Genomic DNA, 58252 nt, shown 5'->3' on the forward strand with positions numbered 1-58252 from the left:
GTCAAATTTTTCCCGGTGGATATTGTATTTCGTTTCGTAGATCCTTAATGCTCTTTTAATGAACACCGTCATGCTTTAATTACAAATTAGCGCCCAGCATTCTGAAACAATTTACTCAAACACTAAATTTGGAGCAAAATTTATCTTCAAATTCCACTATAGTAATAATTAAAGAGTGCCGGCATTAGGTCAGCAATTAATATCAAAATGAGTTGAGTTAGGTTCAGCGGGGCATGCGGCGGATCTATTAATTTGGCCGTAAAGTGCTCAGACGCGCCATTATTCCCCACTAATTAAATTCTATGATGTTCGCCAATCTAAGACAGACGACTTTTACGATACTCGAATTACGGTTTCATTGACCGTAAAAAGATTCAAGAGCTTATTACTGCGAGACGATGAAAAGTGCATGTAATTGAGTGAAATTCGTAGTAAGTAGGATAAAACGACTCGGGTGACCGTTAATTTTGTTAATGGATACTAAAGAAGTTTAGATTTTATTTTCGGATTATAGTATTAAAGCTATGGGGTACCGGCAAGCTTTAAACAATTCTATGAATGTATAAAACGGAATGTTAATTTGTTTTTAATTTTTTATCTCAGATTTGGCGGCACTTAGTTCGAGCTGGTTTTAATGTAAGGTGTGAAAGTTTAGACGAAAGTACAGTCTAATTTTTTAGAAATCAGCAGAAATGTCATCAAATATGGCCAACTGACATAAAAATATTTTTAGTCTGTGAACTAGTGATGCGACAAAACCTCTCGTTAATCGCGAAGTGAAATGTTGTAGTACTTGCGTATCATCGCCGGGTGATCGTGAAAATACTAAAAATATGCAACAAAGTCGCAACATTGAATGTGAACTGATTATGAAATTTTCGAGAACAGGAAACAAACTGTATGCACAGATGTAATCAAAAAGCACACTGGACAGTAAAACAATCATCTGTGAGTAAAACAATCAATGATATCCGTAAAGTTATTAAACTTCTGTTGCTTGCTGTTGCTTGCTGCGTGATTGGTGGATTTTGACATATCTGTCAATGTCATGTCAAAAATAACCAATCATGCAGCATTTGGACCTCACGTCTACGTATTGCCATCTGGCGGATTTTTCAATCGCGAAAACCCTCATTGAAAGAAGTTTTTTATTTTCTTAAAAATAAACAATGGAACAATACGTAAGCATAATTGCATAAAAAAGTAAAATAATTTCGTTTAAATAAAACCGACTAAAAATTAAACTGACTCCGAAAAAGTAAACACTAAAAGTAGAAAAATAAATTTACGTTATCTCCAATATTGTCGAAGTTATCGCTGGAAAACTAAGCAAAGTATCGTATATTTTTTATTTAAAATTAATCAGTAATCGGAATAAGTGAATACTTAAAATAATATCGATTAAATTTACAGATTATTGTCTATGACTCACAGGTTACGGCACTGATGTGTCAGAGACAAGTCATAGACAATATGGAGATAACACATGATTTTAAACGTCAAGTCAATTTGACAATGTCACAAATTTTCATCGTCCACGTATTTTGCTAAAATAATTTGTTTCAAAGATTGATTTCAAACTTGTATAAACGTGAAAATAAAGTTGGTTTCATGGGCTTGTTAAATAGTGTGTATGATATTATGAACACGTAAGTGATTATGGTGTAATTGTGTATGAAAGTGTTTGTTTACATCTCTGCTGGATTCTAAAAAATCAAGGTATAGGTGACCATTAACACACAAAAATAGTTCTAAAATAATTTATTTTCGTTTTCCTTTTATAAAACAATCGCTTATAATATCATAGCTTAGTCATTTATTTTTTACAGTAAACATAATAGCGATCTTTCTACCAAAAAACTGTTATTTACAGTATTTTATACAATAACATTTTTTCACTAACAAAACGAATCTTCCATTTGTGGTAGATGCAAAAATTATCATATTTTGTATTAATTAATGTGAATGTGAATGTAACTTGAATACCTCATCGAATTAAAATATTTTTCACACTGACGCTTACAATTCCAAATGCATACTTTTAGGTAACAATTTAACGTACCTATTAATTAATGTGAATGCGCATTAATTTAATAAGTAGGAAGATTTAAGTTGGTAATATATGTAAATTAAAATTTGTGCTTTATAACCTGTCTTAATTTGAGAAATAATGAAATAAATAGAACGTTTGCTTATTAATCTAGTATGAAATCTTAATTTAAGTAATGTACTAGCTAATCTCTGCAAGTTTTAATACTGGCAACTTTTTTTTCAGTGGAACATTATTGCTTCATTTACGCATGATTTGTTAACATTCTATAATGAATTACATAAACTCTACTGGTTTTTACATTGTACACAAAAATAGTCCTTATCTAATATTAATTAATTCATTTAAATAGGTTTCTATCGTATCGTAAGCATGCTTCACAAGGCACTATTCTAGCGAGATTTAATAAACTCAATACGTGAACAACATAACTACTATTAAATTCGGTTTCAGAGTCCGAAATCGGGCCTAAAATTACATTTTACGGCAGTAACTCAATAACAATCGACTTTTGTAATGAAACTATGTAATCAATAATGAAACTTATGTGAAACTGTGGTCGAACATGACTTCAGTGGTCACCGAATAACAAAACTTATTCTTATAAATGCTATTAAGTCTATGCGTCAACGCTTCATTTCGTACATTATGTATAAGCTTTTATTAGGTACACATACGCTTAGGTCTAAATTGGCGTTCATATTGCTCATTATTTTACCTATAACTCTCTGACGAGACTAGCTTTATAAAATTTATTCAATTTTAAATGAACCTATACATACAATTAGTCCAATTCATCTTGCATTTAAATGTACATATCGAGCTCTTAATTAAAAATAAAATGTCTTCTTATTGAAACACTTATGCCTTCGCACATCAATTTTTAACAAAATGAAACGCTACTTTATTATTTTTGTATTTTACAATGGCATTATTCCAACGGGAACTGATATCACAGCATTTTGTATTGATGGAATCTTACCCTCATAATTTTGAAACAACGTGTTTAGTGAAATATTTACATTACAATCCAAGTGACGAGCGTAAGCCCCATTTTGATTGATTAATCAGTGTTCGGGAAAAGTTTCGTCGGAAAGTTCACGGCTTACAATAATATTACTCAGTCGCTTTCTTCATCAATACTTTAACATTAACTTCGCCGACACGAACCATACGATATTATTCCACACGATCTGCGCGCAAACAAAAGGAACTTGTAACCAAAGTTGAGCAGAAGTCAGTGATCCATCAAGCGCGCCGCCCGGAACGAGCAACAAATCTATTCTAACAGATCATCCCTTCACTACATTATCGTCCCCTTTCAATGCTTCCCTTACTAGTCATTCTCGATGCTACGAATGAGTCAATTTGTAACAACTTTTTACAGAAAATCAACTCTGATCTCGACGAATTTATAGAATGCCTCTTCAGTTTAATGAATAAAATCTCTCAATATAGCTTTTCAGTCTATTTTAAGTCTTAAACTGCCGAGAAACTAGTTGCTTGATTCAGTTATAAATCATAGAAAATCTGTGATCCACGTGGTATAAAAATGAATGACTCATTGATGCATACTCTGTCAGTGTCATCCCAACTAATATTATAAATGCGAAAGTAACTCTGTCTGTCTGTCTGTCTGTTACGCTTTCCCGCTTAAACCTCGCAACCGATTTTGATGAAATTTGGCATAGAGATAGTTTGAGTCCCGGGAAAGAACATAGGATAGTTTTTATCCCGGTTTTTGAAACAGGGACGCGCGCGATAAAGTTTTTCTGTGACAGACAAAATTCCACGCGGGCGAAGCCGCGGGCGGAAAGCTAGTCACCCATAAATGTAGAAGCATTGCATTTTGCCTTCTATAACAATCTACGAAAACGCATTTCCAAGCCTTGTATTTGCTGATTGCAGATAAGTGAGTGGCATAGTCTGGCGATAGGGGCATCTGTCATCCTGGTTGGGGCGCATCGGCTAGTTCACGTCGGCGTAATCGTTCATTAATCACTAGAGGGCCTATCACCGCAGCGACGCGACGATCTCGTTCGCCATGCTGTTTTGCTGGCTCGATGCGTTCAGGTTTTTGGAGCATTGCTGGAAATTGCGAAACTCGTTAGTGACCAATACCTACCGTTTTTGTTGCGTGTCCACATTTGCAAGGGGATAGCTAATAAATCATCTAGTACAATTAATCACGACTCCAGTACACGGTCCGCATTTCGGTCTGGATTTAATAAAACTTACCAACGGCTCGTCAATAAACAAAGAACTCATCAAATATGCAGTTTACGGAACCGTGGTAGTTAATTTAAGCGATAAGGCTCAATTGGTTGCAAATTAAATGGATTTCACATTGACCTTTTGCAAATTGAAATTCCGTAGCTACTTTCGTTTGCTATTTTCATTAATTTAATGCAGTTAAAAGTACCATCATATTAATGGTGCTTTATTAATTGCAAAAATACATAGCATATGAATAAAGGCTTCAACATCAATAATACAAAGCAACGGAAAGGTTGGGCGTGTGTGGAGCTTACCATTTGTCTAGACTCCCAAGCTTTCATCGCGCTTTTGTATTTTTCAAACTCGTGACACCAATCCGAATACACTTGCTTGTACTCTTGTGTTTTGCTGGGCTGTGTACATCTGTGTGGGAAGAAATGTTTAAGCTGAAGTTATATTCGAAAAAACTGACACATTCTGAAAACGTAGTTAAGGCTCTTAATGGATTTCATGACGAAATAGTAGAACCAATAACTCTAAACGTCTAACAACTAACAACTTTTATTTTCCTATGTTGCTACGACGTAGAGCTCGTAGCGTCGTAGCATAGTTATTAGTTACGCTTCTATGTAGACGTTTGACGTTAATTGCTAAATGCAATGGAGTGATTATTATAAAATTATTAAACATAGCATCGTTACAAGTGACCCCTATGGTAACATAACAGGAATTTTGTTTTCATAGGGGTGACTTAAAAATTAGGGATTGATGGTGAAAACGGGCATCAGTCTATGTAGAGAAAGAGCTACTTCTTATTTACCTGTGGACATCGATGTCCAGATTGTAGGAGGCGGTGAGCGTGGGCCCGTAATAGCACTCGTAGCGCCCGCGGTCGGCGTCCGTCACCGACAGAAGCACCAGCCCGCGCTCCGAAGTCTGGAGCACACGCTCCCAGCTGCGAGGTAATAAACTCATAAAACTAATTTATTTTTGCGAATAGGCTTTTAATTAAAAAGCACTTTTATACGTTCCCGTATTAACCCTACCACTGTGTGTGTATAAATGGGCCAGCGCTGAGAAGAAACAGCGCAAAAAACTCAGTCACTATTGTCAGGACTCAAAAAAAGAGGAGGTTCTATGTTCCACCGTACCGTATGTTTCTTTAACTTTCATACAACTAATACTGGTAGATAAATTAATTAGGCCTAATCATTCCAAAACTTCGTCGACTCCCAAAGAGCAACAATACTTCTTCGCCCTCTTAAATATAGTTTTCATTATTTTTACCGATCGTAGGTAGATACAGTCCCAGTCCTGCAAACTACACTAATAATAAGGGGTAGTTATTGGACTGCACGCGATTTACACTCAGTAATTATTGGATTCCAAGAAGATAACATTTGATTCTCATAATTTAGTTTTCAAGTTTTAAAGACCTATATCTACTGTAAAACCTATTTAAAGTTAGACGCATCAAATCATTGAATAACAAATAAACTACGCCTATTACATGTAAACAGTGGTTGATGCGCGTGTGACACGAAACACATTTAGCAGGATTTATAAGTGAGAAGCATTCTACTATTTTTTGATAAAATGCGTCAAGAAATGCGCAATTCAGGTAAATAATGGTTGTGTATTTCATTTCACGTGGCAAACGCGACCCTTCGGGTTTAGGGGAACAATTTATGAGTGATATATTTTCAATTATACGCTTCGTTAAACTTCGTATAAAGTATTTGATCCAGAGCCCTTTAATTTATGAAAATGTAGACATGGCTACTTACTCATTAACCAACGGGAATTAGAAACTGAATATCGAACTGTTACTTTGTATAGGAACCATGTTTGTTTACATATTTTTTTTTTACTTATAATATAAAAGCAACGCATGTATGCTTTTACTAGAATTACCATTATCTCCTAGAGAAATCGCTATACAAAGACTAACAAAGCATTTTAATTAGTATAATTAATACTATTGTCTATACGACCCTAGGTCCTATAATATGACCTAAATAAAATATAGTGTAGAGTAAAGCTCAAAAGTATACCTGTAAAGAATCTCAACAAAAAATAACAATTTACAAAGACAAAATCATTGTACTCACTTAAAATTAATCCTATATCGCCCTTTCTCTCTAGAGTGGTGGTACCAGACCACTACCTGGTCCTTCAAGGCCTCTGGTGTCTTGACGAAGGCAGCCAGGTGGACACTTTGTCCATAACCAGCCCTCACAGTCCGGAGGGGGGCGGAGGCCTCGCAGATAGAAGGCGTGGAGTTGGTGGCGTCGTGGAGGAGGCCTGGCGCGTAGGGCCGGCAAAGGCCTGCCTCTTTGTCCCAACCGCAGTAAGGGTCGAGGACGCAGCGTACACAGCTGTCATACCTATTGAAAATGTAAGGATTTTAATGTAAAGGATGTGTTTGACTGAAAGTGGTAAAAGTGCTGGTGTCTCGCAATATTATTGCCATTTGGACTGAACTTTACACCATTTTTAGCTCTCGTAAACGGTCAACCTGTGTTACGAGAGGAGCCTGAGCTCCTCCTCAAAAACGAGTTAAGAAAGAAATCCAAAATTGACTCGCGCTGATCATAACTTCACGAGAGTCATTCAGACCACTCGCAATTTGTTATGAGCATAGACGTGGCTTGATTGAGCTCGCCAACAGACTAACTTGCAGTGGAGAAATGGTGGCTGAATGAATCTGATGAACACAGGCAGGTGGAAGTCGGTGGCAGGTACAGGGGACGTAATGTGAGTTTACATCAAACGTAAGTTATTATTCGATTCGGTGCGTCAAAAAAATCTATGAGGATTTTAGTTCTTGATGTATCCGCTAGGGACGCTGTACAATCTGTAATACATTTAATGTCATTTTTGACTCACTCGATATCAATTGATGTAAACTCGCACTACGCCTCCAGAGCTTACATACCCGCTGATTACACTCCTTGTAAAGGTCAAATTAGGCTGAAAACTCACCGATGAGCCCAGACGCGCAGAGACAGATGCCGCAAACAGTAATCCGTAGCTAGATACAGCGCGTCGGGACAGCGCAAGCTTCACATGTTCTACTCCCTATACCTATCAGGTTACTGAAAGGATCTCGTGCAAAAGGACAAACTAGACTTACCGATGAGCGCAGACGCGCAAAGGCAACTGCCTCAGGCGGTAGTCGGTCGCAAGATAAAGCGCGTGCGCACGACGAGATAGCGCGAGCGCGCGCACGGGCTCCGAGCCGGCCGCGCGCCACACGTCAGCCACGCGCGACCCGCCGCCCGCCCACTGCACTATTTTGTACACTTCGCCCGCGCCTGGTGGAAACAGACGATTGAAAAACATAACCCTCCTTCTAGCACAGTCGGTTAAAAATAACAAGTCAACACCAATGACAGCTTATAAAAACACACCAGAGTTATGACATAAGTTGTTAAAACACGCACGTTAAAGAAATAAGATGATAGTGGTGGAAATCTTAACGACTGAACAATGTTCGAAACGATGGTTTAGTGTTTATTTTGTAAAAAAGTGAAACGTGCCGCGATATGAAGCGCAAAATGATTCAATTCTCTGGAATATATTGTGTAGACATAGCCTTATGTTCACAATTCCCCTCGCAAACAGATTAAATTAAAGTCTTAATTTTACGTTCAAAACGACAGTTTCCACAAGACCCAATGGCTCTCTAGAGAGCCGGCCACAATTGTTTAAAATAAAATAACTATTTTGTATTCGAAATTAGCAGATTTGAGAGGTTTGTGATTTTGAATTGTTCAATTTAAATTCAAATACCTCGATGTGGTATTAACATAACCCATTTATAGTTAGATTAGTCGACTTTGCAAAAGCAATACAAATTAATTCTGTTGTGAACATTTTGCTGAGAACTGTGTCGAAAGATGGGTACTTACTGGGAGCATTCGTATTGTAATATGGCTATGCGAAATTCGATGTTGACGATTACATTACAGTGGTGCCAGCTCAAAGTACCAACTGACCTAAAAGCATTCGCTTTTGTAACCTACTTACAGCTGCAATGTACAAAATTGTATCATTACAATTCGTGTTCACTGAAATGCTCGTCGGTAGCTGTGACATATCCACTGAAATAACCCTTAACCGCTTGAGTCCCAGACGACATTCATTAATGTCATAACAATTGATTACAACTGTCTACAGCATTTTTGCGCACGGGTTATGCATAGCTTATTTTTATTGCTTTATGACCTAGAAATAAGAATAACAACAAAAAATTGTTCTGAATTTGCTTTTATGTGTAAAAAATAGAAAAATTCATATCAATGAATGTATGAAACATGAACATAGAGATGATTCAATGTGTTGCCAAATATATTTTTTTCTTTCTTTCTTTCATTCTTTCTAATTATTAAAACATACCAAACATCCATTTAAGATTCATTCTCACAAGAGAAAATTTAAAGTAGAGTCCAAATTTTTATTAAAAATGAAAAGTTCTAATTTCCTGTTATGTTCCATAGAAGATTTTTCGCATAAAAATCTAACCCTATCATGCTTTCAGTATACTGGCCTTGGTAACGTCGTCTCTCAAATCTTATTATATTTTGATGAAAGCGTGCCCCTTGTTCTTGCGAATAAGCCTCCATAATTATTTATAAATATATCCCAATGAGAATGGGACGTGCATCTTTAGAGACATTCTACTATGAAGATGGAAAATTCAAATCGCTATAACTTCTTAAAAAGCAAATATATTCGATTTGTAATCGCACTTTTTTGTATAAATTTCCTTATATAGTAATCAGAATATAATAAGTAAAATCCATGCGCAAAAAAAAATTTTTTTTTGTTGACCGGTGTTATCTATTGTGTCTAGATTCGCGAGCCTTGAAGGATTAAATGTGCAGGGATTAAAAGTTCTTAGTTCTTTTTAGTATCACTTACTGGTGCCGGCATAAAACACGGTGTAGGTTATGTCGTCCCCAAGCATGTCGACAAACTGTCGATCTACCACCAGGGTGGTTAACACTAGGTCCCTCTTGTAGAAGGCTGGCGCATCTCCTTCGTGTCTCACGGCGGAGTCCATCAACGGGTGAGACCTGATGACAATAAAGCACTTGAGCAACTTTTACCCTTAAATGAGTGGTGACTGAATTTTTTGCCACCATATTTTGGTCTTTATTGGTATGTAACAAAGCTCTAAACCAATGAAAAATGTATTTTCCCTTTTCTCTATAAGCTGCGTAAAAGGCTAAAGGTGTTTTAATTTGTAATTTCCCACTATCAAATCTTTCGATCATCTTTTGTTGAGCTTCTCGGGTACCACGAAATTATATTGTCATTAACTTAGTAAAAAGGCTTTCACAAGATACTACATGATTAACTAAAAGATAAAAAAATACATTTTAATTGCCTGTCCGAACATCTTTTAACCTTTTAAAGTTTCTGATAACTTTCTTGCGTTTATTTTTCTGAGAAGATGGCCACATATTGTTACGACACAACTATTGTGTTTTGAAATGTGTGTGACCTTTAACAGTACCTAGCTACCTACTACATTAGACTGTCCCTTGCTTAAAAAACTTTTGAAGTCATAGTAAAAGTTTCAAGTGATACCGGTTTATCCACTATATCTGTATTAAAAAGTTAGAATTCGACATTCTGAAGTTTCAAGTAGTGTCTAAATTCGGGATTAGATAAATCTTACCAATTTGCCTAAACTAAGCAGAACCGTGAGAGGCACGATTCAGTAATGGATTTCACCGCATCATCAAGTAGTGCGCAACTACGACCCAATTAGAGGCACGCGTCACAACAAGAAATTACCTGAGGCAAGGTTTCTGCGACAAAATTTTAGGTATCACTGGTAAGTACGAATTACGAAGACAGCCAATCAAGCTGAATAGTATGCCAATTTATGTAACAGTGACAGCACATCAGACAAGTACAAATAAAATGTAATTGTTATAGCCGTCTTATCTGGTGGTCGCGTTTCGTGGAATGCCAAATACCTGCCTTGTTTTGCATAAAAATAAAAAAAAACTACACTATTACTCAATAAAGAATTAGCAGATAAAGCTGATTAAGTAAGCAAAATAATTATGTAAGCCGATATATGGAAGGTCGTTGCAAGGAGCAACGAGTACTTTGAGAAAATTATGGAAAACCAAAAAGGTTGGATGAAACATTTTAATAACTGAGTATAGTACGTGAACTAAGTAGCTGTTAAAAGTTACTATTTTAGTAAAAAAAAACAGCCGTGATACGATTTCACAAGTGACGTATGGAAGGGATTTTTTTTAAAAGATTATTTAGTAACTAGCAGCCGTCCACGACTTCGTACGCCTGGATCCCGTTTTACCCCCTTATGGGTGGAGTTTCGTAAAATCCCGTCTTAGTGAACACCTACGTTCTAAAAGGAACCCGCATGCAAAATTTGAGACACCTAGCACTTGTAGTTTCCGAGATTTCGTGATGAGTGAGTGAGTCAGTGACCTTTCGCTTTCATAGATATAGATTTGTTTTTACACAAATTACTTATAGTCCCGTTATAGCCCCTCTTACTAAGATAAATAATGCTTGGTATCACGAACGAGCGTCAGTCACGTAGTGTTAACCAACTGAAATCAATTCAAACAACATACCTGATGAAGTTGAGCACGTTGTCTGGCAGCGCTTCGGTGTTGTTGACGCACGTGCCGGGCCGCGGCTCGGGCACGCGCGCGCGCAGCACCGGCAGCCATGCGGAACTTGACGTCGCCTGTCAATACATCTATATTATAGGGCACTTGACATACTAAAGCCTGGTCCGTGAGCACGTAGAATCCCGTCCAATGACCCCAAGCTACCCATCCTTATCGCTCGCGCGAAATTATATTGCTGTCGCGACTGTGCGACGCGCGCCCGCGGTGAGTGTGCGAGCGCGACAGCAACATAATTACGTGCGAGCGACAAGGATGGGCAGCTTGGGGTCATTGGACGGGATTCTACGTGCTCACGGACCAGGCTTTAGTCAGTTGACATTTTAAGTATGAGCTGTTAAAAAGCGACTCTACCTTTGATTTTGTGTGGCAAGGAGGATTATGACGTCACCAATTGAGTGAGAGCAAACTTGAGTGACTATTTACTCAATTTTCAGGGTTGCCTTAAAGTGTTTTTAAAGAAATTTGACCTGGAATTATTGGTAAATGACACAAAAAAAGGACAAAATATTGCCACTCTACCAAAGAAATAAAGGACTTTTTCTTATCCTTATACCTAATTAGACTTACTTCATCTTCATATAAGCATAAAACATTAATTAGTAATATACAACACCTAAACATAATTTGCTCGACAAATAATCTTTAAAATGTAGTAACAAATATCTTGCTTTGCATGAAATAGAAACGTAATATTTATAAATGGCAAAATTGCCGGCAAACAAAGCGCTTGTTACTAATTCTCACTAAACTATTACGTTACTCTCAAAAAAGTTACTATTCCCAGCTATTTCATCCATTGCTGTAGAAGCACTAACTCATTGCGTTCTTGAATCCATTACTCCGGTAATGAAGCAATATAATTATTTAATGCACGCCAGCTGACCCAATTTCTTGGAAAATGCACTGAAATTGTTTCACTGAAGAATTCAGACTAGCATCGCAATAAACAATATTACTAATGCTAGAGTAAGAGACGTAATATTTTCATGGCTTTGCCTTATCAAAAACACTAGCTTATTACGGTTACTTGCAGAAATTCGGTAGCCTTGAGATTTGCGACATGCAAATTATTGATAAAAGTGCCCTGAATAATTGTTAAAAAACATTTTGTTCCCGGAATTTACCAGTTTGGTATTTGATTGTAGTATTTCAGGCTTGAATTATATTAGTCTAATTGAAAGAAATAAAAATGAGATTCCGTGCGTCAGAGGACATTAAGCTGTCGAACTGGTTAAATCATGTTAAAACATTCAGGAAAACTACATAAATCAAATGCAATTATTTTCACAGTAACCCAGACATTCTGCTAGAAACGTCTAAGTATGATTCATTAGGGTTGTAGTGACAGACAACCCACAGGATTGAAAATAATAAGACTTGAGCTTGGTATACATATACTGACCTGTTCTTTAAAGCGTCCGCTGAAGGCTTCTTGTATGTCATCCATGGTGTACGTGCATATAGCAGAGCCCACTAGTCCGTCGCTGGCGCCCGTCGTAAATGCCGCATAAAACTTAGTCGGATCCCCCGGCATTTGGTACACGCTCTCTGTACCAAAAATTCAAAAATAAGAACCTTCTAAAAATCAAAAAGTACCTATTTTGTATCTGAAACATGAATGGGCAAAAGTTAGACATTGAAGTAATTATACCGACATTGTTCGCCGACAATGGTTTTATCTTAATTAGCACCCAACTTTTTTATAAGTAATTATGTTCATTAGGATCTCTTTCGTCCGTTGTCTTATGTTTTTTATTCTAAGTAACTTAAAACAGCATTGACTTAATTAGTTGAATAATATCATAAATGTGCTTACGTATTTCGTCGAAATAGAAAGGAAATTCTCCTGGAATGCTGCAGTTAAGTCTGGCTTTAAGATAGGTGGCCCAGTTCTGGCTAAGTATGTGTTTGCCGCCGGTATCGTGCTTGCAGACCCTGGCCACTCTAGAATACACTGCTTTGCCACAGTTCATAAACTCCACTGCCGTTTCTCGAAAGAAGAACAAAACATACTCCCCGACATCAAATGACCCGACAAAGTTGGTTTCTGTAACAAAGAGGACCGTTTTAACGCTGTGAAATTAAAAATATCGTACAAAATTAAAACACTACTGTGTAAAGAAAATACAAGCTTTCTAACTAGAAACTGTTTATAAAGCATGTAGCTGGTTGTTTTAGAATACTTTACTTGCGAACAACTGTGGGTGGCAAAACTAAAAATAACATAATAAAACTCTCCTAATAGTTAGACTAATAGGATTTTTTAAAGCAATGACAAAATCGAGTCACTTTAAAACGTAACATACCTACATCATAACGATTATAGTAGTGATAAATATAATATCAATACAATCGCAGTGGACATGAGTCTATCTATATTGTGTTTCGTTTAAAAATAATAGATTCTAAGTCATGAAGTATTCATAGATAACAAAATAGTTACAACATTGAACTTCTTAAGTTTAATAAAATAAAAATACTTACTATCGAGCCACTTTGAGTCATATTTCAGTGTTCTTTTAAAGTTAAACTTTTTCTGTCCTGTTCTGAAGTCAAACAGGTCATTTCTAAATATGACTGGGTCGGCTTTTGTAAACTCCGCGTTGGTCCCGGCGTAGATGGCTGGTAGTCCTCCAGGGTTGCCTTCTGTGACCCAAACTGCTGTGCTGTTGTCTGCTGGGTCGTATGGACACTTTGCGACGCCTAGGCCCACGCCTGGGATGTATTCGTGGCGTGGCAGATGTGTTAAGTTTAACTGAAACATTATGATCTATGTAAATCCTTGTACTTCTAGCACTTAAATGACTCCCATTTTCTCTTATTCATGTAACAAGCTTTCTGTAGCGTTAATACTCACATAGACCACCCAGTCCTTTGGGCTGTGCGCGTTGGTACCGCAGATGTAGAGCCGCTCGCCGTCTCCAATAGGCTGAAGCACGCGGATGTGATTCCGACATTCAAACGGCTCGGATTTGCCTTTACTCACGCACCGAGCCACGTTACTAGCTTCTAGTAGCAATGCGTCCCTCTACAAACAATAGCGATATAAATAAAAGTAGCTACTAAGTTTAAATTCACGTATTTGCACTCATATGAAGTCATCAAAATTCATTACTTAGACAAGACACAAAGTCTCATTAACTTAAAAACCTCCAACGACCAAAGTGGATGCATCATAACGAAGGCTATTTAGCGTACCTACTCTGTTATGTTAACGGATTACTCAAACATTTTTAATTTCTTATTTTTCTTTCAGCACAAAAGTGAAGTGAAATTTGCAAGTATAAAGTGCAGCGCTTACATAAGAGTTTTGCCTTTCAAAGGTTATGACACTTAGGTGTGGAAATGTAGGAAAGCCTTATGTGTGGGGAGCATTAAAATTGTGTAGTACCGGAAAAGTGGCTTTTCAGAACTTTCGTTCTTAACGACCACGAGAAAACATTTCTTTTCAGCTTAGAAAGATATTTCTCAAGTTCATACGACCACCTTCCCAACTTAGGTCATTTTCGCGGTATTTTGCTAGCTTACAACGTGAACTTACCTCACAATGGGACTGACTAATATCGGTCATGTTCAGTTTGAACACTCGGTCCCTGCAACAAAAGTGTCCATGAGTTGCGCCCAAATAGTTTTCTGTTGAGCAATAGCGTGTGCTGTGAGAAAAAAGTTCTCGACTCGCATTTAAATTGTGGGGAATAAAAGAAGAGTGTACAAGAGTAAGTAGACAATCCGCGGTGGAATGGAACGAACGCCACTTTTTGTGGCGGAGGAGCATATGCGCTGAATGCGACCGTTCTATTTATTTTATTTGCTCAAGTCTCCGCTCAACGAGCCGTATAAATTACGCAGAATAGTCGGCCCATCTACATTATGCCACTTACTTAAATAATTTGTTCCCTACTTTTGTCTAGTTTGTAAATTGCCTTTAATGGAACTCTTAACGAAATTGGAAGAGTAATTAAATATTTGATTTTTTGGAAATTTAATTTCACTAATGAAAGCCTCCAGCGAAGTGGGATTTTCTCAAGGACTACTTAATAAAAATACAAGTGTTTTACTCCAGCTAAAACACTGAGTAAACAAAACGATAGTCATATTTTCAGGGAATACAAAAAAGCATCACTTTCACAATAAGATTTTTAGTCCCTAGCTGCTAAATAATGATTTATACTCACATAGCACCAACATATAATATATTTCTATCTTCGTTCATGTACAGAGTGCGGTAGAAGAGGTTGCCGCAAGAAAACTCTCGTATGTTATCTGGAACAAAAAGAAAGGTAATTGTAAAAAAGGAATCATTTTATGTGTAAAGTTGTTCCGAAGTTCGTACGTAGTAAATTTATAGAGCTATGTAAAGGTACACATAATGTTCAGTAGCAATCAGGAAGCGGTACAGCTAACAGCAGAATTCGTAGAGTATTCTAAACTTTATTTGTTATTCAACATCCATAAAAACATAGTGGTTATTATTTATTATTATTAAATTTTCATATTTAGAATTCTTTTTGAAATTAAAAAAGCGGAACTGCGGCAACGTTTCTCAGACAGCCATTATTTCCTTTTAAAACAAATGCGGCAATTTGGGCTGACTAATTATAACCGGCCGGAGTATAGGCAGCTATTGGCAGGTGGTCCTGCGCAGGCACGCAACTTGACGTGACCGCCGCCGCCCGCCTCATGGCGTTTTACACCAACCGCTACTTAAATATATTAAAACTGGATATATTTTAATGGCTGCTTACTGTATGGTAACTATCCGAAAATACCACTGGCGGTTTACTGCGAACGCCCACCATAACTAGTAAAACAGAGCTTTCTATTCTTATGTTTTAAGTCCTACACTATAAAAATGGCCAGCGTGAAATTACCAATTACAATGCCTAATTGGTCTTTAAATCACCAAAGTGACATTTTATTTTCAACATTACTACGGGTAAAATTTGTCACATGAACATAAAACAGGTCATTTGGCAAATAAATAATTTGGCGTGGCATCCACACTTGACCGGGCGCGTGTGTTTTGCTGCAACGTACGGGGCGGGTGAATACCGCAGCGATTACAGCGCTAATGAACTCATTGTTTGAATATCTAACGAACTGTGTACAACGATTTATACCTAACCGAGAGCGGGGCGCGTCATGCTCCTCTAATTAATAAGTCCCTGATTTATTAATTGCTAAATACCCCGAAGATAGCGTTGCTAAATTGCGCAATAAATTAATTTACACAAAATAGGCAATACGGGTGAATGCGGTTAAAATGTAAATCCAATACATAATAACGAGGTGAAGTATCGCGCGACGCCAGCACTGATGACCGCATTATGTAGATAGCATCGGCTGGTTAAATACCGCAACAAGTAAACTGCTGAACCCGATGTACAGTTTGCGTACGAATAAAGAGCCTATGATTACTGATTATATTATCCAAGCTTAAAATTATAGGCTTACGTATGTTCGTTCTGTATTAACATGGTAATTAACAAGAGCCCATTGAATACAAGTGAGCGTGTAACCTTTTATTTGTGTACTACAAAAGTAGGTTTCTTCTGTGCGGTAATCGATATGGTGACTCTACCTACTCATCAAACGCGAGTAATGCTGCTCTGATCATCTCTATGAATAAAGACCTGAATCTGAATTACATTATATTAAATTACCGAATTTAAAAGTAGGTACTCACTTACGTACTAGCTACGCACTACACACTCCAAATAAAATAAAACTAATGCCTACTACCACTGCACTAAAGACTACAAACAGAATAGAGCTGCGATACCGATTGAGAATGGCATGTCCGGCTCTAAAATTCAAGTGTACGCCTACAATACTCGTACGGCGCTGGATGCACATGGCAGATGTTCTGCATTTGCTCTTTTTGTACACAGCTTTTGGCTTTTCCCAAAATTAAAATTGCCACTCTAAAGGAAACGGTTCGACGATCCTACAAATTGCGACAACGCACTCGGGGCTATTTTAATAGTTGTTTCCTATGAATGTTTTAAGAAACAAATACAAACGTGAAATTATTTTTTAATATTTTACTGAATTTTCACGAAAAGCATCTCGGAATAGGTAAAGATAAAAAGCTTTTTTTTAATATGACGACTTTACTGAATTTTCACGAAAAGCATCTCGGAATAGGTATTTAATTTATGCCATGAACCATGAAAAGCTTTATTCATTATACGAACACACAGGTAAGTAATTTCATTTCATGTGTACAACCTTAATAGATTAATACAAATTTAAAGACAAAAACGAGTTTCCATAAACTTTCAGTTTAGTTGCTTATAGCCATCTTAAACGTGATATGACCCGAAGAAATATATATTTTTCTATTCAATTTGAGTATCGGATTCTAGTTTTCATACAAATGTTATGCACACGTTTCTCTTCCATGTTTCTTGTTGCTGGGACGACCCTGGTAGCTTTCATTTACCGGGTCACAGCGTTGCTAGTTGCAAAATCTTGAAATGGGCTCCTTTGCTATGTATTTTGCTTCGCTTTAGGTTAATGAGCAACTTAGCTAACAAAGGTTTTAAGCTTTTAAAATATTCTTCGATTTAATTAAGACATTTCGTTTTGGTAACGCAACTAAAAAACTAAAATGACGTACCTTATTTTATCTCTCACTGACATTGCATTAAATAATGCGACTTGTACGAGTACCGCATTAATTTTCCCAATTTACTTATTTAATTGAAAAATGTATTTTAGACATTTGTTAATTTTGGCCAACAAAAAACAAATGAAAATGGCGCGAAATAATTGGATACTTTTTAATGTCACCTTTGACAACGCACAAGCACAAGCCATACAAAGTTGAAAAAAAAAGTGTCACCTTTTTAATTAAAACCAAGTATGGGGCAACTAGCCAGCTACAAAATTATTAGCAACGATTTTTTTTTTATTTATACACATTATTAAAAATAGCTCTTTCCCAAGCCAACTTGTTTTGGTCTTTAAAGTCTGTGACTCAAATAGTACAAAAGACGATGGCGCTAACAAAACAATATAAAAAAGATTATAAAAGGGCTGAATATAGCCATGCCTTGTGCATTCCAAAAAGATAATGTATTCTCATACAAACTCGCACTCGGTAAGACAACAGATGTTCCAGTCAAACTTGCTTTCTTTGTTCTTGCGTGAGATAACTAGTTACACATTGGAAATATTCCGTTTGATACTTGTCTAATAATTTAAAAAGTATTTATAATATCAGTACACTGAATGACTCTAGATATATTTATGAGTCACGGTTATTTACATTACCTTTCGTTCTTAAATTCATTAAATTATTTTATATTTCATGACGAGCTTTGTACCACCTTTGTTCATCAAGAAAAATGTAGATTTTAAACTTCTTTGACCATCAAAGAAGTTTTCATATCGTTCCAGTAGTTTCGGAGCAAATTAAATAGGTACAAACTAACAATCAAGTCTTTTATAATATTAGACTAGATCATAAAGGGTCATTCCATAAAAATCTGTATATTTTCGACGTCATTTTGTCCGTAACTTTTTTAAGATGCTTTTGAATACTTTATTAGTGTAAATTATAGTTTATTAATTAATTATGTTATGTCTAAAAGGGCCAGTCACTTTACGCTTTATTTTAGGAGAAATTATAATTTTCAATATTTTCATACTACATTACTCCTATATGACTTCTAATAAAGTATAAAACTTATAACCTTATCATTTATAGATAAGTTAATATACATAATGTAGTTGTTTTGTTATTATCACTTTATAAAAAACATCATTCCCTAACTAGTAATTTAGTCCCAAGTGCCGTTTAAAGCTAGGGCCTGACGCTCTAGGGACTGACGATTTGGAGTAAAACTTAACACAAATGCAGATTAACTTTATATTATAAGATGCTTAATACGATGTGCCGAAAATAGCCAAAAAACCACACGTAAATACTAATTAAATTATATACAATTTCTTATTGTAATCAATAAAGCTACTCAACTAGGGACTGACGAAGGGACTGGATTAACACATTTTTCCGCAACAACTGGCACGTTTGCACTAATTCAAAAAACGGCTACCCCAAAGCCAGTATGGTCTGAGGATAACTTCGTATCGTACTTTAAACTCAACTAAATGTCATTCACTCTAAATACATATTAAAGCGCAAAATTATAAAATCAGTCCGTGGCGAGGGAATGACGCTAAAAGCTGTAGACTCTTTTTCAACTAAAGAAAATCAAATTATTGTTTATTGAATCCGCAAAATATTAATAGAATTTGGTGTAATATACATTTAAATAGATTATTCGTTAATTAAAACAAAGGATAAAGTTGATGTTTTTATAAATGTGGGTCCCAAAACACAAACTTTTGGAGTACGGACATGCCTAGGGAATGACGTTTTGGATCATTCAAAAGGAATTTAAGATGTTTTAAAATCAGTTTCAAAAAATATAAATGGGTGATGAATAAAGCACATTGCGAGCTGTTATTTAACAATTTTGGAATAAAATATTAACAAATATTTCATGTAAAATGTGGCGCGGACTAAGAGTTGACATATTTTTGTGGAATGACCCTAAATGAAATAGGCTGTAGGTAAAACATTGTTCACATTTCTAAAATTAGTTTTAATTTGGAAAGACAAAAATGTTTAATTAACTTCCCGTTTGTTCAATCCTATTATAATCAGCGTTTTCTGGAGATTATCTAGAACTGATGCTCAGCACGTAATATTTGATGAGATCCGCTGTTGGTTAGCGCCCTCCTAAACCAAAATTAAGTAAATCAGACGCCGGAGCCGTTGTTCAAATAATGTCGTATTTACAAAGAGCTCATACGAGTGTCGGCGACTTACAGAGAGAGTCCGTGTGTACTTAAAAAGAACAATTCTCCAGTAAACGCTTTACCGACGTTTGTGCGAGTCCCCTACCAGTGTGAAGCGGAGTTTTAAAAGATTCTGCAGGTTTAAGGTAAGGTGACTCGCACACTGTAAGCAATTAGGAAAGCAATTAGTAGTATTTGTTCAAGGCGCACCTCAGACCACTCACGCGTAAATCGTGCACCAGCTAAGATGTCCAATATTATTTTGAAGATCCTTGTAACGTGTGGAATATCATTTAAACTAATTTAAAGAATTTTTTTTTTATGTATTTAAGAACTTTGAAGGAATGAGGAAATTGCGTGTAGTTAAAATGCTTGGAGGAGTCTCTGGACAGATTTTGATAAAAAGTCATCTGCGTCTGTAGATGTTGATCAGTCAAGTTAGAAGGCTATAATCTCTGTAATGAAAATTAAATTATAACTTGACAATATCTGTGGTATGGGTCCGTTTCATAGTTTTTTTGTCAGGCGAGATGTACCGGCGGCGATACGCGCTCCTCGCGTAAATCTGCCGGCGCCGCCTACCGCGATACCATCGCCGGAACCACACTGGATACTTACTCCTTCTTTTTCCTTGTTCGAATTCTCACATTGATTTATTGGAACAGATAAAACATTTCCTTAATATTAGTTCAAAAGCATGGATTTCCTCGCAACTTTTATTTATTTAATTTTCAGACAGTGAGACCGTTACGGTTTATGTGACAAGAGTCTACGCATAAAGTTGAAACTAGGTAGGTATTAGATTAGTAATTAGATAAATCTAAAAGTCTCTAATCCTTCTCATCTATAGGTAAGTAATAACAGTAGGTTCCTTTTATGATTTAACCTAATGTTATGATTACACTTTACAAGTTTTATAGTGTGTAATGTGTAATTAATTATTATCATAAAGCACCTAATTAAAAGCTTAGAATTTTATTGAATAGAAGTTTTTATACGAGTAGTTACATATTAAAAAAAAATATTTAAAAATCGTACCTAACAGTATGGTAGATATAGTGTAAAAGCTCGTGGGCACTCTACTCTAGCGCCAAACATTAAATTCAATTCGGCCTATATTTTGTACATACACCAATTTCACAGGTGTCCTAAAATTCTAAAATATCACTTTTTTCGATACAAAACTGTGGGAAATTGAATTTTCCCGTGGCGGAGTCGGGCAGCAGTGCCCGCGGCGTTCATTACGTGGCCCGTTGTTTTTACACGGATTTCGGCTGTACAATTACGCGGTAAGGTGACGAGCGACGCCTCGCTTAATTCAATTGCCGACATTATGCCGCGCTGTAACTCATTTCGGGCGGGGCGATGCGGCTCAGCTTGCCAACACTTTGACGGCTGCCATTAAATTTGAGATGATTCTTGGTAAAGTTAGGCGAAATAGTGTTAAGCTTACTTGTCCAAGTTGTTAACAGGTGATGTAAAACCTTAATTATCGTAGATACTTAGCAGTTTTATAATTGAATACCTTGTACCTAACAATAATTTTATCCAAAGTTACGATTATATCTTCCGAGCATTGATATAACTTCCGAGCACTCTAGGAATGCAGTGCCGTGCAATTATTCTTACCAAATTTTATTTCTTATTAGTTACGGTTAGTTAGAGCCAATAAAAATGCATTCTTTAAATAAAACCTAATCTACTGTTCTAAAACAGTCTCTTTTATCTTTATTGTAATGCTCATGTCATGAACATGAATTTTAATGAAATCTGATGCGTAAGTCACCACAAACTAGCAAAGTGCACTTTATCTATTAAGAAGATGCCCGTGCTTTTCAACTAATAGAATTTTTAATCAAGTTGCTTGCGGCGGCGCCGCCGAGGCACGAGTACGCCAGATTAATGTAATTGGACGACGCCGTCACAAAGGCAAATTGTAAACCCCCTCTTTCATTATATGTATATGTCCGTAACGTGGCACCCAGACAATGTGTCGTATTTTTACTTTATTCTATCTGCGATGCGACCCGGCAACGTGAACTCTGGCACAATTTTATTTTCGTGAAAGGAACGCCGAGTGTTTGACTAACAAATGTTGGAATCGCAACAAAGCCGCGATTTGCATAACGTCATCTTCACTGCGGCTCCCGTTTGACCCGGAGCGGCGTGATGCCTGCGCCGAGCGTGACCGATACGCTCGCAGCCGCAGGTCAGAACGCCCCCTTAAATCGGCCGATTGCAGCGCAGTCGTTAGGAGAGCACGAAGTGTCGGGACAATTAAGTTGAAGCGGCGATTGTGAGCGGTGCCAAAGCGGATGTAGGTCAGCGGAGTGGACCAGCCGCGGAGGTGAAGGCGGATTCGGCGCCGATTGTGCCCGCGCCGGCCCGCGTGCCAACACCCGCAAAATTACTCGCGTCCCGCCAATTATCATGTAAACGCTCTTGCGAATAAAACACTCGCACGTAACACTACAGATAACATCCCGCATTCATTCGCACTAAATTCACGCAGTTTTTTACTTTTAACACGCCACAGCGGGACACTGAATGCGACGGCCGCTTTACATTTATACCCACTTTTGTACTTTAAGCCCCTTCACATTTTAGCTACCTAGTAGACCATTACTGGAACATAAAATCTTATCTATATGCTGGTTATAGATGCATCTTACGGAAGAAGTTGCCATTTGTCTAAATAAGTAGGGTAGATAAGGCGGTTTAGTGCACTCTGTAATATGTCCCGATGCACGATCTCCAAGGTTTTAATCCGCCTTTATATCGAAAAGCACTCTACACGTTGAGTGGCCTGCGCTGCGCTGGAGATATCACTTGTGTATTTGATTGTACACCAACAGAAGAATGAAAATCTTATGTTTATTAATTTTTGTTTGCATTTTGTGCACAACGAATGTTAATTTTACTTTTTGGTGGCATTATTGTTAGGTACTCGTGTCAAGAAAACTTAAATCGTAACCTTAATTAAATGTTTTTCCATAGTCCTTTCCCACACTATCCAACCATTTACAAGACTGCAAATAGGTTTTTTCTTAAAATAAGTGACATAGGAATCAAACTCATGACTCCTCGCTTAAGAAGTTATTGTCCACTGTAGCGCGCTCCTTAATGAATTAATTACGTAATTATAATTAATCCCGTTTTATCTGTAGCTTACATCGACCATAAAATGTGTTTATACGACACCAGGTAAAACTTACATAATATGGAGTAACGACTTTCATTCTTTGTCCTAGCTTACATGCAAGCATACATTATGGCGAAACTAGTTTGTAGAGCAAGATAAAAGCGAACATGCACGTTCAAGGGAAACTGTGCTCTGGGCGGTTGTGATAAGGGGTTTATACGTGTGAATAAGCTTCGTTTTTACCAGGCACTACGGTATTTTGGATAGTGTAAAATATGAGTGCGGCCGCCGTGAAATGAGCTTCGGGCTTCCTGTCACCCAGTATCTCGATGCACTTTTCTAAATTTAGATTTTAGATACCGCAGCCACTGCTGATCAGCGGACTCATAACCGTAACAGCTGCTCTCTGGTGGGGCAACATATAAACATGCTATAAACCTCGGTTTCTATAGCCATATTAAAACAATATATTGACGCTCTATTCCGACTCGCAAACTATATTCTTTAATAAACGACTTATAACAAGAATAAGTTAAATATTTAAGTGTAAAAAATGGGCTATTAAACTTATGGTGTGCTTTAAGTTTACGACCAATAAATCGTGCAATTATAAACTTAAAGTTAAATATTTCGTAATATTCGTCATAAAAATATTTTAAGGCAGTAAACTTAGGAGTTACATGAGAGAGGAGAGCTTACATGTAGTTATAATATGATTTATGGTAGGCATTAAGAATTAATCAATATTTTCTCAAAAATAATAGTATGTATCAGTTTAATATCAGTGACTAGAGATAGCAACTCTCTACATCGCACCAACGCAACGAGAAGTAAATTTTAAGTTAATGTAATCTATTTACCATGCAATAAGGACTGCTTAGCTGCTACTTGCTAGATAATTAGTGCATTTTTAACGTCTCATTTCCTTCCAAAAGCATGCAGCTGGTATTTCATGCAAGTAAACAAGCCGGGAGTGCATAGGGGCGCCGGCGCAGCCAGCCAAGCGTGGCGCTGATAGCCTTGGAGTAGGGTCGCGCCTGTCTGCAAATAATAATCCGCATGTGTGTCTTCGCCGCATCCTGAGAGGCGTGGTCTAAGGCAGAGGCGATAGCAGTTCACTGCCGCTAACAATAGGTAGGAAACCATCTAAAAATCATCCCAAGACACAACTTTAAGTAAAAACATTTCTAGAATCGCATTTTAATAGCACTTATAAGTATATTAAGCAGACATCATTGCGGCAACGAACAGCCGTTCCGAGACTCCGCTTTTTGGAAGTTTTGATCTGTCATTTACTTTTACTTTCCGCTATAAGCTTCTATTTTAAAAACATGCGACTTCATCTCAAAATAAACTAAGCACCTACAGAATGCGCCAAACCACATGGTGAAAAAGACCTTACTTTTACATTTACAACATTACACGCATGTTGCCTTGTTAGGAATAACTAATTGATGTTTACGCACCCAAGAAATTCTCGTATTCAACGTAATTACCGCCCACAACACGAGGATTAGATTGCCTTCACGCGAAACGGTGAAACAAAATATAATCTGTAATTGGTTTGAAAACAGGGTTCGAGGATATATATCAAGGGATATATATCTTGATATATATCGGATATATATCCGATATATATCAAGCCGGTTTTAATGATATATATCAACTTTTAAAATTTGTTACTGTATTTGTACTTTTTGACATAAGATTTTTATTTTTTTAGTTCATTTTGCCGTATTTCAAAGAAATTTTATGTTTTTGCTTTATTTCTCTGATTTTAAGTTTTAAAAACATTAAAAACATGTTTATGTAACACTTATGCAATAGTATTCAGGAATAATACAATAAAATAATAGTATGGCTTTCATACAAAATTGATATATATCAAAGTTGATATATATCCGATATATATCATAAATATCCGATATTTATAATAAATATCGGATATTTTCGAACCCTGTTTGAAAAGAAGCTACTTTGGTGGTTATTTAATAAGAACGTAAATCTCAACACAACAAAATTTTTGGAGCAACTTAATTTTATTTTATTTTATGGAAAAATTAAAAAAGGTTTATCCTGCTTGTTTCGTTTTATTTGTAAAATACTATCTACGTTCGTCAGGCCCCAGCGGATCAATTTGTTTTATAGGCCATCCTGTCTTTAAAGACAGCATTCTAGCAAACTCTCCAGGGGGCTGGCTTAATAATTTATGACCTTAGAGAAAATACTGGAGTTTGTTTCAAAATAAACATGTAACAATCTATAGATGTTGTATAGAGGAGACATGCCACCCGCTACGTGACTGAAAAAGTTACACTTTTTTGTCTCATAAAACAAAAGGATACTAATATGACAAAGGCATTGATTTACCAAATCGACCTTTCTTAGAGTTACTGATTTTATACATGCAATTTTTCTCTGATAGAGACGCGGTTTCTTTCTTTCAACAAATAATTTATTCATATTAGGTATCTATCAGAGGAATACATTATAAATAAAATATTAGGATTGGGAAATATGGACTGCTCACACACGCAGGGTTACACAAATTACTTCAATAAGCACGCATGATGTAGGACGGGGCGCCGCGAAACGGCGCAACTCCATCCGCCGCGGATGCGCTACTGAATACAAATTCACATGTACTCCAATTATAGGAAAACGATTTGGTACGAATATTCTTGGCAGACTTGCAAATTTCGTCTCGAATCAGCAAAATATATTTATTTTGTTCGGCGTCGGAATGGTCCCTCGATGAGTTCATGACTTTCATTTTCTTCGTACCTCGGACATCCCTGTAGACTCATTCCATTTAACCTTTTCAATTCTGATATTTAAGTACAAAATCGAAAATGTACCACCTAAATATATCACCTGGGCTTTATGACAAACGGGAAAACGGTTTGTCTGTCTAACCTTAAAATACGAAAATCTCCAGGATAATCTCGGATAAGCCGGGAAGAAAATATCTGCCCTATTACAATTTGTCAAATAAATTTCCTTTTAAACTTAATCCTGCAAATGCCAATGGGATTTCATATATTCCAAGTAGACGGTTGGTTAAAAAAAGAATTTGAAAGACGAAAAAATATATTTATTATTCATTCATTAGGTCAAAGGTGACATTTAGGTAATTCTAACGTTATGCCTAGGCAGTTATGCAGCATTGCGTCAGCAAAATTAATAACCTCTTGTACCCCGATTCTCGCAGTAGGTACGCAGGCAGAGAGCGTCAATTCCGCGGAAAGCTATTAGCCACATGCCACACGATTTAAGAACTTTGTTATCTCTTAGGAATGTCATCAGTTAATGTACTCGTAAGACTACTTTATAATAGTCGTTCCGAATAATTTAGTGCTAAGTTTATGCATAGGTTACTATACTACGTAACCAGTAGGTGGCTGTATCGAGCTGAAAGTTTGTTCTGAAATGAAATTAAGCTTTTAATCAAGAAACATGACCTAATTTGGATGTTATAATTTTACAGTAAAAAATTTAGAACCTTAAGTTTTGTTTTTATAATATTTTCATAGTAGGGTAAACCGTATAGCTATTGCCCACTTAAGGATTTCAAACACATTGAGATGAAAAATTAAAGAAAGTATTTTAACTATCGACCATTTATGACTTTTTTCTTATAACTCAATAAACTGTTAAACAGAATATTAACAGTTTTTAGTTAAAACTTACGTAACTTAGAAAATATTAAAAAAAAATTAAAATCCTCCAAAAACTACAGTCATTGCCCATTACTTACACTAATTGCCCACATCAAAGCACAGTAATTGCCCAGTATCTTAAAACAAAATAATCAATTTTAAAATGACAAAATAGGCTTTAAATAAACAAAACAAAAAATTAAACTGAAATTCTAGTAGTACCTACAGTCTACAGTCTTCAAAATTTCAAAATAAATTGCGTTTGGCCTTATTAACTATATTATCAAATATTTCTTGAGCTGATGTTGATGAGTCAGAATCGGTAGATCGTCTACTTCAAAACAAAGATGACGCAAAAATTTGAATTTTAAATGTATTTATTTTTTTATCTTCTTTGATATCAGTTCAAGTAAGTGGTTGCTCAGAATGTTCAAGTAGCTGTTGGTTATTCTTCCCTAAAGTTGTATATATTTCCTTACAATTAACATTTTCACTCGTAGATTTAACGTAGGATTTTCATTTTTTGTATTTGCGTTTGAATTTTTATCAATTTTTTAAGCCAAACCATATTTTTCAGCAATTTATCTTGCAGATAAATTGTTGGATACATTTTTTACAGCTTCGATCGCTTTTTGCAAATTTTCTATGCTAACTATATTGAACTTTTGGAGTCTTTGGCATACTGAAAATGAAACATTAAAAGCCATTTCAATATTTATGCCTGTAAGTTGCAAAACAAGTCTAGCAATGAGCAACTTAAACACTGCTACTGCATGGTGGCAACACTCTAATAATAATTGCCCTGGGCAATAACTATACATTAACATATGGCAATAACTGAAATGATGGTGGGCAATAACTAAAGATATACAGATTTACGTGCAGTGATTACCCACCGTTAAAATGACCGTTAGAAATCAAATTTTATCAGTTATTTTCATTGATAATGGAGAAAACACTTATAATTTCATCATGACTATACATCATTAGTTGAATATTAAATAACTTGAAAAAAAAATAATTAACCTCTAAGCAAGTAATTCCTTAGTAAAATTGTTAAAGTCTTTACCTGTTTGAGTAACATTTTCACCCGTCTTGACAAAATCCGCCATAACTGATTTTTTTTTAGTGTTTCCTATTGTAAATTTTAAATCAACTGTACATTGATCTCGGAGCCATCTTCTTAGTAAATTCAAATTAAACTAGAGTGATTCAAAGTCAGCACCTGACAATATTATTCTTAAAGCGGGCAATCACTACCAGTGGGCAATCACTCTCTGGTTTACCCTATAAGATTGCGACGAATATATTAAGTTTTTTCAAGTGAAAATATCTGGATATCATTTTACTTTACGTGTAGGTACACCTGCCTATACATTTCAGTTCAAATTAACAGAAATACTACGTATTCACATCTGAAGAGTTGCCTTAAATTGTATATGTTAAGTTTAAATAAAGGTCTAAGCTCGAAGTCGAGGGTAGTATTAACAAAATATTTCTCTTGTTGTTGGCGAGCACGCCTCACAAAGTTTATTACAATGGATGTCACGTGCATGAGACACGTACGATGGCGGACACAAAAACGAGTTGTAATTTTAATTAAAACGTCACAACTTTTGAACCCACAATACTTTATGCGAGTTAGCGGAATTTTAGCAACCACACATTGTTGCTTATGAATATAATTAATACACGGCGGGTACTTCATAAGAAAATGTGTTTAACTGTTACTTGAAATGAAAATTACCTACTTGTAATTGAATTTAATTGTTTAGTAGAACTTGTGAACTTGGACATTACGAAAGTTAAAGGCGGCTTGTAATTAAATACTAACATTCGTTTAAGAAGTGAATTGTTTTAAAAGCAATCTCAAACCTACAAATAGGTATTTTGTATTATTATTGAAAGCGTTAATCTTAGGAAACGATTAAATTGTAATAAAAATTCCTACAAACCCGTATAATCGATTACCGAAATACCCTATGAACGCACGAGTAGAGTATCAATTAACAGGACATTAACTTAGTCAATCGTTAAAATGCTACAAATTCAGCAAAGCAGAAGTATTAGAATGTAAAATGGCTTAATCACAAGATATTTCCAGTTAAACGTTCGGTCGCAGAAAAAGAGATAAATCCTGGGAATGGGTTGGAAGCGGCAACAGAAAGGAGTTGATACGGCGGCTCGCGTGCCAACGTTTTAATTAGCCTGTGCAAAGGCCGACTCCTGGTCACAGGGGGAGAGAATACAGTGGGCTTATAGTGCTTCGTTTCGTGACACGTTAAAACCCTTATGTAGATATCAATTCATCGAAGTCACATAAAGTAGTGGCTATAATAAGAACATTTTTTGTGATACATAGGTAATAAGCACAATACTTAAATACAATTGAATATAACGAAACTGACACGCCTAGATCGTAAATTCGCAATCTTTAACATAAAACAACGACATAGTAACATAAGTTACATAACTCAAAAAGTTGAAAGAATTACCTAGGTGTAATGCAAAATTCATAATTAGGTGTGCTGCATGCGCAGTTTGCGCAGAGCTTTTCTTTTAGAAAGTCATTTGTTAGCTGTAAACATTTTAAATCTATCCAAACGAATGTCTCTCAAAATAAAACCCAATTTTTATGACTGAACCCACTGAAATTACTTTAATTGTGCCTCACACAAGTTACCTACGTAAGCTGAGCAGCTCTGTGGGATACTTCCCGCTGTTGAGATGCTGATTATGTGCGTAGTTTTACATTTACCTGCTCTAAGGAATGCTAAAGAAAGGCATGTGAGCAACCCACTGGTGTATACGGGCCCTAGTTTTATCAGAATCGATGTAAATTAGTTTTCCTGTAAGTTTACTCAAACTATATTCACTTGAAATAATATTAATATAATAAAAAATATGAATGAAAAAGTAGCGCCAACAAGACCTTAAGGACTAACCATAATAAGATGGAACACAGGAGAAGACAAAATTAAAATACCTCAAATACAAATATTTTGTGCAAGACATTTTTCCGCGACTCCTAACTTAAACTTCCGTGAATTGAAATGAAGCCAACTGTTGAGTGCATGGCCAGAGGAATATTTTGAATGTCTACATCTTAGGTGGGCAACATTGGGCAAGTTTTTTTAATGATTATTTCTTAAATTGTGAGCAAAATTTTATACAAATAGCAAAAGATTATGTCTTTTGCTATTATGACTTGAAATATACATTCGATTTATTTATGTAGAGTCGTTTTTGCATAAGCCTATTTTTTGCTGCAAAATCGCACCTATTGCAAAACCATAAGATGCGACAGTAATTAGCTTGATGCGCCGTCGTCCGTACGAAAAACGCGGGGCGGATTAGCCGAAAGTGGGTGATTCCGCGGTTGCGGAGTGCATTGCGACGCGGCGCACGTCCGAAATCCGACACTTGGCACAGTTGCGCGGGCTCCGCCCCATTACGAGTTTTAAGATTTAATTACGTCTCTGCAAACTTAGCGGAACGTACAAATCGAGCGTTTATTCCCACTCAAGCGGAGACATTTGAAAAATTGGGGCTGATTGCTTCTGAGAAAATACGACAGCAATATTCGCTTGAGTGCTTCAGAGTCAAATCCAATCCTTAAACTTGTGATACACTAGTAAAAAAGTTACTTATTGAATACAATTATTTGAATACAAAAGTGATATTTTCAATCTACCTATGTAAACTTAAATTTTATACATAGTTTACAAAAAAGTTGTAGATTGGCTGAATTAAAAACTTTTTAGGGTATGTTACAGAAGTTGAAAAATTTTCACTAATTAAAAAAACTATCACTGAACCGACATTGACATAGGCTCATAGTAAAAGTATCGTACGCGTATAAAGTTTTAATAACGCTGCTACGCGCAACGCAATTACGAGACTACGAGCTCGTAGCTCGTAGACATTGTAGCAATACTAGGTTTCATTCAGAAAATAGTATTTTTACTTGAGATAGCTACATAATACAACCAATAAGATATTGCGGTTTTACCAAGTTTTTCTGACCTTATTAAGTAGATATATGTTAATCGCGTCTAAACAAAATCTTCAAAATCACCGGTGACGAATAAGGCATGATGTGAAAATGTGTGAAAATTTAAAATCCTAAAATGAAAACAATGGGTTTGTTAAACATTTAGAGCTCAATTAACTCAATTGATTCAGTACAAAATAAACAAAAACCGATATTAAAAGACTCAATCTAGTAAAAAATACAACACTTGTATTCAAACGCAATCGTGACACCAACAACAAGAACAAATCTGTGAAATAAATAAAACAGAGCCGAGGTCCAACTCGAGCAATTCCTACAGCGATAAAACGCGAAAGGAGCGGTATTTAAATTGAATACACCGTAAATAAATGCTAAATGAGACAAAGGACTGTGAGAGAATTTGCAATCTAAACAAGAATAAAAGGAGTAATGTATCTTTAATGAAACCGGCGGAGGGCTGGCGGGCGCCGGCGCCGCTAGTGATGACCACTGGCGCTACATCCGACTTAGGGTTATGTTGGCTGTTAGCATCCACCTAATCGCGTCCAAAAGATGGATGACTCTTCACAATAGATGGATTACTAAAACTATGGAAAATAGCCATATCCGCACAATAATAAAACCAAAAGCATCTATTAAAGGCTGGTATGCAAGTGAGACTATGTATTCTCCACTGTTTTTAAGAGTGATTCGTCGTTGGGACGTTAATAGAGTGGTGGATGCGAACAGGGGACAAGACCCTAATATACCATAATTAGGGCTAACCGAAAAACTGTTGCATAATTTGACAAAATAAAATAATGTATATGTTATTGTATGATACCATCATAAAAATGATAAAGAGATATGCCATTCCTGGCAACATTCCCCAGGGCGAGAATTTCTCGGAAGAGTTCCCGGTAAGTGGGATATTGAGGAATGTCATCGGGAATATTCCGGACGCAGATGTTCCTGGAAACGGCAAATCTACAAGTGTAACAATGGACATAATATGTATTGTTATAATAAGACTAGCTGTGCCCGCGACTTCGTCCGCGTGGACTAATGACTTTGGGTAGGCACTTTTAATAATTTAGTCTAATTATTTTACAAAGGCCTATGTTCAGCAGTGGACGTCCTATGGCTGAAATGATGATGATGATGATGATGATGATGATTTTACAAATAGCTTTTGCCCGCGACTTCGTCCGTGTAGAAGTCGAAAAAGTTCTCATAGGATTTTTAAATGGTTTTTAACGTAATTATCTAAATGTTTGAATACTATTTGATCGTTTAAACACAGTGAATGATTCAATTACATAAAATTTTAATGATACTTTTCACGGCTTCGCTCCTTTCGCTCTCATGAATGTTAACGACCGTCAAAAGCACGTCGATAGATGGCGGTCACTAATTTAGACTTTGATTTGCTCGTTTAAACACAGTGAATTATTCAATTACATAAAATATCTATAATGACTAAATTTTAAATATTATGAACAGTTCTATAAATGTAATATTTAGTTCCTAATTAGGACTAATGATACGTTTCACGGCTTCGCTCTCATGAATGTTTACGACCGTCAAAAGCACGTCGATAGATGGCGTTTTTAAGGATATTTCTCACCTCTTAACTATTTATTGAAATTTAGTTTGTCACATATCGTCATAAATTGTAGCCTATATATTAGCCTGGGTTATAAATAATAATACTGTAAAGTTTCAACAAAATCCGTTTATTAGTTTTTGCGTGAAAGAGGAACAAACATCCAGACATCCAGACAAAAAGGTTACAGTGAGCCAACCATAAAAGATAGACATATGCTGTAGCGGACTTTTTTGTAGAACTTTTAAAGGGGAAAAAAAAAAAAAAAAAAAAAAAAAAAAAAAAAAAAAAAGTGTAAAATAAATGCTCTAACTCCTTATGGTGGTTGAGCGTCATGTTCCACAACTTCAGCTTTATAATATTAAGTATAGAAGTATAGATACTGTTAAAGTCTGGGAAAATTAGATTTGTACTCGACATGCGACAAAACATTTTGTATCGTCGTGCTTTGTAATACGACTTCAAATATCTTGCCAATAACCATTACCGATTCTGGGAAATGTAATTAAGTACGTACCTAATACAAATCTGACTCTCGCTGTAGTTTTCCTGGCCTATATCCTGGCTAATAATCTTGGAGATTCGGCAGGTATAGTAAAAAGTAAGGTACCTAGGTACTTTTTCAATATACAGATACCTATAGTTGTTACGGTGTACGTACAGCCTTTAAAGTGTCTCACTCTCCCTATCAGATGCCGGCGTCCAGCCGCACGGTCCCGGGACTAAATTAACCCACTCGCTGTCACAACCACCCTACCGAGTTTTCAGTTCGAAAAGTTTAGAACCTTCTTGTTACAGATGATTTATTCTAATGTATTGTTTTGTAAATGTTGAGTTATTTAAATATTTTGAATACATTTCAAATGTGGCTGTCCAACCTTTTTTGAAGTTAAGTAAAAAGTTTATTTACTGACTGCAATTCCATTTTCATCCATTTCACTCTTCTTTACAATTTCATTTCGATAAAAAAGGATGTAAGTACCGTAAATGACTACGGAATTCTAAATTCGATTAGGCGANGTATGTTTGTTTTCTCATTAGAAACCCGAAGCCCTTTTTAATTAATGTTCGTGAGTAATAAAAGATAGACAAACAGCTTCAATACCAGAAACTTCAAAGGCATTATGGTTTTAGTACCAATTTCAACTGAAATCTATTTCGATATCGGTCTTCAGTGAATTTAAAGGATTTGATAAAATCACTCGGTAATAATGTAAACAAGAATGGCCCCGATGCATTAGCGATGTATCGACGACAGCACGTCAAGCCAAGTAGGTACTGGTATCTTATGTAAGTTGAAATAGGTGCTATTTTGCATCAAAAATGTAGAGTCTGATGTGCCTTCGAGTATACCGATAGCGGCCGCGACGACGATCGTTTATTATTCACCGTAACCCGATATATCGCGGGCCATAGCTAACACAACTTCGGGGAAAAACGACAGAAAGCTTTTAAAGTCCACCGGAGTTCCTTCCACCACAATAGGTAAGTAGCAATGTTCCTGGATTTATTAATGCAAATGCAGATGTTATTCCTGAGCATGCCCCCGTGTACTTACTACGGAGCTGCCCTACTTTATCATTTTATCCAAACAGACTTATTTAACAGTTGCGTATCCTATGTGTTGTTTTACGTTTTATTTGTACCTATATATGTACATTTTAATCTCAGATTTATAGTATGATCTGAGGTTTTAATACAAATATGCAGACTGTGGTGCTCTGAGGTGGTTTAAATTAATCAATTTTATTAGAAAATTTATAAAAAGAGCTGATTATATGTAAATAACACTCAAAACTCGATTCAAACCTTAGTGTAGATAGGTACTACGTAGTACGTATTATTATTCTGTGGTACTACGGTAAGTAGTCATATTATTATATTCTAGGCTCTGGCTAATACAAAATAACGTAACTTAACTAAATATGTACGTTAAGAGTGTTCTTTCCACTTTGGTGAACTTTTCATTCCAATAGGTAAACCTTCTTTTCCACAACATTAGAACCACAAATGAATAAATATTTGTGTAGTACTTTATTAATTTATGTCTTACGATATCAAGAGTACGAGTCGACTTTTATGGCAGACTCCACGCGACCATATTACATTTTGCCATTAGCGAACATAATTGATAGGCCATCAATTATACGAGCATGTTTTACCAGCGGTCCGTGATCTTTTTTAGATGTAAGCTAATCCTTATGGCTTGTAATAAAAATAAATCATCGTGGAGCAGCTCCCGCTCTTAATTAGTGTTAACTACCGGTGCCATAAAGCGAATGCTTTTTGAAGTGCCAGATAATGGACACGGGGGAATATTACTGCATATCAGCTACAGCTTTGATGTGATTTAATAAAATTAATCGACTAGCACTAGCCGTCGATCAGTTTCAAAACCGGTTCTCAGTAATTATAAATGCGGACGTGATTGCGTAACGATATCAGATTATGAGACTGCACACAAAAAAATATAAAAACCACGGCCCATATCAGATTGCGTACTTATATGAGAATTGTGAAACGATTTTGCGGCTTCTAAAGAACTTCTAATTGACATAAAATATTAATCTACTTAGACATAACATTTTTCATTAATTGACTATGAATTACATAATTAATTTCTAATTGGACTTATTTAAGTTATTTCAGAATCATTCTTATTGGATATCCCGTATTGTGAAACTTACCATAAGTGACCAGTTAGTACTATCGTATACGATAAAAACTTGTTAAAAAGTGTTCTAAATAGATGTCTAAGTTCACACATCCGTTCTAACTAAACCTGTCATGTCATTGTAAACCAACAACCCTACAGAAGTGAACTCCCTAAACGGCAAATTCGAGTGCAGCTTATCAGATTTAAAAACGAGTAATAGCAAAGTATAATCCAGTGTTTATACCCTGTCCCGGGTGACAGGCGCCCCCGGCGGGCTCCGAACTAGCGCCGGGCAACTTCTGACAGGCATCCAGACGTCACTGTACAACTAGTTATGGCTATTTTGGTGCCACCATTTCATTCCGCAGACACCACGATAAGATAGAACTTTATATTCTCATATCGAGTTTCGTTGAAAGTTTAGTTTAGTGCAGCTGGGTAATTTATTGTTACGGGTTGCATTACAATATATTAAAGCTCGATCTATTGGAATATTTATTCCAAGTATGGTAAAAACCTAATGGTCAGATACCTATAAAGATTCAGTTACTCATTTCAACATCAGCACCTATTAACGAGATTATTTATAATATCGTTAGGTCCAATAATTCAAATAGGTGCTGATTCAAGACATTGTGAAGTTAGTGGCCCTCTGTATTTCACCATCTGTCAATATTAACATGTGATACAACATGAGGGGCTAAATAAACCGTTACAGTCGATAGTAGTTTTTTTAGTTCTATGTATCTGTGTTACATGAACCTATTCTGAAGAGTAAATACCTCGTTCAATGAGTCAATAGGTTACACATATCATCGTTGAATCGTGTAGCAGTAATAATATCCGAGTATCGCCCCAATAGCCAGTCGGTAGCGCTCAAAATTGAGAGTCAATATTAATTCATAAATCAAACCTAACATTTAACCTAGATTCTCCTTAGATACTTTAAAACTAATGTAGTCTAGAGCTTTGTGATAATCTCGGGCAATATTATTTCAACCCGCAAAATGCGAAGCTGCAAACGCAGGCGGAGTTTAGAAGGCTTTCAGCAGAGCTGGCCGTTTAGCAACTTTAAGTAGAACCAGCGGTGTACGCCACTACCCGCTTCATGCTTAATCCCGGCGAATAAATAAACAACGACCGCTCACGTATCACTGCAAATCCTGAAAGCAAATGTTAGATTTATTTTGTGTGGACGTACGGAGTTGGTACGTTTTAATGACTCCAAGATACATTCTGTTTCTGTCAAGTAGTGTTTACTTGCTCGGTCGTTAGGTCGTGTTGCGTTTCTGCGCCAACGTTTAGGTTTCGACTATTTAGCCCGGACACTAGTTATGTAACCATTCTCAATAGGTATAGAAGTTCGCAATTTACTTTCTGATACAAAGAACTAAAATACCCAAATATTAGCTATTTTATATAAATTAGTTGTTCTATATAACAACAATGCGTAGTCTGATATGCATTAAATATAACGCCTGACAGCCAAAACAAGAGTTATGGTATTTAATTAAATTCAATACTGGCATCAAATTAATTTGAGATCTCTCCAAATTAATGAATTTTAATATAAAAACATCCACAATAGGCGTTTAATAGGCGCTTTCATTAACATTTCTTCAGAAGAAAACAGAGGATTCGTAAATTGAATGCGAAGTAATAAATGGATCCCTTGCATCTCAATGAGGCTTCAAGGCAGCACCTAGCTCTGATTGATTCAGCCTCACGGAAATAATTTCGGGCCTGTTTGGGATTCACGATAGATCTCACTCTTGCCATTTGCTCTTCCGCATGAGCGCGCGGTACTGTTCTTAATTAAATCTTGATCGGGCCCGGCCGACTGTGCAGGCATATACGTTTGGGACGACTATACTGCCTACGAGGCACAGGTGGACAGTCTGTGAATTATTTATTCCCACAAAATATAAGATAGATTTTCTTCGTCAGAAAAATACATTAGTCCCTTTTATTGCAATAAATAACTAAGCGGAAACCTTTTTTAACGTTAAATTAAAATGAAATTTTTTTGAAGAAGCCGTCCAATCAAAAGTTATCCTTTTATTCAACTTATCCAGCATTTCTAAAATAAATATTGAAGTCAAGTTCTAAAAATGTACAGTTACTACCACCTTATAAATAGGTACCTATATCTATTGTAATCATCATTAAACCACATATTTGTACCTATCATAATTAAAGATTAATGATTAAGACACAGAAAAATAAACATCAAGAGATCCATTTTACAAAAGTTGTAGGTACGGCTAAAGGTAAAAGAAATAACAAAATCGTAATAACAAAGTAGTTATAAAAATGTTAAAAAGCGCTTAACCCGTGGACGGAACGTCTGTTCATGAACAATATTTTATATTAACCCTGCGTGAGTTCACTTTTATTTTCTGTGCTGTATTAGCCGTCTGCGTCTTTATGATGGAGCGGTTGATGGGCTTAACGTAAAAACTGTAATGAAGCTATGTATTCTTAATGACAAGGCAGCAGTCTTGCGCCCGTGGGGCCGTTTAGCAATGTACAGACGACAGCATCAAACTAAGTAAACACTGTGGCATCTAATGTAATTGTAATAAGGGTGGTTTTGTAATAAAATGTACAGGCTGATGAGCCGCTGACTGTGCCTACTATACATTACGCCCACGGTGACAGGCAGGAGCCTTTTGAATGTTCTTAAGTTTGTGTCTTTTATAATAACTAGCTTTTGCCCGAGGCTTCAACTATATTCATTTATATTCAGTTTGTCATAGAAAGACAGACTTACTTGACATTTATCGTTGTAATTTGGCTAATTAACTCAACACTATGTATAAAATAATACTGTAAAGTTTCATTAAAATTCATTCGTAGTTTTAGGTACGTCAAAGTGTATAAGGCTGAGTTGTACCATCTCACTTTAACTTTGACAAACTTCAAAGTCTTCAAACTCCATTCAAAAAACACCGGTTGTCGTTATAGTTACGGTCAAAGTTAGATGGTGCAACTCAGCCTAAGAAACATACGAGTAAATACTTCGTCCGTCATCCGTTTTTCCTATTTTTACCGAAGCTCTATCTGTCATCGCCAAATTACTTTTAAAGTGATGTTGCAATGTTATTAATTAAGACGCTTTATTTAAACACGAGTTTAATTGACCGCAATGAGTCTAGAAGATGGTTCAATTTACTTTCATAAAGATAAGTTTTGCTGCGAGATTCTTTGTACTTGAAACGTACTTCATCACAAGCGATCGCGTGCGGCTCGTCGGCGTGGAATTGGTCTTATCTTCTTCAAATCGGATTCTATAAGTAAAGTGATCATGCGCTGGATAACAAGTTAATCCAAGGTTTATTTTCTAGTCGTAAATAAAAGAAAACATCCATACTTGTATTGAGTAAGAAGATTTTTGAGACATACCTACCTACGTGTTATTGAAGTTTAACAAATAAACATTTGGTCAAGTGTCATCATCATCAGATTATTTAGTCTCCACTGCAGAAGCACGGCCTCAGCTCAAACGGAAAATCAAGATTGTGTGATACAAAATTATTGATCTGTGGTTCATAACTGTGGTTATATTTTAGCTGTGAGTTAGAGTTGTGCAGTAAGCAGGCAGCTTCCTTTCACGGTGCATCGTAAACCATGGATGGGCAATTTATGGGGGCGACGCTGTTCCCATCCCGGGCAGAGGATTTACGGGACCTCAGTCCTCCAGCGAGTTCAGCCCTCATATGACTCACACGTGAGTCATAAAACAAGATCGGGCTTTCCATAAATAGCATGATATAGAGCAATAGATATCATCATTAAAGTCTTTACGGGCACTTATTTAGCTTCACTTGTCCAGGTGGGTGTATTCAATCTTCAAGTGGAAGTTAACTTGTTCTGAGTCAAACTGAATTTGAAGAGAAACTTGATGCCTACTATCTACCAGAAACGGCATTTCCAGAAATAAATAAATTAAAATATTTTAATAAATACATACTTCTGAATTTTTAATTGTAACCTGGTAGCCGCCAGCAGCACAAGACAATTTTGGTCTTAAATGTCGATAATTATGTTCTTTTAAATTATAAAATTTAATGAAAAGGAAATTTTCTCAATTGCTATACTTAATTCAATTAATTATTAAATTAATCTAACTACAATACCTCGGAGGCGACATTACATTTAAATATTTAATATTTATAAGTATAAAATATTCTCGACAAGCATTTTTTCACTGAATTTTCTGCTACAACACTTTTACATACACATTTACAAGGTAAATGATCTCTTAATATTAAAATATACGACGTGTCATTTTATATTCATTAACCATTCACGTACCCAAGCTGATGATATTCAAGCATTAAATTTGAATCAACTCATTGAGTAATTAATTTATTACCTGACGTTAAATTAATAACTGCTATTAAAATCTTAAATTATATGGGTTGTAGTAAAAAGTGTAATTGTAATTATTATCTCTGGATTTTTGTAGGCGCCTATGAGCTATTATCACGGAAAATAACGATAATTCACACCCACGTCGAGTCTGATTGCTCCATAATGTTGTCCGACCACAGCGATGCTGCACCGAAGGCATTACTTACATAACTTAATCTATGGATATTGCCTACCTACATCGTTACCAGAATAATAGGTTTCGATCCGAAACGACGTAATAGATGCAATATAGATTAAATTACACGTCCCCGCTATGGGTCCTGTGACTAATAAACTTGGCTGCCCCAAATCTATAAAATGCCCGATATTGATTGACACCTTCAAGAGAAACTTCTTCGATGTCCCCGGAATTATTTATGATTCCAATACCTTTGAATTTTGATGGGGCTAGATAAGGGAACTTTGGAAATTGGTCTCTTTTTAATATTGGGGCATTTAAATACGAGTAACTAAGGGCTCAAAACCTATCAATTTCACGACTCAGGTGACCATTCTTTCTGTGTACCTTATTAAATTATCTATTTTATTAAATTAAGGCTTTTTAATTTGCTAATGACTAATGTTTGTCTAATAAATCAGGTTTAAAATAATAATAATGTAAGCATCTATCTAATCGAGTAATAATTTGTTAATGCAGAACAGTTTTCTAATGGTTTCAGAAATCTACAATGTTCTTAACGCTCACTTTAAAGTGTATGACTCCACATTACATACTCGTATCACAACTTAATTTACCCAGAATTATTTTCCCATAAATTAAAGATACCAAGAAACCATCGTTTCCCCTTAATCGTGTCGTTCCAGCAATTGGCAACACCTAAGGCTAGCGAATGCAGCGCGGTCAGCGACCACACCGGACCGTAGTCGTCGGACCCGGGAGCAATTTCCACCTCATTGTTCTAAAATTGCGTTGCACTCCATTCTACGGGCGACCGTTCGATTCCCGCATTGTCAATATATATGGAAAAGTCAATTGACATTGCTTTTACAGTGTTGCAACTCGCAACGGAAATGCACCTATAAGGCCCAGTTTTTTGATTGTTGAAATAACCAATCGATTGTCAAGTTTTGTTACCAAAATATTAACAAAATGTAAATGAATAGGTAGTTAAAATTGTATTAAAAGCTGTAAAACTAGCGTCGTTTGAAAAACGCATTTTGCTGACATTTGACCATTTATTTATTATCATTAAATTTAACATAAAGTTGGTTATTTTAACTACGGATAAAGGAACTGGGCCTAAGTTATTATCGCGGTTTAACTTCTCCAATTATTTGGGAAGCAATTTCCACCTCATTAATCTAACATTACACATTATATGGACCGTTTGAAATCCACATTATCGTATGAGAAGTGAAATGAAATTGTTTTTATTAGGTAAGTGTTGCCACTTTTGTTTCAGTCATGCAGAAATTAATACAAAAAATGTCTAGGATTTACAAAAGAAAATGAATATTTTTTAATCTCAATATAGCATCAAACGCTATTCCAATTTCATTTGTAATATTTCGGTACACAGTTTTATTTTTGGCATACAGTCACATAACAATTTAATTAAATGTAAGTAACTGAAAGCTGAAAGGTGCTATAGGTATTTTGCAGAAATAAATACGTTTTTTAGTCTTAAAATAACTTAAAGCGCTATTCCAATTTCATTTGTCACCGTGAATATTTCGGTAAACAGTTCCAGTACGTCGCTGAAATACATATTGGGAGCATAAATCGTAAAATGTCAAGCTAATTGAATATCAACTGCATTGGATGTATTGAAACATTAAACCCTGTCAACGCCGGCAAAATACTGTTTGATTAAAAATAAATGAATGAATTAACACTGTCCGCTATAAGATCGTATCGCACGTTGAAAAAGGATGACGTTCATGATTAAATGGGGTGTCATCGTTGATAACATCGCATTACTTTTTATTCAGGTTTAAAACCTTTGAACGTGTAAAATATTGTTCGTGCATACTTTCTTTAGATTAATTATAAATATTAAGATGAGAATTAGAACGTAGCATATATTTTATATACCTTCAGAGTAAATACAAAGTACTGCTGAAGCCTAACATAAGTAGGTAATTAATATTCACTTGATCCAGTTTTAGTTACCAAAGTTTTAGCCTAACTCAAACTGAGACGTTGTAATCTATAGTTAGTCTTATCCTTAATTGAAAAATGGCATGCATGGGACCTAAACGGATCAAGGAAGCATACACTGAGCCTTGAACCTAAAATTAATTTAGTGACCAGTGGAGCGTGAGCCCGCGATAATCATGACAATCTCGCAGCGCGTCCACATTCGTTGAATAACCCACTATTAATCATCACAAGATATACAGCGGATTATGTGCCTACTATAAAACAACTCAGCCAACCGAAACGTTAACGCTAAATTATACAATTTGGCATGATTCCGTGCGAAATCTTACGCTGAATTTTGGGATTTGCTAAATATAGAGAAGCTAGCCTGAGCATTGCTAATGAAGTTAAATGTGTTTTATGGTAATAATACTTATCAGAATTTACCAACCTTTTTCTAAATTAAGATAAAACCATCAAAACGTTATTTAGAAATGATTTTGTAGGTTACCGTAGAGTCATAAGGCAGTGACCTGCGCTCACGCGCTTAATTTATGATTGACAGGTCGTGGTATTCATAGAGCAACGCACTAGTTGCTCAAATACAATAGAGACCAAATTAAAAGCAAACACGGTTAGTATAGCTAAAATGGGGAGTTTTTAAATACAAAAAGTACTACGTACTGAGCGAAAGATCATATGTTGAAGCTTTACATTTCTGTTCGTTTTATAAATTTTAGTTATTTATGAATGTGGAAATTAGGTCAGTGATGTTAGAAAATGATATGACTATCACGCTACTATATCACACATTCAGAGGATTTCATAGAACCTTATTACAGTAAATTAAACGATACTGAAATGCAAACAGATCTCGCAGAATTTTATTTCACTATCAGCAATAACCCGTACCTTAGTCAATGAGCGTGCGTTCTGCATCAGGCCGAGATTTACGATTGCAATCAAACGTCAAAGCACGTCATTTTTCAACATCAGCATGATGGCGTCGCGGCTCATGACACATTAATTTGGTAACCGGTGCGAGGCGCGAGGCTGATCGCTTTTTCATGGCGCCCGCGGATCAGGCATGCCACGGCGCCTCACTCCAGTTACATGTTCCATTTTTAATTAGAAATTTAATATCTCGTTCATATTTTTAGACAGCGATCCTTTGTGGGAACCCACGAATTAATCACGAAAACTTCCACTCAAGTCTTTCAAAGTTCAACTCATCATCAATCACAATAAGTCGGAATGTTTCTCAGAATGTTTCTCTGACTCTATCTAGTTTAAACTCTAAAGCAACTCTACTGTTTACGACTTGAATTTAAAATGACACGAAAATCCTCTGCATTTACAGCGACAAATACAAATATGAACAATTTGTATTCTCTTAGATAATGGTACACAACAATAGGTTCATAAAAATAAAAAGTACGCCACTGCAGTCGGAAGTGTACTTTAATCCGCACACATGATTAACGATTTGCTTTAATCATTCGTCTTTGTTTATTTTATCAAAAACAATCAAAAATAAGCGGCCGGCGACCGGCGGAAGCGTGCCCAACCAGCCGGTGATTAACGAGCGTGCTTCTCCGACTTGAAAATGAACCCTATTACTTAACGAACTTATCGCCTGAGGAAAGAACTCACTAATTGCTGACTTTTACCCCATGGGTAACTGTTTAGGGCCTTATTAGCTGTTTAAACGCACACGCTGCACCGCATGTTACACAAGCCGTTACACATTCCTCTTAGAAAATATTTTCTCACACCTGAGACTAATCAAATAAATATTAGTGGTAGAGTGTGGTAATTTCTATCTGTAAATAAGGACGAGAAAATCGTTGTTTCATGATATTATTGTGTTGAATTATTAATTAAATATATGATCACGGCTGAATAGATAAATACACAAATAGACAAGTACTTAATGTATCATCAGAAAATAATATACCTAATCATTTTCATGTGTCTTAACAATCATAACGGGTCTTGGGGCAACATGGAAAGTGCGTTGTCCGAAGCAGCTCGTCTTGCGAAGGCATAGATGGTATCGGCCGCGACCGTGATTCATTATTGTGTCGACCAGTTCGCCCGCTATTCAAAATATTATAATACCATAATGTCTTTATTTTGTATGAACGTGCCCGATAGCGAGCTTCACCCACAATGCGTTTATTTCACAAGATAAATCTCTGCCACAATCGGATTTGTTTTATGAATATCGAATGAACGTCGAGTAGTGACTCAGCTTATGAATTGTAGTGGCTGATTGCTAAATTACAATACATTAAATCTCTATTGTTACTACACTAATGACGACGAAGGTGATTGTCGAAACAATGGGTTTAATGTGTGCCTTTTTGGGTTTCTTTGCGGCAAATAAAGCCAAATTGTTATTTTGCAGGAACAGGCGGTATGCACCGTAGTTGGCTTCTTACCAAAATGTGTCAAAGCTAGATTTATGTGGGTGAGCGAGGAAGGCTCCGATGGTATCGGCGCTCTCTGCCGCGTCGCTACCACCCATTGTTGTCCGTGGGAATTGGATTCTGCACAATATACCTTGTCAAAGCATCACAGCGACATAGTCGCGGGAAATTTAATAGTCTCCCGCGATGAACTTGCTCCGCCGAGAGATTCTCGAACAACTGAACAATAAATGTACTCACAGAACTTTTCAACAAACTCACTGTTTCTTAGCATTAACTGCGATTGTTTTCGCGATTCTAAGCCGCGCCGAAACAAAAAGACGCTGAGTATAATACCGTCTTCTACATTCAATATCTTCATTTGTAAAATATAAATCAAACAGAAATCAAGAACTCCACAGAACTTTAATGAATAAATTATATAACCCAATCTCTTTGTTTATGACCTCAAATGAAAATGAATATTTTTCTCGCAACTTAATATTAATGACGTTGAAACGTTTTACATCTCTTTTGGATTAATAAACTTCTTAACAGCGTATAAAAACTTCATAAACGCAGGCAATATAACTGCTGGTATCTCGTTTTATTGCACCCGTAATCAAGCTTCACATTCCGAAGAAGTTTAATGATATATTTTCTCTCTTATAAAGCGATGTTGTGTATTAATTGCGTTTATTTGTCACTCCGCGTGACACAATAGCCGTGGATACAGACCGGAAAAATAATTCACTATGACTATTGAACTCTAACGTGAACCCATAAATTTGTAAGCGGACGTCTTCACGCCTCTATGATCGAGAAAATATGGTGCACAATTTTTCGTGTTTCATCGGGGCGTTAAATTATGCGTTTATCATTTAGGGATGTTTACAGACAGGGTCCCGCGGGATGGAATTGAAACGACTGGAGCGATGCCAGCCGCGGCGCTACACGCAATCTATACGTGTATTACATATCTCATGCTGTTGCAATAAGTTTCAATTCGCTGTTCTGATAAGGATTTGCTTGAAAAGAAAATTGACAATAAATCTTTATTTCATTTGGGGCTGTTCTATTGCCAAATTATTTTTTGTTTGTATTATATTCTGGCATAGAGTCCATATTTTGAAATAATCATTGTTCAGGGGGATTCTAATGAGTGTCTGAATTTTGCATTGGTTTTAAGACAAAATTACTTTAATTATTTAAAGTAACATATTATTATTATTAACTTTATTTTTATGGCCTTGCTTAGCCAAATAAACTTTAAAAACGACGTACATTGCGTATGTATTGTACACATTCGCGTACATTTGCGTCGTAAATGTACCTGCTTACACTTGCATGAACAAATAAGATAAGAAGATGGAACAAGGAACGGCGCTTGTTTATGTGTAACATAAAATCGCGCATGAGGTGCAAGCGAGCTCGCATATAGAGTCACTCTTGGCCCTCTATATCACTTCCTTAGATTACCCAGATCGTGCAACAGATCACGTGTCCGCGCGTGAACCGACAGAATGGGACATCACGTTACTTACAGACAATTCTCGGAAGAAACGATCTTCACAGAAATAACCGCGACAACATTGCGCGAATTCACTGGAATCTGCAGCGAAATAAAAATTCATGGACTCAAAAATTAAATGTTACTTCATTAAAAGCGGCTGACCGAAAAACACAGGGCACGTTAAATTAATTGTGCGTCGGCAGTTCTTTGGGGGCGTTTCATCTCCGACCTCAACGTTTTGTGACAAGAAACCGTAATGCGGTAACCGCAGGGTCCGTGGCCGAGTCCCCCTGTGTTCGACGCACCCGTGGTCGACGCCCCCGATCAGATAGAATCAATTTTTAATCAAATGTATAGTCAGTCACAAATATATTTATAAACGAATAAATATTTATACTGATCGTACAAATAAATGTTTAATATTATTTTACCATAATGATACCTAAAAATATAATAGGTTTTATTTTAACCTATCATATTTTATCATAGGTTTTATTTACCTATAATAACATGTTAATCGTTTTACCTAATCAAATAATTGTAACAATCAGTCTTTAAAATAACTCTACTCTCTCTACATTTAACTAACTACAAATAAAAGTTTTAATTATAAAAGTTTTAAGTATTTTTAACAAAAAATTAAATACATCATTTTAAATAACGTCAAACATGCATGGTTTTCGTTGACTGTACTTAGTGCAAAAGCCGAAAAAAATATGATATTAAATTTATTTAAATCGGGGGCTTCAACCACGGGTGCGTCGAATACTGGGGGACTCGGCCACGGACCCTAACCGTATACCTAACGTTTAGGTTTTGTCTGGCTTTGATCACCTATTTTGCTAATAAATATTGGATTAAACTATCAAAGGGATCCGTTCAAAGCCGTCTGTGAGCTGGGAGCTTCATGAGGTTAATATCGGAGAGTATTTTTGCGGGACCAATATTACGGTTGATTTCCCTGATTGGCGGCGCGCGCGGCGCAGTCTGCTGTGCCGGCTTCACTTATTTGACTTTATTTGTGGCGTTTGTTTCTCGCGCACCCGTTGGACCCCGTCCAACGCTTTACACAATCATTCCACTCAACTAAGCGTTGCCATAAACACAACCCGGCGGGTATGAATTGCACAAAAAATTGAAAATAATTGCCAATTTATTATTTGTACGACTTCAAGCACATGAAAATTCAATTATCCGCACATTGGCATCGCACTATGACATTACCTATCTCACCGTCAGCTACTGTAGAGTAATTGGTTTTATTTCGCTTCGGTATCTTTATTGAGATTTACTCGACGATGCTCCATATAACTGTTTTCAGCGAATGTGAATTAAATCACAATTTCAGTGATCAAATTACATCAATCACAAAATGTTTACTGTATTCTGATGAATAATTAGCAGAAACAGGAAATAAGCCACTTTTACAGAATATATGAGAAGCGGCTCGTACGCAAGTTGTGTTTGTTAATAACAGAACAAAGAAATCTCGTAATATGAGCTTTAACCCTGAAGGGCGTGGGTATATTTAACCCGCATAACAACACGCAATAATTACAGTCTCCCGACGCAACTCCGTTCGTTTAGAAAATTAATGTTTTGCTGTTTATGCCGAACCGTAAAACAAAACATCTCGTATTTCACCACTTTTACAGCCTGTCAACGTCGAGCTAGGTGGGGGCCGGTCGGCAGCTCGGACCTAACGAAGTATTCACAACTACACACTCCACTCACTGACCGTCAGATAAATTTATAGCTGTCCAGCACTTGCGCTGTTCGGGGGAGCATAAATCGGCTACGTTTGCTTGCGTAGTGACCGGGCATTGCTGCCATCGGCGGTTAAACGAACTTACGAGTGTATTTGAATATTGTAGTGACTATTGATTGAACAGGACTATTGATGAGTAGGAAATATAAATCTTCTTGATTCTTACCAGTAGATTGAGAAAACATGGTAAAATCTGACACCAGAACCCGATCAAACCCAGTATCCTTAATGATCACCTGTAAGCACCCTACTTTAAATAAATAATCAAACGATTTTATAACATTAATTAATAATTAATATAGACTACTTTCTGCTGACTCTAAAATGGGGAACTGGTCCACAAAATGTTTATAGCTTTACATCTACTGACTCGAATCTACATACACCCTAATATACACTAATCGGTTCTTGCAAAAAAGGCACACAGATGGAAGTGTTCACCACCCCTGCTCTCCGATATCGGTAGTTCGGTAGAGTCTGCTAGCGACGTTCCTCGAACACAGGCAGTGTCGTCGTGTCGCAGCGTCAATCGACCATCGAATCTGATTGGTCAATACTTGCTATCCTTTTTCATGCTAGAGTGTTTGGAACCATTGATTCAGTCATTAAAACTTATGGTATGTTAGCACTTTGTATTACTGTATGAACCCTCAATTAATAAATAATTAAAACGATCTGGTAACAACAACTTACTTATACAATTTTGAATATTGATTAAGAAGTAGCTTATAGTAAGTAAGTAGCTTTGAATAAAATGTACTTTACATTTTCGTTAACCTATAACCTAAAACCACCTAGGGGCTGCGTGAATGCGTGATGCCTTTGCTATCGAAACCCAATACAATAATGAAACCTATCACAACTTACTAAAATTTTATTCAAATTGTGTTTATTAATATATTTTTACAAAAAATTCACAATATTTAAGAGTCATTGATGTTGAAGAGATAGGACTTGTTGAAAAAATGTTACTCTCTGTTCTCCGATAGCGGCGATGTTCCTTGAACAGGGCCAGTGTCATGTTACGCGCTTATCGGTTATTTGAATAGTGGACGGATGGCCAATGGCCCGTGTACTTACTCCCGTTGGTATTCATATACCGAGCTCAAGTATTAACATGTAGAGACTAAAATACTTTTTAAAAATCATAGCCCTGTATTAGAACTACTCATAGTTAACGCTCATATTAATAGCTTCACAATTTTTTTCACATTTATATGTAGAGACTAAAATACTTTTTAAAAATCATAGCCCTGTATTAGAACTACTCGTAGTTAACGCTCATATTAATAGCTTCACAATTTTTTTCACATTTATAGGTAGGTAATTTTACGTTAATAATAAATAGTCATGTTTAATTTGGTGTAGTTTAGCAAAATTTGATTATTAGTGTAGTAGGCAAGCTAATATTTACACAAAATACACGAATAAAACGCATCATAATATTACAAAACATCTTTTAAAAGTATTTCAAACTAATTTAATCTTTTCTAAAACCGCTCTACATGTCCCCCGGGGCTGGTTTATTAATGTCGCGCCGTAATGATTCCCATTAAGCCAGTAGTAATGTGAAAGCAAACACGCCGGACAAAATTGATGGAATACATCTCGCTTGTGGGCTTAGGCTAGAACACGGACCCGGGACGTAGCTCGAACTTTATTTTGTAACGTTTGCTCAGTTGTCGGACACGTTAGCTCAGTTGTCGGACACCTTAGTAAATATTAAGTTGGATTACATTTTTGGGATCGAATTCGTGACCATTCTTAGGGTGTTAAAATGTCATTGATGGGACCATTTCGGAAGAATAAGATAACTGAATCTATATGTAAAAGTAATAATGTGCTAACTAGTCTAATAGAACCATTTGGTCGAATAGAACAGATGGTGTGAAATTGTGAATACATGATTTAAATTAAATTACCAAGTTAAGATAGTAGTAATAATGGACCAGCTGCTCATTGTGCTAATTAATAGATTGAAAGATAAAGCATACAAAGCTGACGGATCACGTGAAACACCGTAAGTTAGGCGCTACAGTTCACTTATTGCTACGAAGTAATATCCGGGGGAGGACAGTTAATTAAAGATTAACATATAAGATTAATATATGTATATCAATTCATAATCAAGGCTCAAACATCTCGCATCTAATCTAAATCAGGTGGTATACTGACGCTAAGTAAACTCGCAGTAAACAGACAGGAATCGCACAAGCATTCTCCAATTACAGGTTGGCGTACCTAGAGTGATTAAGATCGGGGTGTTCGGTTCAAGCCGCGTCAGTCACTCCGGTGCATGTCTGTCAGTTCGATTAACACAGGCTGCCGGCGATGCTACACGACCAATAAAGCAGGTTCAACCCAGCCCTACACGACGGGCCGCGAAATAGGCAAGACTACATCTATTGCAAGCGCAAAACGCAATAATGTGCCTCGCACTACGACTTTCTAAAGACGCTTTAAACAAAGTCGTTAAAAGGTGCAATTTATTGACGCGACAACACTGTTCGGCGTGCGCAGCTATATAACTGAAATCACCAAAGATTTCATTTTATAGTCAGTCCCACGAACTTGGACATAGTAAAACAAACGTAAAATAGTTTAATATATTCACGGTGCAGCGCGAACACCTAATTTGAATTTTAAAGATAAACGTGTCCAAATCAATCTAAATATGTGGCCACATAAAATATCTACAGTGTGGGTTACTAAAGTTGATAAGATCATTTATAAAACAGTTGGAGGTGGAGCAGTTTCTTTTATTCAGTCCATTTAGTCTCTAATTTTAAAGTGTCAAATTGGTCAAATGAAACTTTTATACGAAAATAATACTTCTTTTCTTCAAAATAAAATTATAAGAGTAATAAGAAAGTTGTCTCTAATTTAAAGTTATAAATTATCACTTAGGTAGTTATTTCTTGTACTCGTAGAACTTACCACAGTTAAGTCACTAATAATGAGGGCTATCGTTTTAGCGCTCACCAGTTAGCGCCACTGTAGAGTAAGGTCCTGTCACTTGCTAGTAGCGAAGACAGTGGCGCCAACTTGTGAGCGCTAAAGTGGTAGGAGGACTATCGCATTTGCACTCATCAAGATGGCGCCACTGTAGAGTAAGGTCCTGTCAATAGCCAGGGGTGCCAACTGTTAAGTATAAAAACGATAGCCCTCATTACTTTAATTCACTAATAAGGCACTTACAGGGCACATATGTACCATCCTAGACTGCATCCCACTTAACATCAGGTGCGATTGTGGTCAAATACCTGCCTTGTTATGCATAAAAAAAAAACAAATTATCGTTTTTAACTGCAGCAACATTTTTTCCTTTGTTATCTCCCACGATATTTAAGAACATTGTTTCAGGATGAATGAATAGATAAGGAAGTAATGCGGCTACGTATTTTAAAGGCTCCGATGAATGCTCGCCTCATAAATAGCGGTATCTAACGCCTGTACAGTCCGGTAAATAGGTTTATACAGCGATAAGATCGCTGTCAGAGCATTGGGCGACCTCACGGACCACACGCCAAGCTTGCCAGCGTTCTTCTTTGCTGCTCTACTTGTTTTATTGTTTAGCATATTTATTGTTTCCCAATTTTTCTAATAGAACATACCTATGCTATTCGATTTTATCAAAAAATTCTTGCTTGAAACAATAACTATACCCGCCCACAGTAATACCAAACAACCAAAAAAAATCCTACATGAAGGTATTTCCGTACACAGTAGTTTACACACAAGCAAAAGAAGACGACGCGACTTCTGTTTGCTCTATTTAAGATACGTTATTTTCAGCGCGTTGACTAACGGATGTCTATTTTTAACAATGGCAGACGCAAATTAACCATTTATTACAGAGCTACTCGGGTAGATTGGAGTTAACAGTGTAATATCAGCAGCAGAACGCGCCTAAAATTTGTGGCTATTAACTGAATAACATCGAAATGATGTAGCACCGACGCCTTAATAATAAAACTGTCGGGCATCGCTTACAAACCGATTACACTAGCTCGTTTATAACTTAATTTAGCCCGAGCTCGCGCGGCGAGTCGATTACCTGCGCGAACGCACGCGGAGCCGGTTTGCAGTGATCCTGCCCCTCCCCCCGCGGCAGCGCTGGCCACGACCGACTTGGGACCATCGTGCATAATGTGTTTTTTGCTCTAGCTCCTTACGAGCAGAACCCTTAACCGATCTCGTTATCTATAACGAATATACGCGAACAGAAACCGGCTCAGCCGCTCTATCAGCGAGATCTAAGACAATAAATAATTCCCCAATGTATATTTACGATAACGATTTCTAAGTGGATAATTGGAATGAATAACTCAATAGACAAAGATAATTACTACTGTTAAAGTCAAATGATAATGTTAAATATTTTATGGCGTAAATATGGCTGTTATATTCACGATGGCGCGATGGCGGCATGATAAGACTCGGGGCAATTTAATACCGTGCGTTTTTATCCCGGCGTCAGCGGGGAATGCTTGTTACTTGCTAATGACGTGAAATTGTCCTCTCCCGTCCTATAGATGTCCGAAAAGAATTCGAGAGGGGCTATTTCATGCCTAAAATTAAATATTTATCCAGACACGGGAACGTGCTTAGCGGGCCGAGCGTGCTGCCCACAGGACCTAAATCAATTTAAGTTTGAAGATAAATAACACTAGGCTTAAGCCCGTATACGGTAAATCTGCTTTTAATAAAAATCGTACAGGACTTTGCAATAATGTACAAATTGTCTTTATTTAAAATATAATAATTATTGTAAATTCAGTAATAGATACGAGATTAGAATGGCTCTCAAACAGCTGAAGAACAACAAGGCACCGGGTGATGATGGAATCACGGCTGAGCTTTTGAAGGCAGGCGGAACGCCGGTACTGAGGGCTCTTCAGAAGCTGTTCAATTCCGTCATCCTCGAAGGAAAAACGCCTACGACATGGCACAGAAGTGTGGTGGTACTCTTCTTCAAAAAAGGTGACAAAACCTTATTGAAGAATTATAGACCCATCTCACTTCTGAGCCATGTCTACAAGCTGTTTTCAAGAGTCATTACGAATCGTCTCGCTCGCAGGCTCGACGACTTCCAGCCTCCCGAACAAGCCGGTTTCCGAAAAGGCTTTAGTACCATAGACCACATACATACGCTAAGGCAGATTATACAGAAGACCGAGGAGTATAATCAACCACTTTGCCTGGCGTTTGTGGATTATGAGAAAGCCTTCGATTCGGTCGAGACCTGGGCAGTGCTACAGTCTCTCCAAAGGTGCCAAATTGACTATCGATATATCGAAGTGTTGAGGGGTTTGTACAAAAACGCCACAATGTCGGTCCGCCTCCAGGATCGGGATTCGAAACCTATCCAGTTGCAGCGAGGGGTAAGACAGGGAGACGTCATATCTCCAAAACTGTTTACCACCGCCCTGGAAGATGTCTTCAAGCTTCTGGACTGGAACGGATTTGGCATAAATATCAACGGCGAGTACATCACCCACCTTCGATTCGCGGACGATATCGTAGTCATGGCTGAGACCTTGGAGGATCTAGGCACAATGCTCGATGGCCTCAGTAGAGCCTCTCAACAAGTGGGCCTCAGAATGAACATGGACAAGACAAAAATCATGTCTAATGTCCGTGTTGCACCCACTCCTCTGAAGGTTGGAGACTCTACACTCGAAGTTGTCGACAATTATGTATACCTGGGACAAACAGTCCAGTTAGGTAGGTCCAACTTCGAGAAAGAGGTCAATCGTCGAATCCAACTCGGATGGGCAGCGTTCGGGAAGCTTCGCCATATACTCATGTCCGAAATACCGCAGTGTCTCAAGACGAAAGTCTTCGAGCAGTGTGTGTTGCCAGTGTTGACATATGGATCCGAAACGTAGTCGCTTACTATGGGCCTCATAAGAAGGCTCAAGGTCACCCAAAGGGCGATGGAGCGGGCTATGCTCGGAGTTTCCCTGCGTGATCGAATCAGAAATGAGGAGATCCGTAGGAGAACCAAAGTAACCGACATAGCTCGCAGAATTGCTAAAATCAAGTGGCAGTGGGCGGGGCACATAGCTCGTAGAGACGATGGCCGTTGGGGCAGGAAAGTTCTCGAGTGGCGACCACGGGCTGGAAAACGTAGCGTGGGTAGGCCTCCTACTAGGTGGACCGACGATCTGGTAAGGGTCGCGGGAAGAGCCTGGATGCGGGCAGCGCAGGACCGTTCATTGTGGAAAACCTTGGGGGAGGCCTTTGTCCAGCAGTGGACGTCATTTGGCTGAAACGAACGAATAGAAATGATGGAAAGATGCAACAAAATAAAACAAGTTTTCCTCGAAAGTTATTTTTCCATTGACTTTTGTCACTTATTATTATTTAGCGTTTCCTAAGTGATATCTTTTGGTATGGTCTCTATGGCATTCGCAACCTTTTCCAGTACCTTGAAGCACTTCAAATTCAAATTCTTTTCCTATATAGAGTCCTTTCAGGACAGTTATTATGTCCTGAATATAGATTACTTCATCACCACATCAAGATAGGATCAGGATATGGTAACGTGATAAAAAAACTGAAGATGTTTCTCAAGCAAGAAACTATTTTGTTTTGTATACGAAATTGTTTACTTAATTAGAAATAAATTAAAATGACATGGACAAACTTCCCACGCTGACCAGTAGTGACCACTGGCTACCCCCTCCTGCAGTAGACTAAATGACCTGATGATGATGAAGATGATGACAGGAGTGCGAACTCACGCGACCTGGACAGGTAAAATCCAAGTACTCTTGTTATTATAGAGCAGTCTTTCCCAAAGTGGGCGATAACGCCCCCTTGTGGGCGCTGCAGGCTTAAAGGGGGGCGGTAAGAGACCCAGAAAAAAAATCGGGACGTTGTGTAGAGGCTTGGGAGGCGTCATCTACTAGGAGGACTCTTAGACATCGACTGAGCTCGACTCTTGACTACAAAAATGGGGGGCGCTAAAAAATAATTTATTCTCAAAATGGGCAGTAGACTAAATAAGTTTGGGAACCACTGTTATAGAGGTAGGCAGAGGTAAGTATTATTATCATTTAGGTAGTTTAGTTTTAATCAGTTCTATTTCTTTTGATTTTATTTACTTTACGAATTGAGAATTAAAACTACATAATATAACTGTCAGTTTGGTTGAGGTTGACGGAGACAGAATAATGTTTACCCCAGAGTTAATTTAATCCTAGACTAAAGAAACTTGAGCAAATGAACTAGAATACAAACTGGGCTTTACTAATTCTAACTCTACTTTCTTGGATACAACTGAAAAGAGTTAATAAACAGTCAGAACTAGACCGTCAAACACTTTAATATTGCTGTACGTATTTCCATAACTTCGCAATAAATAATCTTTCGACAAATCTTGATCATTAAGTCAAATTAAATTAACATGAAAGTTAGATTACATCATGAACCAGTTTTCATATAGCTAATGTTTAACTGTTTATTAAAATGAATAACTAAATTGTTTCACCCAACGACTGGTAGATAAGATTAGACCCATTTGTCGGATTTGTTCGGACGATCCTAGATTATCCCAGTATCCGAAATCAAGTAAATAAAACACATTTATGTAATTAAAATTAAGGTAACGAAACCTCAATGTTTAGAGGAAAATGGGACTTATTTTACAAGCAACAAAGTTTTATTTACGGTTATTTAAATTTAACTTTACCGTCATTGTAGTTCGATAAAACGGTTTATTACGGGAAATATATTTGTGCAGCGGCATTTTTGATTTCGATATAAACAGACAAATGATTTTCAAACATGCACTTTGTTTTATACCAGTGTAATATTGTATATTGTTTGAGAGGGTAACATAGGGTATACGACTGTTAATAGGTTGTTATTCACATTTCGTGCGTAGGTCCCGTTTTCGGTTCCGAATCGGGGAGTAAACACAAAATCGCGTGCGTAGGACTCTAGCGGGGTCCGAAGTTCCGAACCGATTCAATATGATGCGACTACGCATATTTTGCCATATTCTCCGTTAATTTAAAAATAATAAAAGTACGTCAAAAACTGCGGTTGTGTCTTAGTTTAAGTAGGTCATGTTATTCGTTATTAATAAGATATTTTTAGTATGTTTGTCATTATTTAATCGCCTTAATAGAAGCAATTACTTTCACTTAGTTTGTAGAGTACCTAGTTGGTTCAGTTTAATTATTTATTTAATCTAAGTTTTAAGAACTGTAAAAGTTTTTGGGAAGTCTAGTCTAATTACCTAACCGTAACGTTGATTAAACATGAATGTATATTTATGTTAATAATATAGGTAAGTAGGTAATTAGACTTTTTAATTACTCGTTTTTAAGAAATGACAAGAAGGTTAAATTATGATTGAAAGCTAATTAGACTATAATTCATAATACCCTAACTAACCGAACGAATGGTAGTGCCATTCAATTAAAAGCATTTTGTTTTAAATGGTTAATTTGATATTGTCTGAAAAAATATTGCCTCATGTTTTCAATTGGGATAACAACATAATTACCAAATAACAATCCGTAATTGAAGTCTTTAATTTTGGTAAATGATACACACGGGATATCATGTACTGTAAATAACCGAGTAATTATAGGTTAACATTTAAACAAATTGTTTGACGTGTGTTGGCCAACTGGAAATCATGAGTAATGAAGTTACCGTTAAATGTCAACAGCGGCGCGTCAGATATTTGCGATTAGGAAACAGTTATCTGATGACTCACCTCGGTGGTGCCTGACGCGGTGGTGGGACACCGGCCGGCAGCACGGCTGCTCCTGGAAGGCCGTCCAGGAGTCCGCCAGCGCCGCCGCCAGCGCCGCCCACACCAGCGCCGCCGTCCACTGGCCCCGCATCCTCAACCCGGCACACACTGACTCGACTACCTCGAATCGAAACACCCGACACGCATTATCGCATAACAATCCATACAATGCACCCTATACTACTAAGCCCAACATCAACAAACCGTTCCGGAAAACTTCAACAATGTTTATCTGTTTACGTTACCCGCTTCTAAAACCAAACCGAAGATTACGCTCGAATCATTCGAGTTGAACGGACTTTGGCGATTAATCACCGCAGTGGGAACTCGCTTGTTATCTCATATCGATGTATAATCTGTCCGTGAGGTTACTTCGTTCGGCTCGCCTGATTTATTAGTTGGAAAAGTATCGGCGCGATCGACGCTACGTAGAGTGGTCGGCGGGCGACCGGCGAGACGTGCGCCACCGGCATCGCAGCGTTGGGAACTGAAAACGAAGCGAACTCGGTCCGCAGAGACAGAGTGGCTCAGTGGCTGGAAGCGGCACTCCGGCAGCCGCGAGCCGCCGCGCGAGACGGCTTCGAAGCCGCGCTCGGCCGCCAGACAGGGACGGAGCTCTCGAGACTGCAAACGAATGAAAAAGCTCGCTCCACTCGTTCAAGGAAAAGTTATAAGTTAAAAAGTTTTGATAATTTCGCCGATCCGAGCGGCTTCCGAATGTGCGGGGGATCTGCTGCGCGTTGACCCCCGTTGTCATTACGAACATACGGTTGGAAAGGGGATGGTCTCTATAAGTAGTAAATTTACCTAATTTATGTTTTCGTTGGGATACGCACGAGCAACTTTTATGTCTGTAGGCACGCAAAAGGAAGTTAGTAGTTTACTTACTTTTCTTTGTATATGTTTATTAATAAGTGGCCCGGCACATGAGTCACGGCGCGTGTGCGTATAAATTACACGCGGTATGCTAAACAAGTCATCGCGTCGATGGCATAGACTCGGCCGGTTCATTAGTAGCTGCTAATGCTAGTTTATTGCGAAAACTAACAAAACACGCTGGAATTTATAATTGATGGCACCTCGAATCAAGTCTCGAAATCAAAACTAATCTTTATTTATTTAATCATAAAATGTATTTATAGGAAATTTTTAAAATGATTTCCACGTTCCACTTGCCTTATTTATCCAAAAATATCTTTCCTAATTGTTATTGTTACTTACATCATTATTATAAGTTTGTGAAAACAAAATTAGATGAAAACGCTATAGAATAGACAATGCCTAACTCAACCTCAATATCAAACAATAACTTATGAAACGAATTTCAAACTTTGAAGTGATGACGTCACGCCAAAGTTATCGGCAAGCTGACTCGCGGTAATCTGCAAGTCCTGGCCTCGGCAAACGCCATCACCAACTTAATAAATGCCTATTATTAAATTAGCTGAGCTGACCCTGATTAAAGGTTGCAGGGTTAGCTTTATCAATTACTCAACCTCTGCGGCCAGCTCGGCCCAGGCGCACTCCTGCGACCACTCCACTCGCCTTCAATTAATCTTAAATAACTTGATTACAACCTAACCCTTACGTAAATTCATTGAATAATTCAAACGCACTTACAAACTATAACACCAACTCGATAAAATATTCCATAACAGATATTATTTTATACAAAAAGGCGAAACTCATACCCGGTCTGTAAGTTTTGCAAAGTTAGAAACGTTTGGAAGTTAGTATCACATTCATAAGACGGAGAGATCTTTAACGTCGCGGGCCCATTTTCATCAGCTCTTCAAGTTTTTCAATAAAAACTTTCGACGGAGTCCGATTTACATACGGTATGGATTCATTTATTTTCCTGAAGATTTTTCACGTAAAAGCGTAGAAGGTTTTCGGTATCCATTAAAGTGGAAAGGTCGTCACTTGAGTGCCGCGCGCCTCAGCCGATATGGGTCCGTCGGACACTCTAATTATAATATCTTACCCGAATGACGTCTAAAAAGGGGCTGTTATAGAAATCTATTCAACTGGACTTAAAGGTAAGCCACTCGATTACGTAATTAAGTGATATCAGAGCACTCTACATTACAGCGGCTAATTTAAATTCCTGTTTTGTTGATTAAGACATTAATGCAGTACATTTACCTAAATACGACAATCTCGTGCGATAAGTTTCAATTTAATAGGTCCCGTTACGTGAAACTGGCCACCACATCGTTACGTAGTACGGGACTGTTAATACATTCAATTTGTTTTGAGCTGAGTGCCAATCCGGCGTAATTGCACAACGATAAACAATGCAACAATGATCAGCGACACACACCCGCTGTTTGCGCACAAAATAAATACTTACTACGCAGCCCGGTTTATAACTAACCCAAGTATCAATAACAAATGCGTTAAACCCAACCGACTAACGCATTAAATACCAACTGCGACAACG

The 58252-nt window shown here is 37.0% G+C and overlaps 1 protein-coding gene across 1 annotated transcript; it reads right to left on the minus strand.

The window, feature by feature from the left end:
• Nucleotides 1-3833: 3833 nt before the first annotated feature.
• Nucleotides 3834-56310, minus strand: LOC114358092 (semaphorin-2A). Its single transcript, XM_028311967.1, has 14 exons — nt 55771-56310; nt 15129-15216; nt 14495-14546; nt 13811-13981; nt 13438-13708; nt 12770-13000; nt 12356-12501; nt 10894-11009; nt 9194-9348; nt 7404-7584; nt 6379-6654; nt 5088-5222; nt 4582-4690; nt 3834-4138 (listed from the first exon to the last, which is right to left on the minus strand). Exons 1-14 carry the CDS (start codon nt 55898-55900, stop codon nt 4064-4066), a joined length of 2136 nt encoding a protein of 711 aa, XP_028167768.1. The 5' UTR covers nt 55901-56310; the 3' UTR covers nt 3834-4063.
• Between the last annotated feature and the right edge of the window lie 1942 nt (nt 56311-58252).

The sequence above is a fragment of the Ostrinia furnacalis genome, unplaced genomic scaffold, assembly GCF_004193835.3.
Source record: "Ostrinia furnacalis isolate ACB-3 unplaced genomic scaffold, ASM419383v2 OfSCF3663, whole genome shotgun sequence".
NCBI classification, from domain to species: Eukaryota; Metazoa; Arthropoda; class Insecta; order Lepidoptera; family Crambidae; genus Ostrinia; species Ostrinia furnacalis.

Excerpts from the sequence above, each read along its gene's own strand:
- LOC114358092 (XM_028311967.1), bottom strand. The coding sequence starts at position 55,900 with ATGCGGGGCCAGTGGACGGCGGCGCTGGTGTGGGCGGCGCTGGCGGCG. Across the intron at positions 15,217-55,770 it reads CCGCGTCAGGCACCACCGAG|ATAACATACGAGAGTTTTCT; the intron begins GTGAGTCATCAG and ends TTTTTGTTCCAG. Across the intron at positions 4,139-4,581 it reads CTTGGGAGTCTAGACAAATG|CAATGCTCCAAAAACCTGAA; the intron begins GTAAGCTCCACA and ends CGCAATTTCCAG.